The sequence below is a fragment of the Bombina bombina genome, chromosome 5 (genome assembly GCF_027579735.1).
Source record: "Bombina bombina isolate aBomBom1 chromosome 5, aBomBom1.pri, whole genome shotgun sequence".
NCBI lineage: Eukaryota > Metazoa > Chordata > Amphibia > Anura > Bombinatoridae > Bombina > Bombina bombina.
The window spans coordinates 116,124,275-116,196,363 of record NC_069503.1 but is presented as its reverse complement, the minus strand read 5'-3'; positions in this window follow the sequence as shown (position 1 = coordinate 116,196,363).

Sequence of the window (72,089 nt, the reverse complement as noted above, 5' to 3'; positions counted from 1 at the left end):
TATCACTGAATCCGAAAACCCGCGCTTGGATAAAATCAAGCGTTCAATTTCCAAGCAGTCAGCTGGAGAGAAATTAGATTTGGATGTTCGAATGGACCTTGCACTAGAAGATCCTGTCTCAAAGGTAGCTTCCATGGTGGAGCCGATGACATATTCACCAGGTCTGCATACCAAGTCCTGCGTGGCCACGCAGGAGCTATCAGAATCACTGAGGCCTTCTCCTGTTTGATCCTGGCTACCAGCCTGGGAAGGAGAGGGAACGGTGGAAACGCATAAGCTAGGTTGAAGGACCAAGGCGCTACTAATGCATCCACTAGAGTCGCCTTGGGATCCCTGGATCTGGACCCGTAGCAAGGAACCTTGAAGTTCTGACGAGACGCCAACAGATCCATGTCTGGAATGCCCCATAGTTGAGTTAACTGGGCAAAGACCTCCGGGTGGAGTTCCCACTCCCCCGGATGGAAAGTCTGACGACTCAGATAATCCGCCTCCCAGTTGTCTACACCTGGGATGTGGATCGCAGATAGATGGCAGGAGTGATCCTCCGCCCATTTGATGATTTTGGACACCTCTCTCATCGCCAGGGAACTCCTTGTTCCCCCCTGATGGTTGATGTAAGCAACAGTCGTCATGTTGTCTGACTGGAATCTTATGAATCTGGCCTTCGCTAGTTGAGGCCAAGCCCGGAGAGCATTGAATATCGCTCTCAGTTCCAGAATGTTTATCGGGAGAAGAGACTCTTCCCGAGACCATAGACCCTGAGCTTTCAGGGAATCCCAGACCGCGCCCCAGCCTAATAGACTGGCGTCGGTCGTGACGATGACCCACTCTGGTCTGCGGAAGCTCATTCCCTGGGACAGGTGATCCTGGGTCAGCCACCAACGGAGTGAGTCTCTGGTCATCTGGTCTACTTGAATCCTTGGAGACAAGTCTGTATAGTCCCCATTCCACTGCTTGAGCATGCACAGTTGTAATGGCCTTAGATGAATTTGAGCAAAAGGAACTATGTCCATTGCTGCAACCATCAACCCTACTACTTCCATGCACTGAGCTATGGAAGGCTGCAGAATAGAGTGAAGAACTTGACAAGCGTTTAGAAGCTTTGACTTTCTGACATCTGTCAGGAAAATCTTCATTTCTAAAGAATCTATTATTGTTCCCAAGAAGGGAACTCTTGTCGACGGAGACAGGGAACTCTTTTCTACGTTCACCTTCCACCCGTGAGATCTGAGAAAGGCTAGAACAATGTCTGTATGAGCCTTTGCTTTGGAAAGGGACGACGCTTGGATTAGGATATCGTCCAGGTAAGGTGCCACTGCAATACCCCTTGGTCTTAGAACCGCTAGAAGGGACCCGAGCACCTTTGTGAAAATCCTTGGAGCAGTGGCTAGCCCGAATGGAAGAGCCACGAACTGGTAATGCTTGTCCAGAAAGGCGAACCTTAGGAACTGAAAATGATCTTTGTGGATAGGAATATGTAGGTACGCATCCTTTAAATCCACGGTAGTCATATATTGACCCTCCTGGATTGTAGGTAAAATCGAATAGTTTCCATTTTGAACGATGGAACTCTGAGAAATTTGTTTAGAATCTTTAAATCCAGAATTGGTCTGAAAGTTCCCTCTTTTTTGGGAACTACAAACAGATTTGAGTAAAACCCCTGACCTTGTTCCACATTTGGAACTGGGTGTATCACTCCCATCTTTAACAGGTCTTCTACACAATGTAAGAATGCCTGTCTCTTTATTTGGTTTGAAGATAAGTGAGACATGTGGAACCTTCCCCTTGGGGGTAGTTCCTTGAATTCTAGAAGATAACCCTGAGAGACTATTTCTAGTGCCCAGGGATCCTGAACATCTCTTGCCCAAGCCTGAGCAAAGAGAGAGAGTCTGCCCCCTACTAGATCCGGTCCCGGATCGGGGGCTACTCCTTCATGCTGTCTTGGTAGCAGCAGCAGACTTCTTGGCCTGTTTACCCTTGTTCCAGCCTTGCATCGGTTTCCAAGCTGGTTTAGTCAGGGAAGCGTTACCCTCTTCTCTAGAGGCTACAGAGTTGGAAGCCGGTCCGTTCCTGAAATTGCGAAAGGAACGAAAATTAGACTTATTCTTAGCCTTGAAAGGCCTATCTTGTGGGAGGGCATGGCCCTTACCCCCAGTGATGTCTGAGATAATTTCTTTCAATTCTGGCCCAAAAAGGGTCTTACCTTTGAAAGGGATATTAAGTAATTTTGTCTTGGAAGATACATCCGCCGACCAAGACTTTAGCCAGAGCGCTCTGCGCGCCACAATTGCAAACCCTGAATTTTTCGCCGCTAATCTTGCTAACTGCAAAGCGGCATCTAAAATTAAAGGAATTAGCTAACTTAAGTGCGTGAATTCTGTCCATAACTTCCTCATACAGAGTTTCCCTACTGAGCGATTTTTCTAGTTCTTCGAACCAGAACCACGCTGCTGTAGTGACAGGAATAATACACGAAATAGGTTGAAGGAGGTAACCTTGCTGTACAAAAATCTTTTTAAGCAAACCCTCCAATTTTTTATCCATAGGATCTTTGAAAGCACAATTGTCCTCAATAGGAATGGTTGTGCGTTTGGCTAGTGTAGAAACCGCCCCCTCGACCTTAGGGACTGTTTGCCATAAGTCCTTTCTGGGGTCGACCATAGGGAATAATTTCTTAAATATAGGAGGAGGGACAAAAGGTATGCCTGGCTTCTCCCACTCCTTATTCACTATGTCCGTCACCCGCTTGGGTATTGGGAAAGCGTCAGGGTGCACCGGGACCTCTAGGAACTTGTCCATCTTGCACAATTTTTCTGGGATGACCAGATTGTCACAATCATCCAAAGTAGATAGCACCTCTTTAAGCAATGCGCGGAGATGCTCTAATTTAAATTTAAATGTCACAACATCAGGTTCTGCCTGCTGAGAAATTCTTCCTGTATCAGAAATTTCCCCATCTGACAAAACCTCCCTCATTGCCACTTCAGATTGGTGTGAGGGTATGACAGAAAAATTATCATCAGCGCACTCCTGCTCCACAGTGTTTAAAACAGAGCAATCACGCTTTCTCTGAAATGCTGGCATTTTGGATAAAATATTTGCTATGGAGTTATCCATTACTGCCGTCAATTGTTGCATAGTAACAAGCATTGGCGCGCTAGAAGTACTAGGGGTCTCCTGCGTGGGCAAAACTGGTGTAGACACAGAAGGAGATGATGTAGAACTATGTCTACTTCCTTCATCTGAGGAATCATCTTGGGCAACTTTATTATCTGTGACAGTACTGTCCTTACTTTGTTTGGACGCTATGGCACAATTATCACACATATTAGAAGGGGGAATCACAATGGCTTCCATACATACAGAACATGATCTATCTGAAGGCACAGACATGTTAAACAGGCTTTAACTGGTTAATAAAGCACAAAAAACGTTTTAAAACAAAACCGTTACTGTCTCTTTAAATGTTAAACAGTGCACACTTTATTACTGAATATGTGAAAAACTATGAAGGAATTATCCAATCTTTACCAAATTTTCCCCACAGTGTCTTAAAGCATTCAAAGCATTGCACCCCAAATTTCAGGCTGTTAACCCTTAAAATGTGGAAACCGGATCCGTTTACAACTTTAACCCCCTTACAGTCCCAGCCCCAGCCTTTGCTGTGACTTCACCAATCCCAAGGGGGTATACGATACCAAATGAAGCCTTCTAGGAACCTTTTCAGTGAATTCCAGACCCACACACATGCAGCTGCATGTACTGCTCTCAAAAGTAACTGCGCAGTAATGGCGCGAAAATGAGGCTCTGCCTACTACAGAGAAAGGCCCTTCCTGACTGGGAAGGTGTCTAAACAAGTGCCTGGCGTAAAAAAAATGTTCCCCAAAGTTATAAAAGTGTGAAATTCAACCTCAAACTGTATATAATACCTAAATAAAGCAATCGATTTAGCCCATAAAAGTGTCTACCAGTTTATAGCCCATAATAAGCCCTTTATTCTGTTTGAGACTAAGAAAATGGCTTACCGGTCCCCATGAGGGGAAAAATGACAGCCTTCCAGCATTACACAGTCTTGTTAGAAAAATGGCTAGTCATTCCTTAAGCAGAAAAATCTGCAAACTGTTCCCCCAACTGAAGTTCTCTCAGCTCAACAGTCCTGTGTGGGAACAGCAATCGATTTTAGTTACTGCTGCTAAAATCATCCTCCTCTTATAAACAGAACTCTTCATCTCTTTCTGTTTCAGAGTAAATAGTACATACCAGCACTATTTTAAAATAACAAACTCTTGATAGAAGAATAAAAAACTACAACTAAACACCACATACTCTTCACCATCTCCGTGGAGATGCTACTTGTTCAGATCGGCAAAGAGAATGACTGGGGGGGGCGGAGCCTGGGAGGGACTATATGGACAGCTTTTGCTGTGATCTTTGCCATTTCCTGTTGGGGAAGAGAATATTCCCACAAGTTATGGATGACGCCGTGGACCGGACTCACCAATGTTGGAGAAATGGTTGTTTGTCTATACATTCTCATCTGTATTTTCTCTAAAAAAAAAAATGTACATTCCTTAATAATAATATATATATATATGTATATGTGTCTGTTAGTATGTGTATATACACAAACACGTAAATATTCAAAATATATATATATATATATATATATATATATATATATATATATACAGTGTGTGTATGTGTATGTGTATATATATATATATATATATATATATATATATTTATTATTATTATTATTATTATTATTTTTATTTATTTTTGGTTGTAGCTATTCAAACCATTTTTTTTCCTTTATATTTTATTGATTTTCAAATTAGGGATACAACTGTATCCGTTAAGTACACAACATCACAGACAACAAACATACAAAAAATAAGTAGATAACATTTAGATCTCACGTATATCAACTCCATAAAGGAGTTATATATTAACACAGTAGGTTAAGTATTCTGTACCAAAAAAACAAAAAAGGGAGGAAAGTGGGTGGGAAGCTGGGACAGACAGGGTGATGGAAAAATCTGCTGCATAAGGTAGGTGTGGGTTCTGGGAGGGTGGTATTATCAAAAGAGGAGTTTGATGAGGAAAGGAAGGGCCAGGGGGATTGGGGAATGCCTCCTTAGGTGCCTAAGCTAGGTAGCCAATGAGTGTTGAACATGGTTTGCCAGTCGGCTCATATCATTTCAAACAGGTCTGAGTAGAACACATTTTTTCCATGGAGTATATATACGCTAAAACTTTAATTATTTCTGGCCAGGAGGGGGGGTTTAGTTTTTTCCATGATCTGGAAATGGAAAGTTTTATAGCTGAAAAGAGGTATATGCATAAGTATCCATGGTGCTTAGGTAGTTTGCAGGAACCTAAATGAAAGAGGGCCACTTCCGGAGACTTAGGAAGGGGGATCCCTAGTCTGGATATTGTAATGAAACAAGTATTCCAAAGTGGTTTGAGTTTCGGGCAACCCCACCAAATATGTATCATATCACCTATGTGGTCTCAGTTTCTCCAGCATTGAGGAGAAGCAGTAGGGAACAATTTAGCTAATCTGGCTGGAACATAATACCAGTGTGTGAGTAACTTAAAATTTGTCTCATAAGGTAATACAGTGGATAGCTTTTTTAGTTAATAGGAGTGTATGTTGCCAGACCTGAGTGGGAACAGATATATTCAATTTTTGTTCCCATTTCAATATGTGTGGAGCTTTATCAATAGGCGATGCCCCTTCCATTAAACTATAGTGAATTGACATAGGTTTGCCTAGACTAAACCCCTGCTACCATCTAGATTCCCATAATGTTAACTGAATGGGAGGTATGGGCTTAAATCCCCAACTAGTTAATAGGCTAATTACTCGAGAATATTCAAAAACCAAATACGGTGGCACCAGTGTGGATTCCCTAATTTGGTCTAGCTTAACAAAATGCCCCTGTGAAGAGGTGGACCATAGGTCTGATACCCTTTCAAAGCCCAAACGGGCCCATGTGGCAGCGTGAGAGTCAGGAAGGCCTGTGAGAAGGCCTGATTAAGTAGTGATGGGGAGCTATCAGTTTATAATGCCTATTCTGATCCCATGATGAGAGGCATTCTTTAATTATTAGGTTTTTGATAGAAAAATTTCTATGGCAATGTGGCGGGGTCCAAATGAGATCACGTAAGTAAATGGTAGTGTGGCCTTCTCAATTCCCTTCCATTTACTATGAAAGTCTTTGACTCCCCATTGAGAAATATGAGTGAGCATCGCCGCCTCAAAATATCTAGAGATAGATGGAGAGGCAACCCCTCCATGTAGTCTAGGGTACTGCAGAATTTTGTGGGCTATATGTGGAGGTTTCCCCTGCCATATGTACTTCGTATATTCACTTTGGAACTGTAACAACATTTGTTTGGGTACTCGAATTGGGAGACGCTGGAATAAATAGGTCAGTTTAGGATGATAGCTAATTTTAAGGGCTGCAATGCATCCCAGCCAGGAAATGGAGTTTGAGTGCCATATTTGCTTAAGTGTTCTCAGCTCAGTTAGCAAGGGGCGGTAATTTGCGTTTTTAATTTGGGGAATATCACTTGATAATTTAATTCCTAAATGTGTTATATAGCTTTATTTTTCTATAAAATTGTATTTATAGTGTAAGTATTTAGGAAGGTCTACCCTCTAGTAAAGATTTCAGTTTTGTTATGATTCGATTTGTAATAAGAGAGGTTGCTAAATGTCTCAAGGATCTCTAGCAATCTAGGTATAGTCTGTAGTGGCTTGGTGGAGAAGATCGTAGTGTCGTCGGCAAACAGTGCAATCTTATGTACCGTGCCACTCAATGTGATTCCCTCAACCTTGCTGTCACTCCGGATTTGTGCTGCTAAGGGCTCTATCGCTAAAGCAAATAGCAAGGGAGACAAGGGACAGCCCTGCCGAGTACCGTTGGTAATAGGAATATTTTTAATGTGCTGCCCAACACTGTGGGAATTACCCCCTACACTGTGCTAGGTTCTTTGCTGTTTCTCATGGCATCAGAACAAGGCTCCCATTGGAGCCTATGGAAGCTCACTCTCATGAGCACAAGGCTTCCAGGCAATGTGAATGGGAGGTTGCGTTCGCATTGCACCTAATTTGTAATTTGCGTATGCTGGTATTACTCACAAAAGCGCAATTTTGCGCTCCACTCATTATCTAAGCCAAAGTTGGATGCCTGGGATTCTACTTCATTAGATTAGTGGAATTGGGATGACTGCTGAGGAGGGTTGAGTTGTCATTGTAAAGGGAGCATTGTAATTTGTAATGTTACGTCTATGTGACATAGTATGTGTGTTTATATTTGTGTGTGTTAGAGCTGTGCATCTTCACTTGTCTCACGATTCAATTCGATTACGATTATCATCGTAACGATTCGATTCAATTCTACGATGCATCGCAATGCATCACGATTACTGCACTATTTCAGCCCATTTTTTACATTTTTCAGAAGAAAAAAATCAAGCAGTCGAAATTTTGAAATAAACTCTTTTTTTATTTTATTAGCTCAAAAAAGGACACTTCCTGTGGCAAAGTCTGAACACAGCAGACAACAACAGTTTATAGAACAGTAAATCCTAAATGGCAATTGTTGTATTGGTTTGGAAACAATATTATGGCATCAAACTGTAGTTACAGAGTAGTGAAAAAAGTGCAGTGCTCGCAGTGTACTTCTTCAATAAAAGAAAATATTTAAATGTATATTTTATATAGTACTATACACTTGTAAAGAAACATGAACAACAAATAAATGTCTAACCTATCTATGTTGGTTTTAATTTAATGTCTTTACTTACTTAGTAATAATAATAATAATAGACATTAAATTAAAACCAAAATAGATAGGTTAAGCTTAAGTTACCACCATAATACCTTATTTCTTATTTGTGTGAAAATTGTCCTCCTCAGAAAACCAAACAAATCCCTTATATACGGTACAAAATTACAGGTGCACTCCACTGTGCCTTCATGACTGTCAATTTGTGGCAAACAAATCACGTGAATCTGGAACACAACACACAGCACAGAGTGTGCACACAACACACATGTGACATATACAATGAGTTTACACAGTTACACACTAGTACTAGAGACATTTAAAACAAGTAGCATTGAACTGAACTACTATAACTAATTAACTACAGTTTCTTCTTGATGATTATATTATCTTTAAGGGATCACAAATATAATTAGTTAGTTATTAGTTACTGTTAAAGCAGTACTACACAACTGAACACAGTGACTGAGTCTGTCACTGAACTGTACACACAGTCACACACAAACAAACAAGTTACAATACATAAAAAAGCCCACAGACATCAAGGAGTAAATCATGGTGAAGAAAGGGTGGCATGCCACGCCACTCACCTGAGGTGTGTGTGCTTTATTTTTGTATTGTGCTGTTCTGTGTGTGTGCACTGTGCTGTGTGTGTAGTACTGTGTCTGTACTTGTCTTGTACACAGTATATTTGTGATCCAATAAAGATTTACTCAAGGTTTACTCAAGGCTTTTCCTTCCCCTAATAATAGTGGTTTGGCTTCAGTCTCACTCTCTACACACTCATAGACAGTTACTAGACAGAAACAGTGGGACACACACACAAACAAAAACATTCAAAGGCACCACAGCCAGTCAGCCACAGTCACACTCACACTCATAAAATAGACAGACACACATACAAACAAAAACATTCAAAGGCAGTTAAGGCACTCAGTCTCACACACACTCACTCTGACTCATAGAGATACATACAAACAACATTCAAACTGGCACTCACTCACAGTCACACTCATAAAGACAGTTAGACACAACAGTACACACAATCACATTGTTATTGTTAACTGGTTGGTTTAGGTTATTGTGGCAAACCTAGCCACTTCTGGACTATAACGTAAGAAAGGTTGTCTATAGGCTGTATATTGTGCTATGTAGATGTGACAGACCCTTCTATCAGCACTGAAGGAGTTAACTGTGTTCAGCTTTAGCCTCAGCTATTGTGCACTGTCATTAATGTTATTGATACACAGTCCATTGTTTAATCAACCTCAGAGAGCAGACCCTAGATGATAAGGAAAGCCAAGTGTGTGTCTGTGTTTAAATTGTTATCAGCTTGAGCAAGGTATTCTATTGTATCATGTAAAAGGGCGTGTTCCCTCCATCTAATGTACAACATTCTTTCAACCCCCCTTCTGGGGGGGTCAGACCTGCATAAATACTGGGCATATGAGCCTTAATAAAAGTCATTCTGTTTTAAACCTGAAAACTGGCTGGGTTGTGAGTTGCTGATTCCCTATGCAGGACATTGTTCCCTGGTGTTAACCCTTGGTATCCTGTTGGTACCGTTACAATTGGTGGCAAGCGACGGGATGAACCTTATCGCCCAGAAGAGCAACTACACAAGCCAGTAACCTCAGGAAGAGGGGGATTATTACAATACTGACTAAGATGGAAGGAGTACCAGGGACCAAAGTGAATGGAGATGGATTTTTCTAAGCTAAAGAGACAAACGTTAAAGGAACTGCTAGAAGCCAGGGGAAAGATAGGCAGCAGCAAACCCAAGGCTATATTAATTGCTGAGCTGATGGAGGGAGACAGAGCTCGCAGCGTTATGCCTCCAGCAGCCATGGAGGAGACCCTATACCAGAGGGAAATGAGGACCAGGCTGGAATTTTTACCCCAACCTGTACCACGGGATATGCTATCCGTGGTAATGGCAGATGTGCAGGAGTACGTGATGGCACACAGTCCGCGGAATGCATCCTCCCGAGCAGAATCCATTTTGGACGCACTCAGCAACCCAGTAAGACCCAAAATCCCATACCATGCATTTAAAATGTTTTGTGAGGAGAAGGATGAGATCGATGGGTATTTACAGGATTTTGAGAGACTGTGTGAGTTACATGATTTGGAGCAGTCCGTATGGGTGCCGGTGCTAGCAGGCAAGCTAGCCGGTAGAGCAGCGGAAGCGTATCGCGCTGTACCCAGGGAGGACAGCAAGGATTACGCTAAAGTGAAGAGAGCGATCTTGGAAAGATATGCCATTACCTCAGAGGCATATTGGCGCAAGTTTAGAGGCCTGCGCAAGCCAGAAAGAGATTCACATGCAGAGTGGGCCCACAAGCTGGATCAAGCATCTCAAGGGTGGATACAGGCCAGCCAAGCTACCACCATGGAAGAATTGCGACAAATGATGCTGTTGGAGCAATTCTTTAACGGCTTGTCCCCAGAAGCCCAAGAATGGGTGAGAGATCGAAAACCCCTCACCTTAACCGAAGCAGCCAGATTAGCAGACCAGCATTTTGATGCCAGGAGGCACCATGGACTACAGCCTAACAACGGACGGGCGAATATACAATGCCACACCTGCAAGCAGTGGGGACATATGGCACGTGAGTGCACCCAAAATCGGAGCAGACAAGCTTGGAACCAGGTCAGACAGAACCTGGCCCCAAGGGCGGCTGCTCACCATTACCAAACGGAGCCAGCCGCTCATGAGGTGTTGAGCACCCAAGCCGAGGAACCCCTGGGAATTCTGCATGAGGTGATGTCGGTCCAGGGACTTCGGGATTCGGGAGCTACTTTAACCCTGATAGCTCCCCATTTGGTGCCGGATACAGCACCCACTGGCGGATCCGTGGCAGTACGAGGGGCAGGGGGAGCAGTATACCGATTGCCCACTGCTAGAGTGGAGTACAGACCCCCAGTCACCCCAGCAGCTGCCAGTTACCAACCCCCGGCGCACTGCTATACCACACGGCCTCCGGCCACGAACTACCCTCAGAGAGGCCGGTTCAATTCGCGGGGCTACTCACAACCTATTCGGTGCTTTGGATGTAAGCGACTAGGGCACAAAAGACCAGAGTGTCCCCTAAACGCAGCAAATCAAGCACAGTCCTGGAGAAGACCCGCCGGCGGAATCCCACATAATCCTCAGCCTGCGGCCCGCTACGTAGAGGCGCCAGAATGCTGGGGCAGCCTACATGAAGCAGACCCCGTGCAAGCTGCCCACCGGAATAACCGGCAGCGGGTTAAAGTGAATGGGAAGGAGGTCAGTGGTCTACAGGATACTGGTGCTACCATGACCTTGCTTCAAGAGAACTTGGTGTCTGAGAAACAGCACACTGGAGACACTATGGCTGTGAGGGTAGCAGGGGGCACTGTGTTCCGCCTACCTGTTGCCAGGGTACATTTGGATTGGGGAGTGGGCGCAGGACTTGTGAATGTGGGGGTCAAGAAGGACTTACCTGCTGATGTTCTCCTTGGAAATGACTTGGCCCCCCTTGTTTCTGCCTATGCTCCCATGGATCCCGCTGATGTTAACCCTGTGACTACCCAAGCCCAGTCCCTCCGGAAAGAGACGCTTCCATGTTTGGAGTGGGGGCAGTACTGAGCCAAGTTGGAGCAGATGGCGGAGAACACCCCGTAGCTTACTTGAGCCGAAAGTTGTTGCCCCGGACATCCCCAAGCCGATCCGTTGGGATCAGACTGTGTATGCCGGCTTGGTTCTGGGGGAGCATTGTGGCAAACCTAGCCACTTCTGGACTATAACGTAAGAAAGGTTGTCTATAGGCTGTATATTGTGCTATGTAGATGTGACAGACCCTTCTATCAGCACTGAAGGAGTTAACTGTGTTCAGCTTTAGCCTCAGCTATTGTGCACTGTCATTAATGTTATTGATACACAGTCCATTGTTTAATCAACCTCAGAGAGCAGACCCTAGATGATAAGGAAAGCCAAGTGTGTGTCTGTGTTTAAATTGTTATCAGCTTGAGCAAGGTATTCTATTGTATCATGTAAAAGGGCGTGTTCCCTCCATCTAATGTACAACATTCTTTCAACCCCCCTTCTGGGGGGGGTCAGACCTGCATAAATACTGGGCATATGAGCCTTAATAAAAGTCATTCTGTTTTAAACCTGAAAACTGGCTGGGTTGTGAGTTGCTGATTCCCTATGCAGGACATTGTTCCCTGGTGTTAACCCTTGGTATCCTGTTGGTACCGTTACAGTTATATTATATTAACCCCTACAGATCTGCCTGGGAGTAATAGACATTATACAACAAGTAGCATTGAACTACTAGATTAACTAACTTTGATTATCTTTATGGGATCACAAATATATTGTTACACAACACACACACAGTCACACACAGTCAAACAATACCAAAAAAACCACACATCATGTGAATCATGGTGGTGAAGAAGGGTGACACGCACACATGAGGTGTGTGCAGTTGTGTGTTGTTTCTTTTGTATTGTTTGTGTGTTTGTGACTGTGTGACAGTGAGTGACGTGGTCGGTCGTGTCGTGTACTAGTATATTTTGTGATCCAACAAAGATTTACTCAAGGTTTTAAGCTTCATTTTTCAAAAAGCTATAACATTAACAAATATAAAATAACTTAACAATACTGCACTGGGCAGTGGGGCACACAGCACTTTCTTCTGGATGTGCCAAAAAACATTAAAAATTAATATAAACCTGAATCACTACTCAGAAAGAATTATGGAATATGTAGGTTTTTCTGTAAGAACACTAGTTGATCCACATGCTCTGGTTTGAGGGTGCTTCTTTTTGCCGTTACCACATCTCCTGCAGTGGAGAAAATCCGCTCTGCAGACACGCTTGTACCTGGGATACACAAGTATCGCTTTGACAAATGAGAGAGGAGGGGAAATATGACCTCATGTACATGCCACCATTTCAAAGGGTCTTCAGTGAGAGGCAGAGATGGGGCTTTACAATATTTCTCTATTTCCTCTTCAGCCTTGGCATAGGGGGTCTTGGGTTCTATTGTACCTTCAGTGTCAGTGAAAGACTGTCCTAGCAAAGTCATGAGCAGCGATGTGGACTTTCTTTTGGGAGGAGAAGGGTTATCCTCCTCGATGGGTGATTCTTCTTCCAGAGTTTCTTTTCCCTCAGGCAGTGGCACTTCATCCACGTTTGTCCTCCTAGATGTAACTGTACTAGTACACTCAATCTGTGTTTGAACAAAAGAATAAATAAAGCATTCATTATTACCTCGAGCAGCTAGCCAGCTAATGCTATGTGTGTGCTCAGAGAGACAGTAAGTAATGCATAAATAAATGCATGCAACAGCTCACATCTAGGAGTGGACGGAGGAGGAGGAAAGTTTACCGATTGTGGTGTTTTCGAACTGTCTTATCTAACTAAACCTTGTACTCATTAAACTAGCTACTAAGCAAGCTACTGCTAGCTAAGCCTATTTTGTTATGTATGGTATGTTATATGTTTGTTTTCAATTTATACATTTTTTAAGAAACATGATGCAATTAAAATTACCTCCAAGGATGCAGCCTCCTCAGTCACTCCTCTGTATATCTCCAATCTCTCCTCCTCTGTGAGAATAAAAGGCAGTCCCTTAAATCGAGGATCCAGGGCAGAGGCTGTATAAAGTATCTTCTTCTCTGCCTCACTGCTGTACCTCTTCAGGAGATCTGTTTTGATGGCATTCTTGATCTCATGGATCATGGGTGTGTCTCCCATGGTGTCTGTCATGTTCTGGAGCAGTTGTGCATTTAGAGGGGCAATGAGAGAAACAGTTGGATTGCGCTCTTCTGACATCAGTGTGGTTGCATCTTTCATTGGCTTTAATGCACTCACAGCATCCTCTGCATTTGACACATCTGTTTCGTTGAGAGTGCAGAGATCTGACTCATTTTTTCTGACTTCTGGAGACAACAATGTGGCACAGATTGCAGGTTGCTGTTCTAGGAACCTCTCGACCATGTCATATGAGCTGTTCCACCTTGTAGTCACATCAGTTATCAGCTTATGATTCTTCAGGCTAAGACATTTCTGTTTTTCTTTCAGACAGTGGTTTGCTGTAGTGCTGCGGTGAAAAAATGTTGATATACGTCGCACTCTGCCTAAAAGCCTGGAGAGCGTGGCCACTTTCAGCGCCCGTTGGGATGCGAGATTCAGTGTATGGGTGAAGCATTTTACATGAGGGAATTTTCCAACTTGAGCAGCAACAATCATGTTTGACGCATTGTCGGTCACAAGCACTACAGATTTATCGGACAGCTGCCATTCTTCCACGACACGAGACAGTAGCTCCACCAGATGAGAACCCGTGTGAGACTCATAAACTGCTCTCGTTTGCAGCACATGCAACAAGATCTGCCAGTCCTTGCTAACGTAATGTGCAGTTACTGTTACATAAGACTCCGTCGTGACTGAAGTCCATGAATCACACGTTATTGCGACTCGACTGGCTTGGCTCATTGATGCAATTACCTGAGCTTTTGTTTCGTGGTAGAGTGCAGGTATAACGTTTTCTGTTAAGTGATTGCGTGACGGGATCTTATAACGTGGCTCTAGAGTCTTCAACAGGTTGCGAAACCCAAGGTTTTCCACAACAGAGTAAGGCCGTAGGTCCTTCGTTATGAAACTTGCCACAGCTTTGGTTATTCTCTTCCCTTTTTCAGAGTTGGGCGGCAAAGTTGACAGCATTGCATCAATTCTTGGCTGATGAGCTTCAGCTAGTCTTGTTATTTCCTTGGCAGTGGCACTGGCGGCAGGTGTTAGCATCTCAGAGTGAAAACGGCTAACGTGATTTCTCAAGTTAGTAGTATTCCCTAGGTATTTAATTTTTGTGTGACAGGCTTTACAAACCGCATGTGTCTTGTCCAATTCGTGCTTTCCAGTATGTTTATAAAATCCAAAATGTGCCCAGATGCTTGCTTTTAAAATGCTAGGTGCATTTTTTATCTCTCTATCTTTTTTGTCTCCCTCTGTCATTTTAGCATGACATGTACATATGTGTCGGATGATGTTGTTGTCAACGTCAAACTCTGTCAGTGTTAAAAAAAACAAAAAAAAAACTAAGTTCAAGTTGTCAAAATGTCAAGCCGCAAATGTAAAATCAACAAGTACTAGTAACTTCAACTACTTGCCATACATTTTGCCAACATAATTTTGAAAACAAATTGCATTGCAGGGGACATCACTCACTGACACTGTAAGTTACTGTAATATATTACACACTAAGTTAAAGGTGCAATGAAACCCAAACATTTACTTTCATGATTCAGATAGAGAATACAATTTTAAATAAACATCATAATTAACTTCTATTATTTAATTTGCTTCATACTTCTCAGATATCGTTTGTTGATGACATATTAGCAATGGATTGCACACACATTAGTGCACGACACAAGGAGGAGGCTATGCATTTCAACAAAGGATAAGCAAATTATATAATAGGGAAAGTTGTTTAAAATTGCATGCACTTTCTTGAATCACAAAATGGGTTTTATGGCCTTTAGTTTAGTATATTTAAAAATGCAGCTTTTAGCCTTGTTAAGTTTTGTTAACTTATAAAACAGGGATTGGGTTCTTTGGATTGGCATCTTTTAAGAGAGCACTCAGAGTCAGCACATGCATTTGCAATTGCATTGCATATTAAATTGCATATATAAAATGTATTATATTAAATAAATAAATACTATTATATATAAAAAGTGTATATTATTAAAATATTTGAACTTCAGACCAGGCATCCATGTGAAAAACATGTAGATAGATACAGATTAGACTAATAGACAATAATAGTATACTATATTTATAATACATTTTATATATGCAATATTCAATAATGCAGCAATTATGCAGCAGCCTGAGCCTCAGTCAGCAGTAGTAGTAGTTCATAGCGTTAAGTAAATAATTTAATTGTACCCCTTATTGATTGTGCTCTTTCAGTAACTCTTTCAGTAAGCTAATTATTATTACTAGGCTATAGAGGCAAGTATTTAATTGTACACCGTATTGTGTAATAATGTGTACCCCTTATTGATTTGCTCTTTCAGTAAGCTAATAATTAGTTTACTAGGCAATATATATAGGCAAGTAGGCACTAGGCATGGCAATTATGGCATGGCATTGGCAATGGCATTGGCAAAATGTACAACGTTTTGGTAACTAAGCAGTTATTAGTTTCTAATTCTCACCATAGGTCTCCTCCTCTGTCTCCCACAAAATAAAAATGAGCCCGCCGTGTAGCTGTATACCGCCGTGTATACTCGGAGTCGGAATCGTCATCACATTCACCATCATCAATCTCAGGCAACACACTAATGCTTTGCTCCTACTGCGTAACTTTGGCACTTCCAGAGACCGCCCATGTTGCTTTATTGGGTGACGTGACGTCAGTGACGTCAAAACGCTGTACCGCGCACTTTCTGTTACTTGTCCTGTAGGCTGGTCACGTGGGTAACGTTAATCGATTCTCGCGTCTCACCGCATCGATGCAGAATCGTTTCATGCCGCATTGCGATACATCGTCAAAACTATTATTTTTGACAGGCCTAGTGTGTGTGACTGTGTATGTGTGTTTATATTTGTGTGTGTGACTGTGTATGTGTGTTTATATGTGTATGTGTGTAAGCATGTGTGTATATGTGCATGTGTTTTTGTACATATGTATATCTTTGTATATGTGCATGTGTGTGTATATATTATGTGGGTGGGTGGGTGTGTATATATATATATATATATATATACACAAAGTCAAAATTAAAGGACCACTCAATGCAGTGGAACTGCATAATTAACAAGTGCACAATAAAAAGACAATTACACCTACTCTGAATTTCAAATAAGCAGTAGAGATTTTTTCGGACAAATTTATTTTTTCTCCCATTTTCAAGCTCCCTATCATGTGACAGACATCAACCAATCACAGACTAGCATATGTATAGCCTGTGAGCTTGTGCACATGCTCGGTAGCATTTTCCCCCCCAGAAGGTGTATATAAAAATATTGTGCAAAATTTGATAATGGAAGTAAAGTGTCTATAAACTGCAGGTTCTTTCTGAATCATAAAAGTTTATTTTGACTTGAGTGTCCCTTTAAACATGCATGATGCAGATAGAGCATTTCTTTTTAAGACACTTTAAATTAACTTATTTTGGATGTGCTTTGTTTTCTTTGTATCCCTTGTTTAAAAGGAATATGCACATATCCTACACAAGTGGGAGCTCGCTCGCTGCTGATTGGTGCCTGCACACATTTATCTCTTGTGATTAGATAACTAGATGTGTTCAGCTAGCTCCCAGTAGTGTATTGCTGCTCCTATATCTGTATCTCATATGTATCTAATAACAGGTTAATATTATACATCTGTTTGCAACTAAGTTCTGTTAAAATAACAATTCCCATCAATAAAAACATAAAGTAATGCTGAATCCTGAGATATTTTAGGACACAACAGAAAATCTCTCACATTTAAATAAACAGTTTGTTTCCTCCTTCCTTATCCATATGATAATCACACCCTGAGGGGGAGGCAGGGACTCTGTATTCATGTGACACCAGAGGGGACAATAGACATCTATATGAGAACAAAAGTCCAGGTGTGACCCTCTCATTGTCTCCCAACTGACAAGTTGTACTCATGTGAGTCACACAGAGAAAGGTGACACTCCCACATTAGTATAAATATCTGTGTAACACTCAGTGATATCACAGGAGGAACCAGAGAGACTTCATACTTACAGAGCTTCTGCTAAATGGTAATAAATCTTTATTAACAGCCTCACACTGTTGTGTTTTATATAATGACTAGTCCTAAAGCCCGTTCACACTAGGTGATAATAAATAAAGTAATAAAGGGTAGGTGTATGGGGGGGGGGGGTGTAGCAGGGAGAGGGGAAATGTTAAAACCCAATTCCAAATTAGCCCAACAGACATAAAAATAAAACGCACTCATTGTCTTGATTGGAGATAGATGACTTACCTTCAAATGTTTGTTTGCAGAAATGGATCTTTAAAATGTATGCGTGCAGAGAGTCTGTAGGATTTTTGTTGCAGTGAGGTCTTCAAATGTTTGTTTGCAGAAATGGATCTTTAAAATGTATGCGTGCAGAGAGTCTGTAGGATTGTTGTTGCAGTGAGGTCTATGTGAGAAAGATGTACTGGGTAAGACACATTTCTATCAGAACCTCAATACCTTATAGAGATGGTATTAAAACTGGAATCCCACTTTGTTTTAATAGATACATATAATTATTCATTAGGATTTATGGATAAATACTCATTTCTAATTAATCTTTTCCTCAGGCTTTAATAATAAAGAGAAAAATAAAGTTAGTTAATGTTTGGATTTTAATGAGAAAGGGATACCATCCTATATGGAGGTATTGAGCTTCTGTTAATTATTTAGATTGGATGGAAGTTCTGCATGATAAAGTAGGTCTCTGAATTACAAATGTATCATAACATATTTAAAACTAAATTAAGATACACATATATACAACTTTCAGTGATAACATGCTGCAATGCTGCTTTTTGCTTTGGTTACTAAGTCTATCCAAAGAATGACCATTAATTGTGATACAAATTATTATTAATAGGCATAGAATATAAGAACAATAACTATGTGAAAGCTCTTGTTATGAAAAACTTGATGGTAATTTAAATGATCTTGTATTAATAAATATTAACAGTGGTATGGATTGCATTATTTGTAATAATAATAACAATCATAGTTAGACACTAATAATGGTATTCTTTGTTGGAGCCTTCTGTGTTACTGAAATATCAGTGGAAATGTTGTTTCTGGATTTCTGCTCAGCTGTTCGGATTCTTATGAAGCATTTACAAATATCCATCACTGGTTGTCTAGGAAAAATAAACAAAAAAAACGTAATTACTTTTCTAATTGAACAACTATTATTTACATTTTGGAAGCATCTCTTAAATTTTATAATAGTGCTCTAAAGCAGGGGTCGCCAACCTTTCGGACTTCAGGGACCACTAAACTCACAATTTTGAATCCCATGGACCACTAACATGATTTTTTTTAAAAAGGTACAAACCTCTATAATGTGTATATATACATATACACACACATACTGTACATAACTAGTATAACCATAGCTAAGTTTACATTATGTATATATTTACACATTTTTAAGAATTATTTTTTGGAATTAACTAACTGAATGACAGAACTGAGAGAATACTTCCAAATGACAGATGAAGGGTGAGTGCCAACTTTTGAGCTGGCAACAGAGAGGCAGAAAGTGGGGAAAAAAAGAATTATGTTTAAAAGGACTACAAGATTTCCAAGTCACCTCCCCATTTAGGAATTATTCAAAACTATTTATGATCATGGACAGACATTGGAGTAATAAATTAAGTTTATATCAGAAAGCTCTCAATATGGATGTGAGCTAACCACGACTGATGTTACTGGCAATTACTGTAATACTGGTGGGATATGGCTGATCTGCTCGATGGCAATTACTGTAATTCAGGTGGAATGGCTTTGTGCGCGGGTAAATTATTAGAATGAAAAATAATTATTTAATTTAAAAAAAGAAGATGGAGGGAAGGTAGACAAACAGTGATGTAAGCCCATCTGAAGGAATTAGGAAAACTACTATAAAGAGACAGGTAAAGGGAAGAAAATAAATGAAATATGAGAAAAAATTTTTTTGAAGATTTTCTTTTTTTATATACTTTAATTCCACTATTTCAAGCCAATACTATACCACCTCTGCTGGCTTTAGAATGGAAGCATCTTCCTCTGGGTAGCGCACCGGACGGGAGGAGTTAAAAATACAATCTAGAAACACACCCCAACATGTGGGCTCGAATAGGTGTAAAACAAGTTTCAGACTTTTGGTCAGGGTCCAGCAGTGATGGATATATCTCGCTGTCTCAGGACAGACCCCGGGAAGACATCCCGCCCTACCTCCACTTCGAACTTACTAGAATTAAGAGTTTCCTCTCTAGCTGGGGATTCCTCCCCGACAGCTTACCCCATGGGAGTCTGTGTGAAAAGGAGGACGTAGACTCCACAAGCCTCTCTCGAGGCACTACGGTCTGCTTGAGGGCTCCGTGCCCCCCGACCTGGTACCACACTTGCTTAAGTGGGATGCTATTCTTCACACTCGTATCTCTGTAAATGCTTGGCAGGGGTCTCTCACCCTAACTAAAAAATCATTGCATTGTGTAACAATGTTCGAAACTCATTACAAAATCATCTCTCAATGGTATCTGGTCCCCGCGCGGCTGTCCAAAATGTTTCCAATGTCTTCACCACAATGTTGGAGGGACTGCGGTTCCCATGGCGATATGCTCCACATATGGTGGGAATGCCCAAGGCTAACTCCCCTGTGGAATACGTGCTTCCATACATTGTCTGCTCTCGGGATCTAGTTGACTAAAAGCCCTGCCACGGCACTCCTCCACCTAAATTTGCACATTCTCCCCAAACATCAGCAGATTTTCTGTGTTTACCTCCTGTCATCAGTTAAAACTAACATTGCCAGATGCTGGAAGAAAGCCTCTCCCCCTAGATGGTCTGATATCCTCAAAACAATGGCCTACTTACACACTATGGAAAAAGATATATACTATAGTTTGGACAGAATCGACCTGTTTGAAATGGTTTGGGCTGACTGGACAGACACACACGACACTACATGGTCACCCCAGGTTAGTGTCTAAGGGATCACGCCTCCGCCATCTCAGACGATCCCCGGTGGTGACTCCCCCCTTTCCCTCCCTCTCCCCCCCATGGGTGTATGCCCCCTCCCCCCCTTCCACCCCCCTTAATAACTATTCTGAAATGTACCGACTTCACTCTCTGATCCTCGAATGTATCAGTTGCATGTTTCAGATTTGTATTCCTATTTATATGATGTGTACCACGGTGTGCAGGGGTCCTGCGAGTCCCCAATTGTTGTTATATATTGTTTAAAATTAATAAAAATTATTCAAACAAAAAAAAAAAAATACAATCTAGCTACGCAAGTTGCGCAGTACTACGCAATGTGCGTAGGGAGATTGTAATTTAACTCCTCTATCAGTTTTCACTGATGTCCAGCCAGGCACTGTAGGGAGTTGCGGCACGACGCGGGTGACACCATCAGAGGAGATTAATTCCTGCTTGATGGTGCCAAGGACCACCAACATCTTCTCGTGGACCACCAGTGGTCCATGGACCACTGGTTGGCAACCGCTGCTCTAAAGCAATCCAAAATATTTTGAGCACAGAATATTGTTAAAATCATATAAAATTAATTTTCCTAGGGGTAATACAACTGGCAAATGTGCTTGAAACATGCCATTTTTATCTCAGGTCTGTGACAAAAACAAACAATTGCACTAGGGATAGTCTGCTGAAACAAACAATGGAGTGAGATATTTCCAAATTAAAGATAAACAGGAAGAACATTTTGTAAACGTGCTGGGAGACAAAGGGTGAATGTGCCTCAGGACCACCAATAGGTAATTCTATTCTAAGTTAGGCACACCCTATTTTAATTGTTTAACAATTTAACAAACAAGTGCCCAGACAGGAGGACACTTCCCTGAAAGACATCTCTCTCCCCCTCCCCCCCTTGGGCACAATGTTTGTTTAGAACTAATTAAAGGCTGTAGTAGTCCCAAGAACAATGGTAATACAATTATACTCACCATTGCTGTAAAAATACCACCTATCCCTGTAAGAAAGATTCCTCCATGCTTCTCTTCTTTCCACGTGTTGGGTTGGAGCTGAAAAACATTCTTTGTAGAAAATAGACTGAGATCATGTAACCATTTTGCATATGATTCTGGGTAACCATGGGATCTATCCAAACGCGAAGTGTACCTCTGTTTTTCCAAGAAATGAGGAAAAACAGGTTTACACTGTGGATCATGACCATACTGTTTTTCTTTAAAACCATTAATTGTATCCATGATTTCCACCCATCTGTTGCTCTGTAAATCATTTGTTAAAAATATGTCAAGTTCTAAAATATTTACTCCAATATCTGTTTTAGTTTTTATTGCATTCCCCAAACATATTTTGAAGAGATCCATGTTCTCGTTTTTAAGCAAATCACTCCATATCATTGTGTAACTGTGGCACTTTTACAATATCATTTGTTAATTTGGATACACATTTTCACACTCTTTTTGAGCTGTGCAATGTTGGCCTGAATTTGCTATAAAACTTGAATTGGGCATTGTTGTGATTGAGATTGGTGTGGAGTGAATGTTAGATACAGTATTTGAATTATTGCCTCCAGTAGAAGGGCATAGCATAGGTGTTTCTAGAAAAAGAGGGATTTCACCTATGTTTACTGAATTTGCATTATAGTTATTCACTGTATCTTTTAAAATCAAATTGATTGTTTTATCAGTTTTGTTGGAATTATCAAATGAAATTACCTTCCTTGTCTTTCCCACTTTGGCACAGTTATTAAATGAATATGTTTGGGTGGAGGCATCTTTTTTCAAAGTTTGTAGCAAATGAGTATTTTGTAAACTTTGTGACAGTGTAAGTTTATTTTGGATAACTTTATTTTCACAAATTATATTATCCATTTCATTTTCTGTTTTAATCAAATTTTCCTTACACATTTTAAGTTCTGTTTGTACAGTAGCACAGTTTTCAGCACTTTTTTCTTTTAAGCATTTTATTTCATCATTAAGTGATGTTAAGAAACTAACTTTACATTCCAATTTGTCAATTTCCTTTTCTTTGAGAATTAAATTTTCTTTAGAATTTTGAAGGGTTTCATTTAAAACTTCTATTTTGGCATTCATTGCCAAGCATGCATCAAACATGCTACTGCATGCAAATACTTGCTACTGCTCTGCCCTTTAATTTTTTACTTTTTTTAGAGAAAGTCATCTCTTTTTCAAATAAATCCTGGACATATTTCCAACGATTCTCTTTTTCATGAACATCACAAGCAAAATCTTTACTTTTGTGACTCAAATATTGCATACATACACATATAGATGAGAAAATGTACAAATAGAATTTAGCGGTTTAAATGTTGGCCTATTTGGCAAAGTTTCTCATAGCTTAACTTTACCCTACTGGTATAGAAATAAGTGATTATTGTTGGGCTAGTTATCTCCCCTATGGGAGTTCTCTCTAAATAGATTGACTAACAACACAGTAGGGTACCTGAGTGTTTGTCTGACCGCTACACGTTAATACCATATACAACTCTCTAAGTAATTTTTCAAGCTATTTGATAACTGTAACGCAAGTCCTTATGGACTGAATATGAAACATTAGATGGGTATTTGCCTTTGAGCGCACTGTGTTGCTATAGCCTTATATGCTGTGGATAAACCGTAATACTGATATTATATAGAAGAGAATTTACCGGTGTGCTCACACAAATATACCCATACTTTTTACTTGTAAGCCTACAATCACTACGTTACAGTATCTACCAAAGATATTAGTGCCAATCCTAACTGATTGTTATGGCAATAATATATCTTACTTAGGGGTTATATATAGATTGTACATATTTACCTAAAATTGATTAATAAGACGAATATTAGTTTGTCCTGTCTTAGGAGGATTAGCAGTGCTCATCATTGTTAACGTTTTTAACTTACACTATCACACAATATTCACACACTGGTTTTATTGGTGGCATGGTCCACAATATCTTTTAATGCAATCTGAATAAAAGTTATATTTTATAATTTTTTGGTCTATTTTGGTAACACAATTATATCTACCTTCCATCTACATTGACTAGGTATCATAACCTTAAAGTGTTCCACTATAATGCTTCTCTCCTCTACCTGTTTATATAAATTAAACAACCACAGCTGAAAGCTTAAAAGTATTGTAAAATCACTGCTTCTTACCCTCTGAAAACATCTCACACTGATTAATAGTCTGTGATAATTAAGTCATCATGTTCGCACCCAACTTTTTGAGCATGAGCCGGGCAGCACTGTATATGCAGTTGCTTGTGCAATGTTAAATGAGGATGGTGGGTGCCATCTCTCTTGCCCAGAATACAGATGTACTTGTTCCCTGGCTGAGAACATTATGTAACATTCTTTGTCGTCATTTTTTTAATTTGGGATTTACAGGTAAATACATTTAAAAATAAACACAAAATGTAAGACATTTTGTTTGCGTATAAAAGAATATGATTTTTTATTAAGATGGATTATATTATAAATAATAAATATTGTTATTTTTCTTGATTTCATTTCTTTTTATGTAGACAAACACATGAATCATTCATATCCATCCTTCACTACAGGAAGCATCAGAATGATACCACAGACTCCAACATTTTTAGACACCAATGACTATTCACAAACATTGGGGAAATCAGAGAAAGAAGATGGTGAATTGGCAGGAACTGGGCAGCAATCATGTACATAGAGTAATTTAGTCATCAAACAAGAGGACAAGAATTATGCCTTATCTAGTGAAATGATTATACCTGAGGATAAGCCACAAACATTTACTGAGTTTTCAAACAAATTTAAAGAAGAGAAAAGTCTACAGTCTAGCCAAATAATTCATACAAAGGAGAGACCTTTCAAATGTACAGAATGTGAGAAAAGCTTTAGATGTAAGTCTCATCTCCTAGAACACCACAAAATTCACACAGGTGAGAAACCAAACGCATGTACTGAGTGCGACAAATGTTTTATACAAATGAAAAACCTTATAGCTCATGCAAGGACCCACACAGGGGAGAAACCATTTAGCTGTACAGAGTGTGGAAAAAGTTTTACACAAATGAATAATCTGAAAACTCATAAAAACAATCACACAGGAGAAAAGCCTTTCACATGTACAGAGTATGGAAAAAGTTTTACAGTAAAGGGTAGCCTGAATAAACATGAAAGGATTCACACAGGAGAAAAGCCTTTCACATGTGGAGAGTGTGGAAAAAGTTTTACACTAAAGAGTCATCTGAAAAGTCATGAAAGGATTCACACAGGAGAAAAGCCTTTCACATGTACAGAGTGTGGAAAAAGTTTTACACAAAAGAGTTATCTGAAAAGTCATGAAAGGATTCACACAGGAGAAAAGCCATTCACATGTACAGAGTGTGGAAAAAGTTTTACACAAAAGAGTGCTCTGAAAATGCATGAAAGGAGACACATAGGGGAAAAGCCTTTCACATGTACAGAGTGTGGAAAATGTTTTACACAAAAGAGTCATCTGAAAAGTCATGAAAGGATTCACACAGGAGAAAAGCCTTTCACATGTACAGAGTGTGGAAAAAGTTTTACAGAAAAGAGTCATCTGAAAATTCATGAAAGGATTCACACAGGAGAAAAGCCTTTCACATGTACAGAGTGTGGAGAAAGTTTTACACAAAAGAGTTATCTGAAAAAGCATGAAAGGAGACACATAGGGGAAAAGCCTTTGACATGTACAGAGTGTGGAAAATGTTTTACACAAAAGAGTGATCTGAAAAGGCATGAAAGGATTCACACAGGAGTAAAGCCTTTCACATGTACAGAGTGTGGAAAATGTTTTATACAAATGAGTGATCTGAAAAGTCATGAAATGATTCACACAGGAGAAAAGCCTTTGACATGTACAGAGTGTGGAAAAAGTTTTACAAGAAAGAGTGATCTGAATAAACATGAAAGGATTCACACAGGAGAAAAGCCTTTCACATGTACAGAGTGTGGAAAAAGTTTTACACAAAAGAGTTATCTGAAAAGTCATGAAAGGATTCACACAGGAGAAAAGCCTTTCACATGTACAGAGTGTGGAAAAAGTTTTACACAAAAGAGTGATCTGAAAAAGCATGAAAGGAGACACATAGGGGAAAAGCCTTTCACATGTACAGAGTGTGGAAAATGTTTTACACAAACGAGTAATCTGAAAATTCATGAAAGGATTCACACAGGAGAAAAGCCGTTCACATGTACAGAGTGTGGAAAAAGTTTTATACAAATGGATTATCTGAAAAGTCATGAAAGGAGTCACACAGGAGAAAAGCCTTTCACATGTACAGAGTGTGGCAAAAGTAGCCGTTCACATGTACAGAGTGTGGAAAAAGTTTTACACAAATTAATTGTCTGAAAAAGCATGAAAGGATTCACAAGGGCACAAACCTTTCACATGTTTAGAAAGTGGAAAAAGTTTTTTTTATTGAAATCCGGTATCACAAAACACCAAATATTTACACACAAATAAACTTTACAAACTCTCTAAATAGAACCATCAAAAAGAATCCCACTGTAAATAATACTTTCTAAATCCCAGTTATAAAAGCCCCAGATTAGAAGTGCTCTCCTGCTTTCCTTTGTTCCTCTATATATGTGCACCTCAGTTTCTCTCATATCAATGTGATAGAATACAAACACGACACAGGAATATACACATCTGTCCTCATACTGACCAGTTTACACAACCATTCACCCCCAAATCACCCCCAGTGTTGTTTATTAATATGCCAGTGTTAGGAGTTGTACGTTTTAGTTACATAGGGGAGAAAAAAAATACATTTACAGAATAAAGAGTCTTTATATGAATAGAGTGTTAGAAAATTATATAAACAAGAACATCAGACTCAAATAATTGACATCTGGGAAATATATTTAATGTGCACATCATGCGGATAAACCTTTTCTTATAGCAATATATGCTTAGCATTGTACATGTTATATACCAGAGGAATTACTGAGGGGAAACTGATTTTATTTCATGAGACACAATATCAGTGACATACGTGATCATAATCAGTTTAATTTAAATGGCTACTATAACTAAAGGGGAACATTATATATCTGATAAATCTCTTTGTATCAAGAGCACAAGTGTTAGGTATATTTATACCATTGTGTGCAGATATCATGTAATGCTCCTTTTGACTATATAATGATGTAATGGTTTTTCCTGCAAATAAAAAGTGATTGTAATCCAGACCAGTATTTTGTGTTTTTTGTATAATTAAAAACACAATATCACAGAATAATTAAGAAAACATCATCAAATACAGAAGCCAAATCTGACAATGAAAGTTAAACGCTGATAATTCAGAGCAGCAATTTTACCCAACTTTCCAATTTACTTCTGTTATCTAATTTGCTTTGTTATTTTAGTATAATTTGTTAAAGAGTAAACCTAGGAGGTAAAACACATTTTTTCTCTGAAATTAGAGAAGAGAGGAGCGCAGACTCAAATGCAGAGTAATAACAGTTTTAATATAACACACAAGACAAATGGCCACTCACAAGATAAAAGTTAAAATTCAGCATATGTGCAACAATAACACAAAAGACTTATCGTCTCATGTCAGGTTCCTTCTGTGTTCCAAAAATGTCAAAGTTGGCGTGTCCCTCCAATGATTTCCAAATATAGCCCGGTTGTCAGATTATGTCCGTTGCAAAGTGTCTCCAAACAAAGTTCAAGCAAAAGCATCAGACATAAACAACAGTGGTAATAATACCTGTGATTCAATACTGGAATATGGGGCAAGGAGGATAACAGGCAGATTGACAATTGCGACTATGTAATAACGTTCCTCTGCTCTTATACCTCCAGACTCGTAGCTGCAGACTTAGAGCTGGGGCGGCTTCACAGGAACGAATGGCTCAGGGATGGGTGGGTCTCTACGCGTTTCGTCACGTCTCGGCGTGACTTTCTCAAGAGTGATAGGTGATGAGGGAGGAGAGGCTCTATAAAGGGGAGTGTAAATACACACACCCACTTATTAGACCAATCGCATGGGGTAAATAACGGCAGTGTTGGATATCTAAGATAAAAACGACATATAAGAAAAATGACAATACTTTCTTTAAAATATCACAATAATAAATACTAAATACGATATGCATATAAATATTGATTAATAAAGATGGGCATGCTAATAATACCATACAATATAGATACAAGAATATATATATGAATATGTTAATAAGAATATGCTATAATACATAGACCAATATTCAAATATTAAAATACTATATATATGGAAAAATATGTAAACATGTATATATTAAATATAAATATATGTATCTTAAAAATACTAATAATAGTAACACCTGAATTAAAATAAAAAAATTAAAACCATTAAAATTGATGTATGTTATGAAACTATTTTATAAAAAGGCCTGCAAGTCAATTTCTATATTTAACCCATTGGGCTCCATACAATTGAGATTTTTAATCCAAAAGGTTTCTTGTTTTCTGAGTTTTAATAGTCTATTTGTGTCCCATACATTAGGTTTTACCCACTCTATAACTTTGACAGTGAGATCTAGGGGATTTTGATTGTGGTGGGTTTTAAAGTGACGGGACACACTATGATTTTCAAAACCGTTTGAAATATTATTTACATGTTCTCTGATTCTATATTTGATTTTTCTCTTTGTGCGCCCTATATAAATATAACCACATTTACAGACTAATTGATAGACCACATATGTAGTGTGACATGTATATCTATCTTTACATGTATACTTTTTGCTATTGTTATAGTTATAAAAATGAGTACTGTCTTTATCTATTAAAGGACACAAAATACAATCCTTCTTTTTGCACGGATGTAAACCATTTTTGCCCCCACACCATTTATTCAGAGAAACAGATTGTTTTTTATTATCTCTTAATTTTGTGGGAGCAATATAATTTTTAATATCTTTGCTCTTCTTAAAAATCACCTGTGGTTTGTCTTCCAAAATTTGATTAAGGATGGGATCTAATTTTAGTACATTCCAATGTTTTCTAAGAATGTTTTTTATTTTAAAATGCTGATTGTTGTATTGTGTCACAAACTTGGGATGATTGTTTGTGTTTTTGTGTTTGGGTATGCGGGTCTTATTATTTAAAAGAGAATTTCTATCCATCATGTTTACTCTTTCTCTACTTTCCTTCAAAAGGTCCATATTTTAACCCTTTTCTCTAAATTTATCTATTAAAATATCTGATTCTTTCTGATAGTCATCCAAATTGGTACAATTACGTCTTAGTCTTTGGAATTGACCTAGGGGAATATTTTGTTTCCACTGTCTTAAATGGCTACTTTTGATATTTAATAAGCTATTTCTCTCAGTGGGTTTGCGGTAATTTCTAACAGCAACTTTGTTTGTGGATTCATCATGATAAAGAATAAGGTCCAAAAAGGGTAAAGAGACAGTTGAATGTTCCATAGTAAACTTGAGATTGTATGTATTGGAGTTTATATGATTTAAAAAATCATTGATCCTATTTTGTGGACCCTGCCAGATAATAATAATATCATCTATATATCGATGATATTTTACAATATCCTCTTTGAATGGATTATTGGTCCAAATAAGATGATCTTCAAAATGAGATACATATAAATTGGCATAGGACGGGGCGAAGGTTGTCCCCATCGCTGTGCCTTGATGTTGACGATAGTAAATGCCTTCAAATAAAAAATAATTATGATTTAAAATAAACGAAATTCCTTCTAATAAGAACTCTATCTGTCTTTCTGCAAATTTATTGTTTCCCAAAATATCCTTGATTGCAGACAACCCCTTAACGTGAGGGATACTTGTATAAAGGGAAGATATGTCACAAGTGATCCATGTATAGTTTTTAGCCCAAGGAATATCTTCATATTTATTTATCACATATATGGTGTCTCTGAGATAGGCTCTGGTGGATTTGACTACAGGTTGTAAAAAATTATCAATAAATTTGGATAGATTATCACACAAAGAGCCTATCCCAGAGACTATAGGTCTGCCAGGAGGATTTAGTGAATCCTTGTGGATTTTTGGCAGATGATAAAAACAAGCAATTTTAGGTGCAACTTCATATAAATAATTGTATTCATTCGTATTAAGAATTCCTTCTAATTTAGCCAGTGATAGGAACTCAAACAGTTCTTTTTTATATTTTTCCGTAGGGTTAAAGGTTAACTTCTGATATGTATTAAAATCAGAAAGAAGATTATTAGCCTCCTTAAGGTAGTCGCACCTGTTTTGTACGACAATACCCCCCCCTTTGTCAGCCGCCCTAAAGACGACGTCCGTGCACTTACTAAGATTATTCAGGGCAGCCCTTTCTGTTTTTGTAAGATTATCTCTTATATTTGAGATATGTGATAATGAATTGTGAGAGAGAGATTCTAGATCTTTACAAACTAATTTATTAAATATTTTAATATACTCAGATTGTGTATGTTGGGGATAGAAAATAGACTTTCTTTTTAGATCACAATGTCTTATGGGAAAATCTTCACCATCTTCATATATAGAAATATCTGCCCATTCTGAATTGTCAGTTAAAGAGTCATTGCTAACGATATCAGTATTACTATCCAAGCTAATTAATGAGTTCAATATTTGTAAATCATCATTATTTATTATAGATCCTGATGGGTTAATATCAGAATCTGTTTGTTTATGAAAATACCTTTTTAATGTGAGATTCCGAATGAATCGTTGGAAATCTATATACAAATCAAAGTGATTGGGACCACTAGTAGGTGCAAAGTTCATACCTTTGGCTAACAAATTTATTTCAGAGTCATCAAACTTTTTATCAGATAAGTTAAATATCATTTTGACCCCTTGTTTTAATTCCATATCTCTTTGTTTCTTTTTTCTCTGTTTGTGTCCCCCTCTGCTCCCTCTAAATTTTCCTCTTCGTAAGGTCTTTTTGGATTTCTCTGACTTAGTGGAGGAGGGATGGATAATAAGGGTACTATCTCCCCCCCCTCCCTGTTGTCTCCATGGGGGAATCCCTAAAAAAGAAGGGTTATGAGTGGATGAAGGATAATTGAAGTTCTGTTTAACTCTGTTGTGATTGTTACCGTTATGTGAACGATTATGGTAATTTTGTCTGGGAGATGGATTTCCACCATGATGGGGACTATTCCATCTAGGTTTTGCCCCTTGTTTGTTCCAATGAGGGGATTGTGGCTGTGTTTCTAGTGCAGTGTACCTATTCTCTAAGTGAAAATTCTGATGGGAATTATTTGTCGAACCAGTCATAACATGTTGCTTTTCTTTATTGGTATTTCTTTCTTGTTGATGACTATTATGGTTCTGACCATGTGTATAGTTCCTATCACTATTATTAACTCCATTCACTGTTTTATTATAGACTGGTCCTACATTTTTGTTTTTGTAATATCCTGAAGTTTTTGTCCCTGTAAGATCAGAATTAGGTGTAGATTCATCCCCTAGGGCTTGTCCTCTATAGGGACCCTGATGAGGTCCTGTATTCTTTTTGTATGAATAGACCTTATCAGTCCTGAAATCTTCCAGATCTCGTTGTAACTTTTTAGCTTTAGATGACTCTAGTTCTTTGGAAAAAGTGTCAACTCTATTCTGAATATTGGTATTCATTTCTTGCCATTTCTGTATATGTTCATATGGCTTAATTTTGATTATTAAATTATCAATATCAGTTTTGAGTTTCTCAAGCTTGGATTCCCTATATTTAATTAAAAATTTGATTAATGCTATAGAGCAGTTATGTAAAATTTGTTCCCACTCTGTCTGGTACTCAACTTCGTCTAAGTTGAATGCTGGGAACTTGAAAATTCTAAGGCCCCTGGGTATTACATTGTGTAGGATGTAATTGTCTAATAACACTAAGTCCTGCCACTCCTTAGCATCTTTTAGTAATACTTTTTCCAATTCTCTGAAGATATGTATAGGATCCTCAGTAATTACATTTGTAGCAGTGCTAGTGAGTAAATTATGTGCACGTTGGCGTTTGGATCTATTTTCATTAATACCAAAAGTTATAAGTGAAGGTGCACTAGTTTCCATTATGTGAACAAAAATGAATAAAAGCTAATGTACCCAACAATTCTATATATAAACTTATAGATAATGCAGCTACTTGAATAGGATAAATCTAAATATAATACAAACAAATGGGGAGTGTTTGCACACACACACCAAAGCAGCGCAATAAACCTGGAAGTTATAAATTGAATATCATATATAAAACATACCAATTGTTATTGTGTAAAATATAAATACAAATAACACAAAGTCCAGTGATATAGATGCAAGGAAAGTTCTTTTGAATAAAGCAAAAGATTCCAGCAGCTCCTCTGGAACAGGTGATTCCACAGACCTTGATTGTAAAACACGTTTTTTCTCTGAAATTAGAGAAGAGAGGAGCGCAGACTCAAATGCAGAGTAATAACAGTTTTAATATAACACACAAGACAAATGGCCACTCACAAGATAAAAGTTAAAATTCAGCATATGTGCAACAATAACACAAAAGACTTATCGTCTCATGTCAGGTTCCTTCTGTGTTCCAAAAATGTCAAAGTTGGCGTGTCCCTCTAATGATTTCCAAATATAGCCCGGTTGTCAGATTATGTCCGTTGCAAAGTGTCTCCAAACAAAGTTCAAGCAAAAGCATCAGACATAAACAACAGTGGTAATAATACCTGTGATTCAATACTGGAATATGGGGCAAGGAGGATAACAGGCAGATTGACAATTGTGACTATGTAATAACGTTCCTCTGCTCTTATACCTCCAGACTCGTAGCTGCAGACTTAGAGCTGGGGCGGCTTCACAGGAACGAATGGCTCAGGGATGGGCGGGTCTCTACGCGTTTCGTCACGTCTCGGCGTCTTTTAATTCAGGTGTTACTATTATTAGTATTTTTAAGATACATATATTTATATTTAATATATACATGTTTACATATTTTTCCATATATATAGTATTTGAATATTTGAATATTGGTCTATGTATTATAGCATATTCTTATTAACATATTCATATATATATTCTTGTATCTATATTGTATGGTATTATTAGCATGCCCATCTTTATTAATCAATATTTATATGCATATCGTATTTAGTATTTATTATTGTGATATTTTAAAGAAAGTATTGTCATTTTTCTTATATGTCGTTTTTATCTTAGATATCCAACACTGCCGTTATTTACCCCATGCGATTGGTCTAATAAGTGGGTGTGTGTATTTACACTCCCCTTTATAGAGCCTCTCCTCCCTCATCACCTATCACTCTTGAGAAAGTCACGCCGAGACGTGACGAAACGCGTAGAGACCTGCCCATCCCTGAGCCATTCGTTCCTGTGAAGCCGCCCCAGCTCTAAGTCTGCAGCTACGAGTCTGGAGGTATAAGAGCAGAGGAACGTTATTACATAGTCGTAATTGTCAATCTGCCTGTTATCCTCCTTGCCCCATATTCCAGTATTAAATCACAGGTATTATTACCACTGTTGTTTATGTCTGATGCTTTTGCTTGAACTTTGTTTGGAGACACTTTGCAACGGACATAATCTGACAACCGGGCTATATTTGGAAATCATTGGAGGGACACGCCAACTTTGACATTTTTGGAACACAGAAGGAACCTGACATGAGACGATAAGTCTTTTGTGTTATTGTTGCACATATGCTGAATTTTAACTTTTATCTTGTGAGTGGCCATTTGTCTTGTGTGTTATATTAAAACTGGTATTACTCTGCATTTGAGTCTGCGCTCCTCTCTTCTCTAATTTCAGAGAAAAAACGTGTTTTACAATCAAGGTCTGTGGAATCACCTGTTCCAGAGGAGCTGCTGGAATCTTTTGCTTTATTCATAGGATCTTTTAATAAGTATAAAGAACTTTCCTTGCATCTATATCACTGGACTTTGTGTTATTTGTATTTATATTTTACACAATAACAATTGGTATGTTTTATATATGATATTCAATTTATAACTTCCAGGTTTATTGCGCTGCTTTGGTGTGTGTGTGCAAACACTCCCCATTTGTTTGTATTATAGTAAACCTAGGAGGCTGATATAAGCTTAGGGGCATGCGCGTGTATTTAGCACTCTGTGCAGCAGTGTTTGTAACTATGTATAACAATGCTATAAATGTTGTTGCAAACTCTGCTGTCTGAAGACACGTGCATGCTCATGAGTTCACATAGGGTTACTCTTTAACAAATGATACTAAGAGAACTAAGCACAAATGATAATATAATTATATTGGAAAGTTGTTGGAAATGTCATGTTCTTTCCAATACATTTGTTTAATTTTCACTTTACTGTCCCTTTAACAGTACATAAAACAATATCAAATTAACCCCCCAATTTACACCAACCCAGATTATTAATTACCAGCAAGACTTTATACACAGAGATTTTCTGTTACTTAAATTATACTTACATGGATAGGAAATTACACTTTCATGATTCAGATAGAATTTGTAATTTTAAGACACTTTTAATTTCACTTCTGTTATCAAATTTACTTTTTTCTTTTGATATCCTTTGCTGAAAAAGAATATGTACATATTCCCAGCAGCAGAAATGTACTACTGGGAGCTGACTGCTGATAGGTGGCTACATACATTTGCCTCTTGTCATTGGCTCACAAGATATGATCAGCTAGCTCCCAGTAGTAGTAGTGCCACTCTAGAGCTGATATTGCAGGAGTTAAACACATAGTTATATAAAAGAATAAATAAATAGGGGGGCCTTGGGCTAATGGAAATCAGTGATATAGATATTATAACACTCTGTAACAAAGGTGAACAACTGAATACAATAAACAGGATGATATAATAAAATAAAAATATTTAAATCCCATATAGTGAGAGGGTGTGTGGCCATGTGGGCTTCTGTTACATTATATCCTTTACAGGTTGTTGTTTTTATCTACTATAAACCTGATATCTGGTGCTTCTTATACTGTGATATCGCATCCTGAACCATTACAGTTTGAGCCACACCGGAGGCCGTCTGCTGGGTGACCGTTAGATTCCAGCCTGCTCCATTTGCACCAAGAGGGGTGCATCATCAAATGTGAGTGCAAATGTCTCATATATCATCTTACAACAGTATACACAGTGCTAGGCCATGTGGCGCTTCTGTTTCTTTGTCTACATAGTTATATACAATCAGTGGTAAAATAATAAACTGATCTAATTTATTAGAGCATTTTTGCACCTTTAAATTACTTTAAATAACAGATAATTAATAAAATTATATTCTAGGTAATCAATATCTTATTAAATTTGTCACAATGTCATCTTCATTAAACAAGGATTAACAGCAAGAAAGCACAAAGCGAGATCTGATTAAAGGGACACTCAAGTCAAAATTAAACTTTCATTATTCAGATAGAGCAGCAATTTTAAACAACTATCCAATTTACTTCCATTAACAAAATGTGCACAGTCTTTTTATATTTACACTTTTTAAATCACCAACTCCTACTGAGCATGTGCAAGACTTCACAGAATAAGTATATACTATCAATGTGGGATATATATATATATATTTGTAGGGAGAGAGAGTGTGTATTCTATAGGGTTAAGTGAATGGAAGGATGTGCTGATCAGTGTTTGCAGCTGTCAGTTTAGGAGAATGAAAGTTGGGGTGGGTGGGGTAAGGGACGGGGTGGGTGGGAAACTATCTTCCAGAGGATACCTGATTGCAGAGGCCAGTGGGACAGCTGAAATATTCAGGTTTGTAAATTTCTTTAGACTGTGGCAAATATACTTTAAATTCCGCTGATTGCAGAGGCCAATGGGACAGCTGAAATATTCAGGTCTGTGAATTTAAAGTATAATACATATAGTCCCATTCTATGGAGTAAAATTACTTTTCAGCATTAGCTGTCAATAAAGCAGAATCAAACTTATAATGTGAATTCTTAGTAGTTAGTTTATTCCAAAGATGATCTAAAATTAAAAAGGCTTTACCTATATTTTTCACAGGATTTCTACCAAGCATTAAGCCAGATTGAGCAATATTGAATCAAGAAGTTTAAAAAAAATTTCAATCTCTTTGCAATGTTTTACATTAAAAGTTTGTAATATTTTTTTACTAAGTAGAAGGATCTGAAAGATTAAGGGATTCTGGGTCTTTCTCTTTATTAAGATTAAAAGTTATAGTAGATGAAGGAAAATATATAGATTTTAAATCCTGTTCAAAGTAGTATTTATTTTATTAAGGTACACATAAAGACATCTGGCATCATTTGTAGTTGCTTAATATGTTCAACCTCTTTAAAAGGGTGACTAAGATAACTTCCCTTTAAAGTGTTATCCACATTATATCAGTTTTATCAAAATTAATTTTGTATCCTGAGAACAAACTGTATTCCTGAATAACTCCTAAAATAAAGGGATGCTATGCTGAGTGCCACTCAAAGATCATTAAATTGTCAGTGTAAAAAGATACTACATTCTAACCCCTTATATGGATACTTTTCATTATCTGTCATAGATAAATAGCTAATGGATCAATAGGAATATTGATGAGGAAAGGAGAGAGTGGACACCCTTGTCTTGTCCCTTTCAATAAAAATATTTTTTTTAGGTGGGGCAAGTCTGTTAGTCAATACATTTGAAAAGGGATTTTTGTATAATAAGTGTAGAACATTGCAGAAGTGGCCTTTAAATCTAAAATGATCTCAAGTAGAATAAACATAATCCCATTCTATGGAGTTGAATGCCTTTTTACCCTTGGTTGTCAATAGAGCAGAATCGAACTTATGATGTGATTTATTTGTAGTTGGTTTATTCCAGTGATGATCTAAAACTAAAAAGTCTTTACGTATATTTTTCACAGATTTCTACCCACCATAAACCCATATTGAGAAATATGAATCAAGAGGTTTCTTTTTTTTTCTTCAATCTCTCTGCAATGTTTTTTTTTTTTTTTTTCTTTTTTGCTGTGCGATCTTGTGAGAAAATATACAATGTGAGTCGTGTAAAGTAGAGAATTCTGCGTGGAACCCACTAATGATCTGTCAAAAGCAAGAACATACAATATCTTCAATTAATTTAACACCTTGCATTCAGTAAAGTATATTTGTACTTATTAGACTTGCAATTTATTTATGAAAAGATTTCTTTTACATGTCTTAAATAGATCCTCTACTGCAATGAGACAGAAAGCACCACTAACCACTGTTGAACAGTGATTAGTTAGTTATTAATTCAATCACCTTTTGCAGAGGATTTACAAACTCCCCTGTTACTATATTATACTCAAGTGATTAGCAGGGACTAGCACTTAATATAGTAGTTGCAAATGATACGACTTAATACTTAATATGGGGCCTCTAGAACGGAACAACAGGAATAATGTCTGGTCTCTCTTAGATATAAAACCTATAGATATTAAGTACATCTTTTGTCCCTTTTCTTTTTTTTCCCTTCTCTTCCTTCCCTTCTCTATTCCTCTCCCTTACCTTTTCCCCCTTATTCCTCTCTTTCTTTTCTCTCCTCTTTTTCCCCCTTTTTTTTTTTTAAAAAAAGACAATACTTTTTATAGCGTTGTGGACCCCCAGTTAGAGACCATTGCAAAAAAGTTTCATCTATCAATTTTAGACACAAAATGACCAAAGAGACATAAAATCCTCTACATTGTTAAAGCAGCTTAAGAGGCTAGTCTCCTCTAATACCATTCAGTAACACATAGCACACAAAATAGACCTTTAAAAAAGAAAAGGCGCTGATCTTATTATGTAATTAGGTATCACGCCTCTTAATATGCAAGTATCTGTAATAGCTATGCTACATTTTAGGAGAGGTGGTTATACTTATAACAATTTACAGACATCATATACATTGGTTTCTACAGCCTTAAACAATTTAGTGAGCTCCTGAACAGGCACCATTCGGTAAAGTGTTAATACTGCCCTATACCATAAAGAGCATCACAAATAGTTGGTACCGACTTTCTGTTATTAAATTGCCGTTATTTGCTATATGACAAATTATCATTTAATTGCAACACACTGGTATCGTATGTTCAATGTGAACCAGGACAATAGACAAAAAGCAATATTATATTAGCGCTAATACTTTAACCAACATTTGCAGAAAAGTCATAAGTCAAAAACATGGCTGAATAGACAGCAGCCAAGCCTCCAACACTTTGGGGCTCTCTCCTTTCCCCTTTTCTTTTCCTAACCAGGATACTTCTCCCGCCTTTAGGTTTGCTTCACTGGGTTATAACACTCTCTGAGGGGGGACTTATATTGAGGAATTCCACTCTTTACTCCACTCTTTTAGCACCAGTCCAACATGTTCCGTTGTTCACCTGGGGTTTCCAGGGATAAGCAAGGGATAGCTTCACCCACCCTCTATAGGTCCCAGACTAGATTTAACCAATAGTGCGGGTATAACTGTAAATACAACAAGTTCTGGTATTGCGGTGGTCAAAGCGGGGAGAGAGTTTGACGTTTTCCAGAATAACTTGCAAGTTGATTTTTTTTTTAAATCGCAACCCTAGCTGTCTTTAATGGGTTATGTGTGGCTCAGGGGAGGGACTTAGATCAGCAAAGAGACCCTATTTCCAGACGGTGTCCCTTACAGACCACAGATTTATTAAATATATTAAGTGAGATAGTCAGTCTTCACCCTCCCTCCTGAGCACCCAAACTTTATTTAGCTAGTGCTGTGTTGTTGTAGCTATACAAGCAGTTGCTTTTGGTAGGCTTGAAATAAAACACCAACTTCAATCCCCTCGCTCAGATTTGAATAAGTGCGTGGTCTTTTATATACAGGAAGTTGTGAGTGACACCGGGTATTGGTCAAAGTTATATACAAAACAAAAAAACCTTGTCCTTGGCCAGAGGACTGGTAACGGCCAGTGTACATTTACCGGACCAAGCACGGGTTTGTGTGCTTTGAACGACTTCCTCGCCACTTCTTCCTAGCCCCAGTGGCTTTGACTCAGGCGAATCCTCTGCGCTAAGAGCTACGTTGCTCTCGCAGGTGGTGTGCGACCGGGAGCAGACAGGGGCTGTGAGTCGGTCCCAGTGATCTCCGGCAAAAAATCAGCTTGACTGTAGTTGCTGTGAAGGGCTAACACGGAGCCCGGGGGTAACAAGCCTATGCAAAAACTAGGCTCAGCGATCTCAAACGCAGACACGCTGCTCTCGCACACTGGATGTGTACGTCAGGACTGCTGACGTCATGTCCGGTCGAACACAGTGTTATCTATATGGCCCACGTGTAATATGAATCAAGAGGTTTCGTTTTTTTTTTTTCAATCTCTTTGCAATGTTATACATTAAATGTTTGTATTATTTTTTTATTAAGTAGAAGGGTCCATAAGATAAAGGGGATTATGGGTCTTTCTCTTAAAAATTAAAGTTATAGTAGAGGATAATAATCCACCATACAAGGCCTTGGAGAACAAAATCAGGCATGCACACAGAATATAGCCCAAGTCTGCTCTGTTTATTATTAACAGTGCTGTGGTTATATAGTATACATCACATATATTTAAATTGCATCATACACGCTCCCTTATTGCAACATAATCAGTGGAAAGTTACAGAACTTTAGACATAAGATAAGACTGAATAAAATGAGACTATGTTAAAGGGACAGTTTACCCAAATCAAGACCTATTTTTAATATAATTAACAATCAAAACTAAACCTATGTGTATGTGGCTTTTTTACTAAATAGTTTTATAACTAAGTCTTTTATTTTTGTAAAGATCCGTTTTAGGCCGCTCATAACAATACCTGTTTGTTTTTTTATTGGGCTGTGCAGCCACAGGAGCAAATGTTCCAGCCCCCATGGTGACGTCACTGCTAGAGTGAACACAGACCAGCACTCAATAAATGCGCGTCCGTGTTCAGCAGTGATTACTTTTCTGCTGTTATTCTTTGTAAAGGATACCAAACACACAGACACTCTGCATATAAGAACAGGCCTTTAGTAGCTAACAGACGTTGTTTAATGGAGAGTTGACAGGTGTGATCGAAATTTTCAAAGCAATTACTAAAAATAGATGTAATTACCAGGGGTTGTTTAGCAAACTGGTAATCTATAGGCTGCATTTTTCTCATTTATTTTCTACAAACGTTAGACCGGTGGTGGTGATCCCATGGCATGACTGCCCAAGATGGTAAACAGAAGCACTTGAGCAGTGAGACACAACTGCTGTAATTGCAGGGACTGCAAGACATCTGCTGTTTCCAGCTCCTACAAAGCCCCTGTATCCTAGTGCTGCTGGTACACAAATCAATATAAGTGGGATTATTGCGGCTATCCAACCTAAGACACCGGCAGGGTCAGAGTGTGGACATCCAGAAGCTAACTCTGCCTACACATCAATAATCTAACTATTGGAGAAAGCTTGCAGCAGCACTGTGCACCGCTGCATCTATGAAAAAGCCTGCTACTGGGCAAAGAATGCTGCCTGTGATGCGCTTCTTTCATAGATGTGGAGGTGCACAGTGCTGCTGGAGGCATACTCCAAAAGTTAGATTATTGATGTGTAGGCAGAATTAGCTTCTGGATGTCCACACTCTGACCCTGACGGTCTCATAGGTGCGATAGCCACAATAATCCCACTTATATTGATTTGTGTACCAGCAGCACTAGGATACAGGGGCTTTGTAGGAGCTGGAAACAGCAGATGTCTTGCGGTCACTGCACTTACAGCACTTGTCTCTCACTGCTCAATCAGCCTCTCTGTTTACTAGCCTAGACCTCGGGAGCTTAGCCTCTACTGAAGTAGCAACCTCCACTCGCTCTGCTCTCCCGGTATCAGCCCTGAGCCCTGGACTGCTCAGAACCAGTATTTTGTCCACCTCAGCACATAGTGCTTCACATCATAGTTAATCACATCTGTGCACAACTTATTTACATATAGAATTTGTTATTGGAGGGTTAGGCGTGCTAACTTCTCTTTCAGCTCAGCCCTTTCTTTAGGGAGTGTCAGCATTAAGGTAGTACGGACTACCTGGATCCCCCTCACCACGGAGGACACACTCAGAATCAAGAAATCTATCCACTCTGGATTACCCTCAGACCCATGCCCACACCACATATTCAACAAGGTGGGTTTTACCCTCGCCCATGAACTCTGCCTCACCATAAACTACTCCATCAAAACTGGCACCTTCCCAGAAGACTGGAAGCATGCAGAGCTGAAACCCCTGCTGAAGAAACCCACAGCTGACCCCATAGATCCTAAAAACTACCGCCCCATCTCTCTACTCCCCTTTCCAGCCAAAGTAATTGAGAAGGCCATCAACGCACAACTTGTGGACCACATCGAGACCAACCACATCTTGGACCCCTCCCAATCCGGTTTCAGGAGCAATCACAGCACCAAGACCGCCCTCGCCGCCACAGACGACATCTGCGCCCTGCTCAACCAAGGAGAGACTGCCGCCCTCATCCTTCTAGACCTCTCAGCCACATTAGACACTGTAACCCACAGCACCCTCCTCATGCACCTACATGAGGCCGGCATCCGCAAAAAGGCCCTGGAATGGATCACCATCGCATGTGCGATAGATAGAAGAATAGGGAAAAGCACTTTCCCCTTTCTGTCTGCAGTGCTTGCAGCGCCGCCCACAACCCAGTCCATAGCCTTGCTAATCACACAACTTTCAGTGTGCGAGTGAGAGCCAGCTGTCACGTGACACTCGCACACTGAGAGCTGTGTGTATGGGACTGGGAGGCGCACATTGGGAACTGTAGGGTGCGCTGTCTGAAGTGAAACAGCTTGTCCAAAAAACAATTCCACCTTAACAGACTCTTATCACACAACTCCCAGATCCACCTTAACAATGGCCTCAATATCGCTGATGTCATCAGCATCCGCCATCACAGCACAGACTCACCATGCTCAAGCTGCTTGCAAGTAGTTTTGTGCACCGCTCCGGGTAACAGCTCCGCTCCGAATCTTTAGCAACGGACATCTGTGACTGTGAGTAGTTTAAAACATCAGTAGCGGGTTTATTACTCACTAACCTTTAAGCACATATCTTGAAATATCTGTCAGACACTGTTAAGATTCTGCATCCTGTGATCACTGCATCTCATAACAGAAGGTATTTTCATGGAAACACACCTCAGTCATAGTGTATTCTATTCAAAAACGCTCTCCCCCTCTAACAGAACCTCAGCCTATTTTCTACTTACATTGATGCATTAGTCACTGCGCCTCTGACTGCTTTTGATATATATATTCCTGATATATTTTATCTTGCGTACTGAGGCTATATATAATGAGGCTATATAACTATCAATTGTGTTAGAACTGTTCACCGTATGTGAACAATCTAAGATTACTGACACATTTCGAGATTTAAAGGTCCTATCTGTCAGGACATCACTCTAGACGTGACATACTGTGACTCACTGGCCTTACTAAGCTTCACGTGCTAATTTTCAACTGGTCAAAACTGAATAATATGTTGCTGCTCAAGTGTGTGTGTATATATATATATATATATATATATATATATATATATATATATATATATATATATATATATATATATATATTCTTGGGCGGAGCCATCTATCTGAGGGGTGGGGCTTTATTTCATGGGGTGGTCTAGTGTACCACCAACTTTAAAGTTCACCAGCCGCCACTGAGCCCCACCCTCTTCAACATCTACATGGCCCCCCTTGCCGCCATCATCCGACAACACAACCTCAACATCGTCTCCTACGCCGACGACATCCAGTTAATCATCTCGCCCGAGACCCCGCCACCGCCAAGAAAAACGTCCACGAAGGACTTACAGCAATCACCACCTGGATGAACAACAACCGTCTCAAACTCAACACTGACAAGACCAAAATCCTCCTCTGACCCACCAAATCTGCATGGGATGACTCCTGGAGGCCCACAGCCCTCGAGCACCCTCCAACTCCAACACACCATGCACGAAATCTAGGCGTCATCCTCGACTCATCACTTTCCATGGACTGCCAAGTCTAAGCCGTCTCTTTGACTTGTTTTCACATACTCTACCTACTGAGAAAAATCTTCAAGTTGATCCCCACCGAAACTAGAAAATCTGTCACCCACGCCCTCGTCAATAGTCGACTGGACTACGGCAATGCACTCTACGCCGGTCCACTATCAAGCTCCAGAAACTACTCCAACGCATCCAGAACACCTTGGCCAGACTCATCCTCGACATCCCTCACCAAAACCACATCACAGAACACCTAAGGAACCTACACTGGCTCCCCGTCAACAAGAGAATCACCTTCAAGCTCCTAACCCATACATTCGAGGCCCTCCACAACATTGGTCCTCAATACATCAACCACCGTTTCAATTTCTACACCCCCTCCAGACAACTCGGCTCTGCTGACCAAGCACTCGCAGTCATCCCCCGCATCAAGAAAAAAACAGCTGGAGGAAAATCCTTCTCCTATATGGCAGCAAGGTCATGGAACTCCCTCCCGCTGCACCTCAGACAATCCACCTCCCTTACAAACTTCAGGAAGGACCTCAAGACCTGGCTCTTCGACTGAATTATCTTCCCTTAGCCCTCCTCTCCCCCCTCCCATAGCGCCTTGAGACCCTCACAGGTGATTAGTTTGTGCTTTACAAGTACCCAATAGAATAGATAATACGATTTGAAGGTACAGCGATGTATTACGGACCAACTGAGTGATACTAGCGCAAATTGTGCTGCCACAAACAGACCAACAGATCAAGTGGTGAAGTACACTGACCAGTCCTATTGAACATTATCCAACATAAAGGTACTGTTTTCTCTTTGTTAACATTAGCAATACCGGAGCAGTGAGTCATTTCTTGATAACAACACCTCCTATAATACGGAGCAAACAAGCTAAGACTCAGCTACAGAGTTACTGAAAGTTGCAAAAGAGACTTTATTCTTTGTATCGCAGTCCCCCATCGCACTGTGTATAACATATTAATTTATACATTGTTGTTTTATCTTACTGAGTGTGGTAGCTTCTTTTTAGTGCATCTTCTTTTTACTGTATAGTTTTTTTTCCTAGGGGTCCCTTCAGAAATACCTTCTTTGAAGTTGCCCCATACCACCACCTGTTAGCAAGCTCAATATATCCTTCCTGTTTTTTTCTGAATAACATATTACCACTGTTTTTATTCTCTTGCTATCTTTTGTGTGAAGTAGAATGCCATTTTAAAGTCTTTTCTATTTATTTTGCATGCCACTGTTTTCAGTCTCTTGCTATCCTTTGTGTGAAGTAGAATGCCATTTTAAAGTCATTTCAATGTATTTTGCATGCCACTGTTTTGCTTTGTGCATGCAAAATACATTGAAATGACTTTAAAATGGCATTCTCAATCCCACAAAGGATATGAAGAGATTTGAAACGGTTGCACAAATTATTGCATTTCATAATGTTCTACATTGCATTCTCTTTCTAATTTATGTTTGGCAATGTCAATACACCACATTGTTCTTTAATATGGTATTCCAAAAACACCATAAACACTGACCTTTTAAGCCTCCACAATGCTGTTATCCAAACACAGAAAATCAGAGTTATGATTCCAACCATAGCTAAATACTCATGTGTTGTGCATAAGTAATTTATTTAATTCCACAAACAATACACCTTATTACAGCTGGTGAACTCACCTGGATGATCTAATTCAATACATCTTAATTTAGAAACAACATTGTGCTCGTCACATGACGCAATAATACAGAAATTCTGTAATTAATTAGTTATGTCATGTGTGGCGCATAACTTATTAAATCAATTACTGCAATCATTCACAGCGGTAGAACTTAGCATTATAAAAAGGTCTTTCAATCACTTAATTTCATTATTATTTTTAAAAATGGACACTCTCAATGTATTAGAGTTTGTCCTGTTTCTAAGGAGACACAGGGAAAGATGGGTGTTGATGGCTGCAGTTGTGCAACAACAAAGATGCCAGCGGGTGCCAAGGGTGTTCCTGCCTAGGGTTGGTCTCCATGCCCTCAGTGATCGAGAGGTGATCCATTGGTTTTGACCCAATAGGGCTTCTATTGAGAGGCTCTATGTCAAAATCAAGGACTCTCTCGAACCAGTCACTGCGAGAACTTGGGCAATCCCTGGGATGTTAAAATTACTATATGTTACGTGTTGGTTTCAGGAGGGGGGTGTCAGTTCAGGACTGGGCATCGGGCATACCATACCAGCTGGAAATTAGTACTTATCTGTTCAGGACGTCCAGGAGAATAGATTTCAGACCACGCAGCTATGATTCCAAAAGCTATCCTGTTTATTACCAGTTGTTAGGCACTTTTATAGCCAAGAATTACAGCATATAGGTTTAACAAGTGACGTATTCATAATTACATAATTTCACATAGTATTTCTATAAGAACAAAGGAACTCATTTAAAATATAATTGGAAGGGGGGCGTGTCCTAACAGCGTTCGAGTAAGGACGCACATCTCAAGAGCTCCGGAGGAATTATTGATAAACCGCCGAATTTGAAACCTTAATTAATAACAGCATCTACATAAGATTTCTAAGATATAACATTGCCACACTTTGTGAGGCTCTAATACAGCTTTGTCTTGCTGTTTGCATGAAACTGGAGCCACGGATTAGACACAGAAGACCTAGAGCGGCGGCTCAACATTAGGTGAAACACCCCCCCGGGAAACCGGGTTACATTACCATAACTGGACTGCATAGACTTAACATTAAAAATTGCATTCCTTTCCTGTCATACTCTAACGTGAGGAGATATATAGTAAATTCATATCCAGCGAGCATGCCTGTGGAGAAGCTCTTACAGCATCTAGATACTATCTTCAGTAGAATGGAGGAGCTGCTACAATCTCTAATGGACAAATCGCTACCAGCCTATATTATAAGAGATTTAGCAGAGGACGATATGGGACCTTCCCAGCCTGCTGACCATATAACGGATACCATTCAGGAACATGAACCACCACTAAAGAAGACATCTATCACCAAGGCGCTGACACAAGAAGGCAGACCACAAGAACCACTAGAAGATTTTGCTTTCACTCCGGTTCTGAGGGCCCACCGGAAATTTATACTAAAAACTTATAGTCAGCCTCCCAAGAAAAACAATACCACTAAAAAAAAAACAACAAGCAAATTATGGAAAAGGAGCAAGATCTTTAAAATGGCGCCTAATCTCCCAGGCGCGCCAACTTTAAACCTCACCGCAGCTGACCGATCACTAATCCATCAGCATAAACGCGGTAAAAACCGCATCCAGAAGACACCACGGAGTGATCATTCCACAGGGGGCCTCCGACAAGTAAGAGAGGACTTTGGATCATCACCGCATCTCTCCACCGCATCGCCATTGGGATTCAGTACAACCGGCAGATTAACCCGAACCTTACATTACTCACACAAACTTGGCCTTCCTTATCAAGCCCTTACCAGGATTTCTGACATGGACGTTAGCTATGCTTATGATATAGTATTTGCACATAGGAGATTTGACTCGCGGTAAAACTAGAAGAGGCAATTCTAACATCTGGTTTGTTTAATTAAGTTTATGTGTTTCCTGCTTGGCGATACTGCTTAAAGTTAAGTTATTGATTTACTGAAAAATATGAGTTTAAAAATGCAGCCGTATATAAACACCCTATAACATCACCTACTGCGTAGCTGAAATGTTTAACTCTACATTTTTATTTTTTTATTTTTTTTCAGTGATCATTTCTGTTATGTACCCTTGGCGAAAACACTTATAGAATGTAACTATGGGATATTTACATGTTCCTACATATATAACCACCATAACAAATCTTATATACCATTGTCTTGTGCTTTGGCCCTTACTTAGCGGCCAGCGGCCGGGGCCGTGTTGGGGCCGGGGTGCTGAACTATTATGTACGGAACATACAGTGACAGCATACACTTGTTTAGGAAGAGAAAATATTTACATGATCTCTTTTACATATATTATTTTTACTTTCTGGTTCACTAGAGGGTGACATTATTTTAATTAGGCTGACAATTCCTGCTCTATACCATGAGAGGCCTGCTTACATATGGTTATGCTATATTACATTTAACCCATTTGTTTTATACTCCCCACTCTATGGCTATAATATCACCTTTTTTCTCATAGAGAGATCTCAAAACTAGCATTATAATAATTGGCACAGCCCTGGTAATATCTATCTGTTAAAAGTTTCCTTGATAAAAACATTAATTCCATAGCAGTGTTTTATATGGTCATGGCATATTATAACCTATATATTTCCTCCCATATATCAAATGCAATATTGACTTCTGCACTATTATGGCTGGTTCAGTTTTGGTCTTTTTGGTTTAATCTTTGAAACTTTAATACTATGCATCTTGTTACCTTGAATGGTTGTATAATTTTAGCGTTAATTTTTCATATTTTAGATGCAAATTTCCTTTGTTTTCTCTTTTTTCTTTCTGTTTTAAGCACAATCCCCTGGAATTGGACTTGCATAGCTTCACAGGTCCAAAAGTGACCTACTATGTTAAAATAAGGGGAAGAAAAATGAGGACTTATCAATATCCTACATCAGATATGACATGAATATTTGATTTGCTGTTTACCTATTGAGATATCTGTATTTTAATTATTTTCTTTGACCTCAATAAAAATATAAAAAAAAAATATATATATAATTGGAAGAAAAGGAGTGTTGGGGAGTCATTTCTACAGAAATACCTAACTACAGATAAACAGTAACTGGGCCTCCTAGCCCAGCACAAATCACAGCTGTTTGACATCTTGTAGAGATAACAATGCATCCAAGCACATTGTCAGGGTCATTCTCAGGGCTATTATATCTATGCAAGTCTCCCTAACATCAGCATATTTCTTACTACATAATAAACCACTATAATAAAAGATTCATTACCCAAGATGGATGCCTAAGACAAAATGGCGGCGAAGAACAAGATGGCGCTAGTCATGCTAACAATAATTCCTAACATACCACTCTTTTATTCTAACAGAATAACACAAAAATAGACAGGCGCAGAAAATTAGTAAAGCCTTTAACAACAGTATAAGCTTAATACTATGGTAACAGGACTCTATGTGAGAATACTATACAGCAAAATATTCATATGTAGTGGTATAATTTTATAGGCTAATAGGGCACAATTTGTCACTGCACATAGGTGCGGTCCCTCCAATACTCTCCGTTCACCTCCCAGCATCCCCAAACTACTGGTCTATCTGCACAAAGACCCAACCAGCCCCCCATCTACCCCCAAATAATGCTGCATCTCTTATTTCTCCACCTGCATTGCTAGCAACCCCCAATATTTCCAACAGTTCCTTTCTCCACAGTAAATCATGACATGGTAACAGCACAACTGTCTCTAGGTGTCCTCTGATCATTTTAAGAACTGCCTTTGTTCTCTTAGAGCGCTTCACCTTCCTCAGACACTTTGCTATAATACAGTTCTCCAACAGTTCATTTGCAGTAGGGCTGCTTATCCAGTGTTCTTCCGCAGGGAGATGCTGGAAATCTGATGGTTTGTTCATGGGGTAGACAAGGCAGCCAGTGGATCCCCATGGCAAGCAGACACTCAAGTCACAGAGAGTCTATGAAGGAAACAGAAACAGCACAAGATGAGTACACACCCCAATACAATCACAATTATGTCCAAATAAAACTTCTTTCATCTTTTTTTGTAAGCATCACAATTCCTTTAGCTTAACTCATCCTATGTAAACATTGTGGATATATAATACAAACTAAATACATTGATACTTTACAGAAAATAATTCACAGCTTCTCTATACAATTTAAATGATACTTCATGAATATTAAGCAAGTGAAAACTGCTAAACTTCATCAAGAGGCTGCATGGCTATACTAAAACTTATGCTAAGGCCTGCCCTGTAGCAAAAATGAAAAATAAAACAGTCAATAAAAACATTTTCTCTCAAATGAATTTCTTTACACGGTTACTTTGAACTACTAAAAGTAAAAGAACCTAGTGTTGCTTTATTCTGCACAGCTACTATCAATAATGTTTATAATTCTACAACGATGATCTTAATAGTCAACAATCTCATCCGATATAAACATTTAATAGTTTACTAATTATTTTATGCAACCTAAATTCTCTCACACTCCTGTATGAGGAAAGAATACAATCATAACATCATTTAAAACTACAAAATCTCTTAAAGGTAAACACTTCTGTATGGTAAGATAAATCCTTTCTTTGACAAACATCTGGAATTACCAAATTCAAATTGCAAGTACCATACCAATTAATAAAAGGGAAACAAAATACATTTGCTTTCATAACATAGCTCCAATAAGAGCCATGGCATGTAGAAAATATACTATCAATATGACTATAATTATGCTACTCCCTAAACAAATATTTCTCTGTCTAATTAATATAAACTTCTAGCTGAGACATGTCCTCATTATGTTCCACAGGGTGGAGGGTCTAAAATATTCTGATATATTTCAGCATTTTCTTTAAATTATAAAGGTGCAAACATATTTTCTATACTCAGTGGGCCATTCAATAGGTTACAATACTGCAAAGTTTAGACTTACACTTATCTAAAGGGTTACACTTTTCTGCAGACAAAACTATATGACTTCTTATAACTAATGTGATCAACAACAAAAAAAATAACACCAATACAATAGCATACAAAACAAGAAATATAAGTACACGAGTTAAAACAATACTCCCCTAATTTAATTGGTTGACCATGCAACAGCATAACAGGTCCTCCATATCCACCGGCAAGGCACAGTCCAGAGAAGGATAGTCTTTATGTTCTGACGACACACATCAGAGGAGACAGTCATGGATTACCCAGAGTCCAGTTCTGGGGCTGGTACCAGCATGCAAAGCAAAGAATGGATCCAAAGATAGTTCAGCAACTTTTACTGCAGTATGGTGGTTAAAACAAGCTTGACAAAAGGTCTTTTATCTTCATCTTTTCTTTCTTTAAAGGTTTACTTGCATTCCATCTTTAATCTTTTGAAGAGTGCACTTATGGAATTTTAACTGTACAGATTTTACCTAAATATGGAAAACTCAAAAATAATTCAGTTAGTGTCTCTAATCTCTGGATACAGCTGCATGATCTCATCCTGCAAATACAAATATAGTGTTAAGAACCAAATAGAAAAATAAAACATTTTAGGCATCTAAAATATGAGAGCAAAACAAAACACAGAAAGACAATGAAGAGATAGAAGCCACCAGGGAGGGAAAAAGGAGTGGGGTACGAGTATACAGGCTACGACCGGGGTGGCCATCAAGGTAGATGATGTCCATGGCCAGATTCCCAATGAAGGAAAGTTCTAGACAATCCTAGGGACGTAGTGCATCCTGCATAGGGATAAGACAGGGAAATTTAGGGCACAGCTGGTGGTTAGGCAATAACATTGTAAGAGGAGATTCAAAACGTTTTAGGTTCACCTTCTTACCTAAAAACAATCACCCCTATCACATAAAGATACTCATCAATACTTCCCCCTTGTTTGCGTGAAACATCCCATGTGACACGCAAACACAACATAACAAGAAACTAAAAGACAAATTATGCACTCCACTCATGTATGCAGAATATAATTCTCAAATAGCAAGCAAAATCAAAGACACCTCACTATTCAATATGCTATCCATACAGCACGCTCCCACACGCAGTCCCGAAAAATAAAAACACAACATTCTCTTTGAAAACACTTAAACCAATTGTCCATTTTACAAAACAAAACATGAACAGCCGACACAAACTTTTAACAACCAGAATTAACCTGAAATTTAACACATATACTTACATTCACTGAAACACAGCACTGAAAAATTCTACATTCTAGCAAAACTCTACAAATAATTAAAATCCTATAACAACTTTCTATGCCCTAGATTTGCAAATTCTACCATGCACAATACTATGAGATCACACTAATAATGCAATCACTTCAGAAGATCAATAAACTCCAGTTGCATATTTACACATAAAATCCCTAACCATAAATTTACAAAAGAACACACAAACACCTAAGTATCCAATTTTGTGAATAATTAGATAATAATGATACAGCCACTGTTCTATATAGCTCCTGCTCGCATGCACCATGCAAATCCACTGTTAAAGGGACATTTTAGTATAAATTAAACTTTCATTATTCAGATAGGACTTTTAATTTTAATCAACTTTCCAATTTACTTTTATCATCAAATTTTTCTCTTGGTATTCTTAGTTTAAACTAAACATAGGTAGGTTCATATGCTAATTTCTAAGCCTTTGAGGGCTGCCTCTTATCACAGGCTTTTTAAATCTCTTTCCAACACAGAGAGACAAAATACACGTGGGCCATATAGATAACACTGTGTTCAGGCACAGGGGGTCATCCAAGATCCAGCACAAAACAATGCTAAATTTAAGACAATAGACCATAAACAGTCACAGTCATGTGACCAGGGAGCTGGAAGAAGGGCCCTAGACACAAGGCAACTACAGAGGCAAAAAGCATACCAATACAACTGTGTTGGCCATGCAACACTGGGGAATGGGTAATAAAGGGATTATCTATCTTTAAAACAATAACAATTATATGGTAGACTGTCCCTTTAACCCCTTAACGACCGAGGACGTGCAGGGTACGTCCTCAAAAAAAAGGCAGTTAACGCCTGAGGACGTACCCTGCACGTCCTCGGTGTGGAAAGCAGCTGGAAGCGATCCCGCTCGCTTCCAGCTGCTTTCCGGTTATTGCAGTGATGCCTCGATATGGAGGCATCCTGCAATAACCTTTTTAAGCCATCCGGTGCAGAGAGAGCCACTCTGTGGCCCTCTCTGCACCGGAGATCGGTGGCTCCCTGCGTTGGTGGGTGGGAGCCGGCCCGGGAGGCGGGTGGCGGCCATCGATGGCCCTGGTGATGTGGAGGGGGGGCAGGATCGTGGGCGGGGATGACCGGGGGCGCGCACGGACGCACGCGCGTGCACGGGAGGGCGGGGGCGGGTGGGAACCGCTACTCTTCATAAAATGCATTAATAAAAAATGTTACAACATTTTAAATGTCTAAAAAGTTTAAAAAAAAAAAACAATCAGCAAGGTGGTGGGAGTTTGTCTGTGTGGGGGGGAAGCTACACTACAGAGAAAAGCCAAACAAACAAAAAAAAGCACTTTCTTTTTTGCAAACTCGGTACTGGCAGACAGCTGCCAGTACCCAAGATGGCCCCCAATGAGGCAGAGGGGAGGGTTAGAGAGCGGTTTTGGGGGGGGATCAGGGAGGTTGGGGGCTAAGGGAGGATCCTACACAGTAGCATATGTAAATATGCTAAAAAAAATGTTTGTTTGTTTTTTAAAAACCCTTTTATTTTAGTACTGGCAGACTTTCTGCCAGTACTTAAGATGGCGGGGACAATTGTGGGGTGGGGGAGGGAAGGGAGCTGTTTGGGAGGGATCAGGGGGTGGGATGTGTCAGGTGGGAGGCTGATCTCTACACTAAAGCTAAAATTAACCCTGCAAGCTCCCTACAAACTCCCTAATTAACCCCTTCACTGCTAGCCATAATACACGTGTGAGGCGCAGCAGGATTTAGCGGCCTTCTAATTACCAGAAAGCAACGCCAAAGTCATATATGCCTGCTATTTCTGAACAAAGGGGATCCCAGACAAGTATTTACAACCATTTGTGCCATAATTGCACAAGCTGTTTGTAAATTATTTCAGTGAGAAACCTAAAATTGTGAAAAATTTAACTTTTTTTTTCAATTTGATCGCATTTGGCGGTGAAATGGTGGTATGACATATACCAAAATGTGCCTAGATCAATACTTGGGGTTGTCTACTATACTACACTAAAGCTAAAATTAACCCTAAAAGCTCCCTAATTAACCCCTTAACTGCTGGGCATAATACACTTGTGGTACGCAGTGGCATTTAGTGGCCTTCTAATTACCAAAAAGCAACGCCAGAGCCATATATGTCTGCTATTTCTGAACAAAGGGGATCCCAGAGAAGAATTTACAACCATTTATGCCATAATTGCACAAGTTGTTTGTAAATAATTTCAGTGAGAAACCGAAAGTTTGTGAAAAAATTTGTGAAAAAGTGAACGATTTTTTGTATTTGATCGCATTTGGCTGTGAAATGGTGGTATGAAATATACCAAAATTGGCCTAGATCAATACTTTGGGATGTCTACTAAAAAAAAAATATATACATGTCAAGGGATATTCAGGGATTCCTGAAAGATATTAGTGTTCTAATGTAACTAGCGCTAATTTTGGAAAAAAGTGGTTTGGAAATAGCAAAGTGCTACTTGTATTTATGGCCCTATAACTTGCAAAAAAAGCAAAGAACATGTAAACATTGGGTATTTCTAAACTCAGGACAAAATTTAGAAACTATTTAGCATGGGTGTTTTTTGGTGGTTGTAGATATGTAACAGATTTTGGGGGGTCAAAGTTAGAAAAAGTGTGTTTTTTTCCATTTTTCCTCATATTTTATATATTTTTTTATAGTAAATTATAAGATATGATGAAAATAATGGTATCTTTAGAAAGTCCATTTAGTGGCGAGAAAAACGGTATATAATATGTGTGGGTACAGTAAATGAGTAAGAAGAAAATTACAGCTAAACACAAACACCGCAAAAATGTAAAAATAGCCTTGGTCCCAAACGGACAGAAAATGGAAAAGTGCTGTGGTCATTAAGGGGTTAAGTAAATCAGGTGTGGCACAAATAATTTGTGAAAAGCTGCTAGAATCCAGTCTATACTTTTACATAACCAAAATTTTAATAACACAATTATTTGATTTAACTTTGTTTATAATTTGATATTCACCATTCTGCAGCTCTCTAACCAAATGTAACAAATGTATATAACAAAAAAATAAAATAAGCTTTCTTCAAAAAAATAATAATAAAATTTCCCCTTAAAATTATTCCCAATGAGTCATTGGCCTTACTTATAATAAAAATGTATACTAACATTCATTAAATAGCCTAAGCAAGCATAACCAGCATAAAAACACACTCACAGTGGGATGCAGGCTAGTTAAAGGGACATTTTACTCAAATTAAAAATTATCTTTAATTGAAACTGCTGACACAGTTAAATATACTAGTGTTAGGCTTACAGTAAACCTCATTGTCTTCTCTGTAAATATTTCCTTAAAATCTCAGATTTTATATCAGTTTGCCTGTATTCCTTTAAATATTTTCACTCCTCTGTTTGTTTGTATTTTTTTTTTCTTCGCTAGTCTCACAGATCGCAACACTAAGATTGTAGACAACTTATCAATTCAGTTTGCATTACAGAGAGAATTCAGTTACACTGCAAAATAAATATCTGCTAACTAAATGGCAGACTTAAAAAGAATAATACAAAGAAAGGTCCCAAAAAAATATATTTTGTAAACTACTAATAAAGTGTTATTGCTGCTCCTGAACTCCTTTCACCTGAGTGAACTGATCCTTTAAATAATAAAATGACAATTTTCTAGTGCTCTGTCTACGCACTGAGCTCTGATTTTACAGACAAACAATTCAACCCATTACAATTTACTTCATATGTACACAAACTTGCAAATGCAACTTCTCCTACATTTTAAACTATTCAGCTTGTATAACAAGCCATTGACAATACATTAATATCAAAAAACAATTTTACAGTACACTGTCCCTTTAAGGACACACACATATTTAAAACATGCTTATGACTATAAAGTTGTAACAATAAGACTTCAAAATACCTCATTACAACGTCATTTTTACAGCGAAACACACACACAAGCTCAGATCATCTCGCATACCAGCAATTCACTCCCCCCTTTTTTTTTTTTTTTTTTTTCAGGAAAACATATATTTATTAATTTTCCTCCAAATTTAAAATGTATTTGTACATATCTGAATTTGAAAAGATTGGCCATGTCTTCACAAATTGAGATAAACACATTTCAAATAATTAAATCTGTTACACTTAAATCTCCCTTTCATTACTGTACACACACATACAACGGAGCTTCTGAAAGTTTTTTTTATATTTCTCTTCACGGACTCTACACAGCTGCTCACTGATGGATGTTTTTATGATCCCCCCTCCCTCTCTAGAGTGGGTGCCTTTCTGCCTGAAATATTTCTGCTTTTTTTTTTTTTTTAACAGTTTGTTAACCGTTTTGTAGACATTACAAATGCAATAACATTTTCCTCTTCTCTGTGCATTATTAACAATATTTGGCTATGAGCAGACCCCACTTTTCTTTAACAACACAAAAAGAGCAGCAGTAATAAAATGCACAGTCACTTAATATATATTTTAAGCACAAAACAGCACAGCAATTATATAGCAATAAAAAGCAAGCAAGCAAACAAATTAGTATCCAATTTCCAGTGATAGGTAACAAAAATCTACTATAGGAATGTATAGGGACAACTTCAACACAACGATGCCAATTTGCCCGGGGAACTTAACTTAAAAATCTTCCGTCAAATTGCATGCTAACTTAACTTGCGCGCTTACCAGACAGGACTACAATACCTGTCATAAACTAGCACAGGACTATTAACCTGTCTAGAGGGATTTATTACAAGTGCCGACAGGACTCAAACCTTCGCACAAACCCTGCTTCTTTCTTTAATGCAGGAATCCCTTTTTTAACCCTTTATCATATATTCAAAACCAACTAAATTTAGGTTCAGATTCACAGAGGGAAAGCAGAGTAAATAAACACTATCCACTCACCCAGTGTAAATCCCATGAGCCGACACCAGAAACTGTTATGTGTTGGTTTCAGGAGGGGGGTGTCAGTTCAGGACTGGGCATCGGGCACAACATACCAGCTGGAAATTAGTACTTATCTGTTCAGGACGTCCAGGAGAATAGATTTCAGACCACGCAGCTATGATTCCAAAAGCTATCCTGTTTATTACCAGTTGTTAGGCACTTTTATAGCCAAGAATTACAGCATATAGGTTTAACAAGTGACGTACTCATAATTACATCATTTCACATAGTATTTCTATAAGAACAAAGAAACTCATTTAAAATATAATTGGAAGAAAAGGAGTGTTAGGGAGTCATTTCTACAGAAATACCTAACTACAGATAAACAGTAACTGGGCCTCCTAGCCCAGCACAAATCACAGCCATTTGACATCTTGTAGAGATAACAATGCATCCAAGCACATCATCAGGGTCATTCTCAGGGCTATTATATCTATGCAAGTCTCCCTAACATCAGCATATTTCTTACTACATAATAAACCACTATAATAAAAGATTCATTACCCAAGATGGATGCCAAAGACAAAATGGTGGCGAAGAACAAAATGGCGCTAGTCATGCTAACAATAATTCCTAACACTATAGGTCCTCTCTTTTTTGGCAACTGGATCATTCCAGGCTGTGACAGGTCTAGGCATAGGTTTGAGCCAGACAACCTTCTCACGTCATCTGAAGGTTGTCCTGAATGCCTTGCACTGGCACCAACACCTAGTCTATCATGTCCACTTCCCCAATACACCTGAGGAGTGGCATGCTGTAAAGCTCCAGTTTTATCATCTTGCTGGGTTGCCAAGTGTCATTATCTGTTGTACATGCGCTCAGGACACAGACCCTCGGGGCAGTGGTAGGGATTTGAAGACACTGACCCCTGACCCGGGGAAGAGTATCCTGGATGTGGATAGATGATATTCTGTGATTCATAGTTGCTAGAAGTTATTGTAGAATAAATGGAGAGTGCAACATTTGTATACAATATATTCTGACTTCGTTGTGACTTATAGTTACTTAATAGGAGTAGCTGCAGGATTTAATGAGAGAAAAATGTAGCAATGTGGAATGTTCAGGCTTTAGAGTAAACTGGTAGAAGATTGACACTTAGATGCAAACTAAGGTTTGTTGTATGTTCACAGTACATAATATTATATAGAGCTGTATGTCAGAATTAAGCAGAGCAGCACAGGTGATAGATAAGTTGCAACTTTTATGCATTAATTACTGTTTGTGCATATATATGCAAACTAAGGTTTGTTGCAGGTTCACAGTACATAATATATATAGCTGTATGTCAGTAATAAGCAGAGCAGCACAGGTTTAGTCAAGTTGAAAATTAAGTTAAGGCATCAATTACTGTTTGTGCATTTATTGGAGAATCACATGATAGCTTTTAACTGAACACATAGATGCAGAGTTCTGAATATGTTAACATATTTGTAGAATGATATTTCAGCTATGACAACTTGTTGCAGAGAATAGTTATAAAGTTCTGAGTAAGATGCTGTTGTTATAATTAGAGAGTGATGATAACCAAAAGTATACTTGATTTATGATAAAGTTCAGAGTTTAAGTAGCAGTGTCCAGGTAACAAAAATGGAATTATTTGGATACTTGCGATTTGATGAATTTAAGCATAGGACATAGGAAAGGCTGTAGCTTGAATAACTTGGTTGAATTCATGCAGGAAACAGTCACAGACCTCTGTTCAGGATCACAACTTAAAAGTTAATGCAAAGCACATTGGGCCTGAGAAGACTTAAAAAGAGGCTGAGGAAATCAGGTGCATGAATGATTAATCAGGCAGGCAAGCTGAATGCAAATACTGCCCAAACCAGCATGATTGTCAGAAGCAGGGAAGGCAGTCTTAAAGGGACAGTGATATTAGGCTGAGATATGTTACAGAACCCCCTCCTTAAAGGCGACCTCCGGGCTCCCAATGCAATCCAAATGGAGAGAGAATAAAAAATGATATGGAGAGCCGGTAGTAGATGTATGGAGGTAGTGAGTCCAATCCGAAATCAAGAAAGGAGGGTTGGAGATCTCTTGAAAAAGTAAAATGACAAAGTGAAGGCCAAGGAATTCAGGTATCAAAAGATCTTGGAAATGATGAGAGCAAAACTTGAAGTCATCTTTCTTGTAGTCATCGTGAGAAGGCATGAACGTAACATACAATGAGCTTCCTACCAAAGAATCATCCTGAGGGTTATTCTTCATAATAGATGACAATGTACACAGCCAATGAAAAGGCGCCCAGTCCTAGACATATGAATAGGCTTTCCTCAACATCAGAAATAGAGATGCAGCATTCTGGATTGATAACCAGATTATCCACCTTTGTGTCAGAGATTTGAGTATCCTCAGAATTAACCTCTTGTCTGAGGATTAGATATACTCCAAAAGAAAAAGCTATAGCCACTTCTAACCCAATAGTAGGGCTTTCTTCAAAGTAGGAGATAGGAGTGTAGAGTGCAAGATTTGTCCAGTTCTTGCCATCTTCTGATTCAATATGAAATGTCTCCTTACTGGATTCGGAATCAAGAGTGTCCTCACTAGGAACAGGTATATGAATGCCCACACCAGGGCAAGGTTCAGGAATATTCTCAATAGGATCAAGTGAAGGAATGCTCTCAGCAGGGCAAGGTTCAGGAATACCCACATCTGGGCAATATTCAGGAATATCCTCAGTAGGATCGGGTGAAGGAATGCCCATGTGTCATGTCTAAATCCATTCCACCTTACACAGCGTATCTAACCTGTCATACCACCTTTTATTTCAATTAAGCTGATCAGGTTTCCTTATTTAATCTCCTTGTAACCAAGATGCATTGCTGGTTTATTGAAGTTTATTGCCAAAGTAAAGCAGCTCAACTCCTTACCCAGAGTACCAAAACAAGATTCTCCTGATCAGAGAAACCTTTTGCCGTTACAAGCAGCTTCTGCTTCAAGCTGCCACAGCCGCTGACGTCACCGCAGCGCCGATTCACGCTACCGCTCTGACACACTCTCCCTGTCTAAACAGACAGCATACAGACTCCCAGCTACACGGAGCCATTACCACGCTGCACGCTCACTAATCCCTGCAAGTATTCTACCTACCCGCATCTGGGATTCCTCTCACAGGCTTTGCTTCTGAATTAAGGTTCTGTATATAGAGTGCTTAAGTCTCTGTTTACTCATTTGACATTACTCTTTAAACAACAGTTGAATTGAAGGTAAAACTCCTGTTTGTATCTGTGCAGTCTGGGTTCCATGTTTCACCTGTCACCAGTGAATCTGACTTTACAGACGTATACTATTTATGTTTAACCCTTATCCTTCCTGTTGCACTATATAAGACCTGCCTAAGATAAAGCTCATTAATACTACTCATATTATTGGGTCTTATCCCTCAGGCTAAATTAACACAAGTGATTAAGTTAGTGTTTATCTTACTAGCAAGCACACTTAGTAACTTGTAACACTCCACAATTATTTATCCTGCTTAGAGGTCTTAAATGTTTACTTAAATACTTGCTGCATATCACAGAGCTTTACATATTATCACAGATCGTTACATAATAAACCAGCCTTATTAAAATGGAGCCTTCTGATGTGACCCCACAACTACACAGCCTTAACCAACGTTTAGATAATCTGACCCAGGCTTTTAGAGAGCTGCAAGTAGAGAACCAGAGCCTCAAAGCCTGTTTTAGGGAAGTTTTATCTAACAGAAATACCGGAAACGACCACCACTATTGTTTGACTTACGTCCCAGGACCTATGCTACTGACCGGAGCAAGGTGCTCACTATATTGTCCTACTTGAGGGGAGAACCTAGGGCCTGGGCAGATTCATTTTATGAGACCCAGGATCCTATCCTAAACTCTTTAGATGCATTCCTCAAAGCTTTGTCTACCCTTTATGAAGACCCCTATCGGCAAGTTACTGCAGAAGGTAAACTAAGAAACCTCAGGCAGCTAAAAACACAGGTAGAGGAGTATATCACCCGCTTTAAGATCTGGGCCAGGGATTCCCTCTGGAATGAGGTTTCTTTAAAAAACCAGTATCGCCTAGGATTGGCGGAGGACATTAAGGACGAACTAGCCAGGGTAGGCATACCAGACCGCCTTGAAGAGTTATACGCTCTTACTATCACTATAGACCGTAGGCTTAGGGAGAGGAGACAAGAAAGAAACCCTTCTACTACTCCTGTACGTAGGGTTTTACCCACACCTCCTACTTCCAGTTCTTCAGCTGAACAGCCTATGGATATCAGTTTCCTCAGAGGACCTCTTTCCCCACAAGAGAAGGCTAGACGCCGTACACTCAATCTCTGTATGTATTGTGGGGGGACTGAACATACTGTTAAAGAATGTCCTTTACTCACAAAGCAGAAGGTTAGGTAAGGCACTCACAACTAAACATTGCTTACATACAAAAACCTTATCTACCACCTATCTTACTTTACCCTTACTTTTGCAGTGGGCTCGACACAGGATAAACTGTAACGCCATGATTGACACCGGAGCATGTGCAAACTTTATTGATTTAAGTTTAGTTGAAGTTAATAAAATACCTTTTTTGTTCAAAAGCACACCTATGCCTCTTAAAGTCATTGATGGTACACCATTAGCATCAGGTCCAGTCTCTCAACAAACCATCCCTCTCCTTGTTACATCTACTTCTGGTCATTCTGAGACTCTCTCTTTTGATATCATCTCTTCTCCAATTTATCCTATTGTTCTGGGTATCTCTTGGCTCAAAAAACACCAACCTACGGTTCATTGGGATTCTCTCACCTTATCCTTCTCATCACCTTACTGTACTTCCACGTGTTTTCCTAATTCCAACTTGCTTTCCACAACTACTCCTACCATTCCTTCTCCATATCTTGACTTCTCTGAGGTTTTCAACAAAAAGGAGGCTGAGACATTGCCTCTACATAGGCCTTACGATTGCCCCATTGAACTTCTCCCTGGGGTAACCATACCCTATGGGCATATTTACCCCCTCTCAAGACCCGAATTAATCCATCTAAAGTCTTACATTGCTGAGAATTTAAAGAAGGGGTTTATCCGTCCATCCACTTCCCCTGCCGGAGCCGGCATCTTTTTTGTTAAAAACAAGGATGGGTCCTTACGTCCCATAATTGATTATCGGGAACTCAATAAGCGTACTGTAAAGAACCGATACCCACTACCTCTCATCCCAGAATTGATTGAGAGGTTAAGAGGCGCAACTATATTCACGAAACTGGATCTTAGGGGCGCATACAACCTTGTTAGAATAAGGGCCGGAGACGAGTGGCTGACGGCATTTAGGACCAGGTATGGGCTTTTCGAGTATACCGTTATGCCGTTCGGTCTCTGTAATGCTCCGGCAACATTTCAAAACTTCATTAATGACATTTTTAGGGATATTCTTGACACTTTTCTGGTGGTCTACCTTGACGACATCCTAATCTACTCTTCTTCTTACTCAGAACATATCAATCACGTCAGGCTTGTACTATCCAGACTACAGACACACAAATTGTATGTTAAGCTGGAAAAATGCCTTTTCCATGTCAGTCAGGTTTCCTTCTTGGGCTACAATATTAGTAAAAGTAACATCATGATGGAGGACAGTAAAATTACAGCTATCACCTCCTGGCCAAGACCCTCCAATATAAAAGACGTCCAACGTTTTTTAGGCTTTGCAAATTTTTACAGACGGTTCATTAAAGATTTTGCAGCCATCACCAAACCCCTCACTAATCTGACCAAAACCACTTCTGCCTTTCTATGGACTTCCCAGGCACAGAACGCCTTTGATCTCCTAAAATCGCGGTTTATCACATCCCCAGTTCTACAACTACCTAATAGCAAAGCACAGTTTGTCCTAGAGGTGGATGCATCAGACTACGCTATCGGCTCCGTTCTCTCACAAAAAGCTTCTCCAAAAGACTCACTCCATCCAGTATGTTACTTTTCCAGACTTCTGACACCAGCGGAGTTGAACTATCCGGTTGGTGAAAAGGAGCTTTTGGCCATTAAGTCATCTTTCGACCAGTGGAGACACTTATTGGAGGGCGCAGAACAACCCATAGTGATTTACACGGATCATAAGAACTTGCAATACCTCCAGACCAACCGTACGCTCTCAGCCCGTCAGCTCCGCTGGAGTCTTTACTTTTCCCGATTCTCCTACACCATCACTTACCATCCTGGAACAAAAAACGGGAAGGCTGACGCCCTCTCTCGTAAGGATGCTAGACTCCAGACAACCCCATCCTACTCAACTATTATCCCCAAGTCCCACATCATAGGTCTCCTCTCCAAGGATTTTGCTGAACTAAAAACCCAACAACAGCTGGATACAACAAAATCTTCTTACCCTCTCTTACCTGATGTCAACGGAGTTCTCTGCAACCACTCCAAACTTTATATACCTCCTTCGCTCCGCAACAAAGCCCTATCGCTCTCCCATGACTCTTCCTTAGCTGGTCACTTGGGTATACACAAGACCCTAGATCTACTTCGCAGATATTTCTGGTGGCCATCTATGAGAATGTCTGTTAACAATTATGTCAAGTCTTGTCCCACATGCCAGACTTGTAAACCCTCACATCAATTGCCTCTGGGGCTATTACAGAATTTACCTATTCCTGAACGCCCTTGGGCTAGTGTGTCCATGGACTTCATAGTGGACCTTCCAAAATCCGACGGCATGACTGTTATCTTTGTCGTTGTTGACTTATTCTCACGAATGGCACATTTTATTCCAATAGAATCACTACCGACTGCTCAAAAAACTGCAGAACTGTTCATCAAAGAGGTTGTTAGACTACATGGACTCCCAACATCCATCCTCAGTGACAGAGGGTCACAATTCACCTCCAAGTTTTGGAAATATCTTTGTCAATCTCTTTCTATCCAACATCATCTTACCACCGCATACCATCCGCAATCTAATGGGTTATGTGAGAGAACCAATCAGTGGTTGGAACAATATTTGAGATGCTTTTGCTCCAACAAACAGGACTCTTGGCTATCTTTCCTACCACACGCTGAATTCGCCTTTAATAACACTACCAACACCTCCACGGGGTATTCACCCTTTTATGCCAACAACGGACTCCACCCACGATTTCATCCGTTACCTCCAACTGACACTCCTTGTCCGCAGGTTAATGACCTGATCAATTCTATCAAACAAACATTTACCGTAATCAAAGATAACATTCAGCAAGCTCAAGCCACCCAGAAACGCTCCTATGACCTCCGACATCGGGCTCCTCCCGTATACAAGGTTGGTGACCTGGTTTGGTTAGCCACAAAAAATCTCAGGATACCTACTCCTTGTAGGAAATTTAACAACCTTTTTGTGGGGCCTTTTCCCATCATCTCCATCAGCAACCCTCTCACGGTCACTCTGCAGTTGCCCTCTTCCTACCGCATCCATCCGATGTTCCACATCTCCCTCATCAAGCCTTGTGACACCTCCCGATGTCTGCCTCTCCCTCCACCGTCTTCCCCGGCACCCGATCCTGAGTATGAAGTCCACTCTATCTTGGACTCTAGGCATTGCCATGGTCAACTTGAGTACCTAGTGCTTTGGGCTGGATTAGATTCTTCCGAGGATTCTTGGGAGCCGGCCTCCAATCTCTCTGCACCCCGTCTGGTGTCCCTTTTCCATAGGCGCCATCCAGAAAGACCCGCGCCTTGACACCTTTGGGGTTCCTTTGCAGGGGGGATATGTCATGTCTAAATCCATTTCACCTTACACAGCGTATCTAACCTGTCATACCACCTTTTATTTCAATTAAGCTGATCAGGTTTCCTTATTTAATCTCCTTGTAACCAAGATGCATTGCTGGTTTATTGAAGTTTATTGCCAAAGTAAAGCAGCTCAACTCCTTACCCAGAGTACCAAAACAAGATTCTCCTGATCAGAGAAACCTTTTGCCGTTACAAGCAGCTTCTGCTTCAAGCTGCCACAGCCGCTGACGTCACCGCAGCGCCGATTCACGCTACCGCTCTGACACACTCTCCCTGTCTAAACAGACAGCATACAGACTCCCAGCTACACGGAGCCATTACCACGCTGCACGCTCACTAATCCCTGCAAGTATTCTACCTACCCGCATCTGGGATTCCTCTCACAGGCTTTGCTTCTGAATTAAGGTTCTGTATATAGAGTGCTTAAGTCTCTGTTTACTCATTTGACATTACTCTTTAAACAACAGTTGAATTGAAGGTAAAACTCCTGTTTGTATCTGTGCAGTCTGGGTTCCATATTTCACCTGTCACCAGTGAATCTGACTTTACAGACGTATACTATTTATGTTTAACCCTTATCCTTCCTGTTGCACTATATAAGACCTGCCTAAGATAAAGCTCATTAATACTACTCATATTATTGGGTCTTATCCCTCAGGCTAAATTAACACAAGTGATTAAGTTAGTGTTTATCTTACTAGCAAGCACACTTAGTAACTTGTAACACTCCACAATTATTTATCCTGCTTAGAGGTCTTAAATATTTACTTAAATACTTGCTGCATATCACAGAGCTTTACATATTATCACAGATCGTTACACCATGCCAGGGCAAGGTTCAACTAAAGAAAAAGAAAAAGAACCCACTTTAGAGCTAGGAACCATACTCTCTTCTGAGCAGAGGGCAAGGCTTTCTTCAGGGTTCACAAACGAAGAATTTACAAGACCCACTTTAGAGCCAAGAACCATACTCGCTTCTGAGCAGAGGGCATGTCTATCTTCAGGATCAAGTATTATTACACCCATTTCTGGGTTAAACAAAGGAATACCCATACCAGGGTCAAAAACAGGAGAGTCCACCTTGATGCTAGGTTTAGTAGTATCATCATGGAAAACAGGGACAGGAATGGTCACTGGGGAATCTTCTTGAAGAACTTTTGTACAAGTTTCAGGGTCAAGAACGTCGACTTGCGAACTAGGTTCAATGTTGTCCACACAGGGTTCAGTATCAGGAATTTCTGTACAGGAAACGGATGTAGTAGAAAATGTAGGTTGATGCGAAGTATCTCCCAAGGAAAACTATTTCTTAGATGCAGTAACAGAAGAATTTTGAGAAGGTGAAGTGTACTGAAATATGCCACTCTCAGGTAGAAGCGGAGGAATTGTGACACAAGATTCTGACTGAGAAGTTGTCTGGGGTTCAGCAGGCATACTTATTTGAGTTTGAATATCAGAGCTAAATTCTCCAGGGACTATCTCTGGTAAACTGAAAGGTTGTATATATGGATCAAAATTATCTTTTGCTTCTAGCACAGGTTTTATTGACATTGAGGCAGCATAAGAGGGATGTAAGAAATCAGTAGTTGGACACAGTCGCCTAGATTTAGAGTTTTGCGGCCAAAGGGGTGCATTAGCTACGTGTGCTTTTTTCTGGCCGCACCTTTTAAATACCGCTGGTATTTAGAGTTCACAGAAGGGCTGCATTAGGCTCCAAAAAAGGAGCGTATAGCATAATTACCGCAACTGCGACTCTCAATACCAGCGGTGCTTACGGACGCGGCCAGCTTCAAAAACATGCTCGTGCACGATTCCCCCATAGGAAACAATGGGACAGTTTGAGCTGAAAAAAAACCTAACACCTGCAAAAAAGCAGCGTTCAGCTCCTAACACAGCCCCATTGTTTCCTATGGGAAAACACTTCCTAAGTCTGCACCTAACACCCTAACATGAACCCCGAGTCTAAACACCCCTAACCTTACACTTATTAACCCCTATTCTGCCGCCGCCGCTATCGCTGACCCCTGCATTTTATTATTAACCCCTAATCTGCCGCTCCGTACACTGCCGCAACCTACGTTATCCCTATGTACCCCTAATCTGCTGCCCCTAACACCGCCGACCCCTATATTATATTTATTAACCCCTAATCTGCCGCCCCCAACGTCGCCGCTACCTACCTACACTTATTAACCCCTAATCTGCCGACCGCACCTCACCGCTACTATAATAAAGTTATTAACCCCTATTCCGCCTCACTCCCGCCTCAATAACCCTATAAGAAATAGTATTAACCCCTAATCTGCCCTCCCTAACATCGCCGACACCTAACTTCAATTATTAACCCCTAATCTGCCGACCGGATCTCGCCGCTACTCTAATAAATGGATTAACCCCTAAAGCTAAGTCTAACCCTAACACTAACACCCCCCTAAATTAAATATAATTTAAATCTAACTAAATAAATTAACTCTTATTAAATAAATTATTCCTATTTAAAGCTAAATACTTACCTGTAAAATAAACCCTAATATAGCTACAATATAACGAATATTATAGTGTAGCTATTTTAGGATCAATATTTATTTTACAGGCAACTTTGTATTTATTTTAACCAGGTACAATAGCTATTAAATAGTTAAGAACTATTTAATAGCTAAAATAGTTAAAATAATTACAAAATTACCTGTAAAATAAATCCTAACCTAAGTTACAATTAAACCTAACACTACGCTATCAATAAATTAATTAAATACAATACCTACTAATAACTACAATTAAATAAACTAACTAAAGTACAAAAAATAAAAAAGAACTAAGTTACAAAAAATAAAAAAATATTTACAAACATTAGATAAATATTACAACAATTTTAAACTAATTACACCTACTCTAAGCCCCCTAATAAAATAACAAAGACCCCCAAAATAAAAAAATGCCCTACCCTATTCTAAATTAAAAAAGTTCAAAGCTCTTTTACCTTACCAGCCCTGAACAGGGCCATTTGCGGGGCATGCCCCAAATAATTCAGATCTTTTGCCTGTAAAAAAAAAACCCATACAATACCCCCCCCCAACATTACAACCCACCACCCACATACCCCTAATCTAACCCAAACCCCCCTTAAATAAACCTAACACTAAGCCCCTGAAGATCATCCTACCTTATCTTCACCATGCCAGGTTCACAGATCCGTCCTCCGAAGTCTTGATCCAAGCCTCCGAAGTCTTCATCCAAGCCCAAGCGGGGTCTGGCGATCCATAATCCGGCTGAAGTCTTCTATCAAGCGGCGGCTGAAGAGGTCCAGAAGAGGCTCCAAAGTCTTCATCAGCCAATCAGATTCAAGTTCAATCCGATTGGCTGATTGGATCAGCCAATCAGATTGAGCTCGCATCCTATTGGCTGTTCCGATCTTTATATTGTAGCTATATTAGGGTTTATTTTACAGGTAAGTATTTAGCTTTAAATAGGAATAATTTATTTAATAAGAGTTAATTTATTTCATATATAAAACAAAGGGGTACCCAGTGGGTAGATTTAGCAACTCTTTAGGTGTGATAATTCCCAAAAATCACACTAAAATTAAAATTGTACAAAGATTAAGAGTGCGCTCAAAAAGAGCTCTACCACAATGCTAATTCTATAAAATATATTGATAATTATGCACTATAATGTATAAAAATTGGAATGGAATCCAAACTTTCCAATTGTGGTTAAAATTTTATTTTAATAAGTATTTTACTAAAAACTTCATGAGCAGTAAATCATATACATATATAAGATAAAATAAGGTGCACCTTATATCTACTACACAATAGATACAATGTAATTGAAACTTTGTTATGTTAACGGCAAGAATATAATATATGAGGTATAGTTCAGCGTGTTGCTTATTTTCTGTCACTTATTTTGTATTTAAACTTTGCAACGTTAATATTTTTGGCAGCTCTGAAATAATGTAACATACAGGAGTAATAGTTAGATGCTTAGTTGAGCAGGATATTTTTAGTTGCCGGGAGAATATATTTTGTAAGTGTCTCTTGTGTGCTTTTAACTTTGAGAATCAATATTGCCCGTACAGATGATTAACTCACCAGAATCCGAAAGTTTCAGAAGTCTTTCTCTGACCCGGTCCTGTCTCTGTATTTTCCTCTTTAGTGTAGAGTGTTCGGCGTCTTGTCAGCCGTTAGGTTGGATTCTGACGTGTCTCAAACACGTGCTATGCTCATCCACCAATCACTGGGTCAGATTACTGGTGAGTTAGTTTTTCAAAACGGCAATATGTTCCGTATATGGCGATAAATCCGTGAATGTTCCAAGGGCAATAATCTCACTAAATGTAGGTCACTTTTACACCTTTTAACACTTAGCAGTTTTGCCAAAAGTTCAAATTGTGTCCTGAGTGGGACTTTACGTGCTGTCAGTTTTAATCTTTTTTCAGATGCAATCCAGTACTTTCCTTAGGAAATGTCCACATTAAGCTGGCCAGCTTTCATCGGTCTGAGTCATCTACGCGTTTCAGCAGAAATGCTTTTTTCAAGATGAACCTGTGGACTTCCCAGCATGCCTTTATACCTGTCTCATTCAAGTTGCAAGTTGTTTATTGGGTGTTTGAAATTTGACACGCTTATACCTCCTAATAAACAGACTATTCTCTGTGTAATCTGAACATTCATTATATTAAAAAACAGTTATAGTATTCTCCATTTTAAACATAAATAATTAAAACCAAATAGAATAATTTAGTTTACTAGATGCTTAGTTAGAATTAAATAAGTACTAGAGGATTTTCATATTTCATTTACCTATATCCAAAAAACATATATATTATAATTCCTAGTAAATATAAAAAAAAATTATATATAAAAAAATACATTTCCAATAAAAACACACACACACATATATATATATATATATATATATATATATATACACACCTAATTTATTATACAATTTTTTTAATAAAAATAAAAATAAATGGATAATTGATAATAAATTGAAAATTGTTTAAAATTGTTTAAAACTCTTCTGAAGTTATAGATGAACAAATTAATAATCCTTCAATAATAAATATATTAAATAAAAGGGTTAAGATCCAATTCTGCGTTTAACCCTAAAAGGTGTCAAAGTTTTAAATTTAAAGATTAATTCGGCTTCAGTTTTTAAAAGTTTTTTATTTAAATCCCCACCTCTCCAATCCTTTGTAATTTTTCTCAGACCCCAATATTTTAGTCCTTTAGGGTTTTCATTATGGACTTCTTTAAAGTGTATGGAAAGTAGATGGCCTTCCACTCCATTTTCAATATTAAGAAGATGCTCCCTAATTCTGTCCCTCAGCATGCGTGAGGTCTCACCTAAATATTGCATTTTACACAGACATTCAATTAAATAGACTACATTCTTGTCACAGCACCTAATTAAGTCCTTAATGTTATAGTCCTTCTGTGTCACTGTCAATTTTACACTAGTCTTTTTACAACTGAATTTGCAGGCTTTACATGATATGCAGGGATAATAACCTTCTAGTTTATTACCCTTTAGGTCTATATCTATATTTTTTGTTTTTCTTGGATTGAAAGTGCTAGGTGCTAAAATAGATTTAAGATTTTTAGCCTTTTTAAAAATAACTCTTGGTCTATCCGTAAGGGACTCGCCTAAAAATGGGTCTCTTTGCAGTAAATGCCAATGTTTGTTAAGAACACCTCTTAATTTGTTATGATCAATATTAAAATCAGTTATAAATGGTATGTCTAATAGACCCTCAGTAGATTCTTTAGATTGTTTACCTCTTAGGAGCTCATTTTGTGTTTTTTCTTGGGCTTCAATTTTAGCAGCTTTTATCAAATTTGGATTATAACCTCTCTTTTTAAATTTTTCTTCTAAGATCATAGATTGTTGAGTAAAGTCCTCTTGTTCACTACAATTTTTTCTAATTCTAAGGAATTGATTCTTAGGTATATTTTCAAGCCACAGCTATTATTGTGGATGAAATTGTTTGAATCAACTTCTTTAAAGTGTGTTTTAGTAGTAATTTGATCATTAGAGATAACTATCTCTATATCTAGAAAATTTATCTTTGTTTTACTTTTTTCATAGGTTAAATCTATACCAAACTTATTATTTTTAAAATCCTCTATAAAAATGTCTAAAAGTTCTTCGTCCCCTTTCCAAATAATTATAATATCATCTATGAAATGACGATAGAGCACCAAGTTCGCCTCCCAGCTAGATCCATGGATCATTCTCTCTTCAATGAAGCCCATGAATAAATTTGCGTAACTGGGGGCGACCTTGGTGCCCATCGCCGTTCCTTTAGTTTGTAAATAGTATTGATTATTAAAATTAAAATAATTATTATTTAATATAAAAGATATGCTTTCAATTAAAAAATCAATTTGTTCTATTTGCATTTCCCCATATTTGTGCAAAAAATATTCAACTGCCTGTATTCCCAAAGAATGCTGTATATTTGTGTACAATGAGCACATGTCACAAGTGACAAATATTAAGTTATTATTCCATTTTATATCTCTTAATAGTCTCAATAGTTCAGTGGAATCCTTTAGATAGGAGGGGAGTTTAATCACATATTGTTGCAAATAGTTGTCTACAAATTCAGATAAATTGGAAGTGATGGATTGGATACCAGAAATTATTGGTCTGCCGGGAGGGTTTGATAGGGATTTATGGATTTTGGGCAGGTAATAGAAGATGGGGGTTATTGGAAAATCTATTTTAAGGAAACCATATTCTTTGCCATTGATAACTCCTATATTATGAGCTTTATCTAGTAATTTCATTAATTCTTTAGATAGTTTTGTAATAGGGTTAGTTTTTATTTTCTTGTATGTTGTATTATCATTTAACAATCTATTGGCCTCTTTAATATAATCTTCAGTGTTTAATACAACAATCCCTCCCCCCTTATCCGCTTGTTTAATCATAATATTTGGATTATTTTGTAGTTCTTTTAAAGTATCATTCTAAAATCTTGGTCCCTTAAAACTTCAAATTGGAGATTGGAGAAGTTACAATAAATTTGAAGTTTTAAGGGACCAAGATTTTAGAACTAATATAGCTAGTCCCAAGGTACATCTACTTCTATCTAAAGAATTAATGAAATTACTAGATAAAGCTCATAATATAGGAGTTATCAATGGCAAAGAATATGGTTTCCTTAAAATAGATTTTCCAATAACCCCCATCTTCTATTACCTACCCAAAATCCATAAATCCCTATCAAAACCTCCCGGCAGACCAATAATTTCTGGTATCCAATCCATCACTTCCAATTTATCTGAATTTGTAGACAACTATTTGCAACAATATGTGATTAAACTCCCCTCCTATCTAAAGGATTCCACTGAACTATTGAGACTATTAAGAGATATAAAATGGAATAATAAATTAATATTTGTCACTTGTGACGTGTGCTCATTGTACACGAATATACAGTATTCTTTGGGAATACAGGCAGTTGAATATTTTTTGCACAAATATGGGGAAATACAAATAGAACAAATTGATTTTTTAATTGAAAGCATATCTTTTATATTAAATAATAATTATTTTAATTTTAATAATCAATACTATTTACAAACTAAAGGAACGGCGATGGGCACCAAGTTCGCCCCCAGTTACGCAAATTTATTCATGGGCTTCATTGAAGAGAGAATGATCCATGGATCTAGCTGGGAGGTGAACTTGGTGCTCTATCGTCGTTTCATAGATGATATTATAATTATTTGGAAAGGGGACGAAGAACTTTAAGACATTTTTATAGAGGATTTTAAAAATAATACGTTTGGTATAGATTTAACCTATGAAAAAAGTAAAACAAAGATACATTTTCTAGATATAGATATAGTTATCTCTAATGATCAAATTACTACTAAAACACACTTTAAAGAAGTTGATTCAAACAATTTCATCCACAATAATAGCTGCCACTATAAAAAGTGGCTTGAAAATATACCTAAGAATCAATTCCTTAGAATTAGAAAAAATTGTAGTGAACAAGAGGACTTTACTCAACAATCTATGATCTTAGAAGAAAAATTTAAAAAGAGAGGTTATAATCCAAATTTGATAAAAGCTGCTAAAATTGAAGGCCAAGAAAAAACACAAAATGAACTCCTAAGAGGTAAACAATCTAAAGAATCTACTGAGGGTCTATTAGACATACCATTTATAACTGATTTTAATATTGATCATAACAAATTAAGAGGTGTTCTTAACAAACATTGGCATTTACTGCAAAGATACCCATTTTTAGGCGAGTCCCTTACGGATAGACCAAGAGTTATTTTTAAAAAGGCTAAAAATCTTAAATCTATTTTAGCACCTAGCACTTTCAATCCAAGAAAAAAAAAATATAGATATAGACCTAAAGGGTAATAAACTAGAAGGTTATTATCCCTGCATATCATGTAAAGCCTGCAAATTCAGTTGTAAAAAGACTAGTGTAAAATCGACAGTGACACAGAAGGACTATAAAATTAAGGACTTAATTAGGTGCTGTGACAAGAATGTAGTCTATTTAATTGAATGTCCGTGTAAAATGCAATATTTAGGTAGACCTCACGCATGCTGAGGGACAGAATTAGGGAGCATCTTCTTAATATTGAAAATGGAGTGGAAGGCCATCTACTTTCCAAACACTTTAAAGAAGTCCATAATGAAAACCCTAAAGGACTAAAATATTGGGGTCTGAGAAAAATTACAAAGGATTGGAGAGGTGGGGATTTAAATAAAAAAACTTTTAAAAACTGAAGCCAAATTAATCTTTAAATTTAAAACTTTGACACCTTTAGGGTTAAACGCAGAATTGGATCTTAACCCTTTTATTTAATATATTTATTATTGAAGGATTATTAATTTGTTCATCTATAACTTCAGAAGAGTTTTAAACAATTTTAAACAATTTTCAATTTATTATCCATTTATTTTTAATTTATTTTTATTTTTATTAAAAAAATTGTATAATAAATTAGGTGTATATATATATATATATATATATATATATGTGTGTTTTTATTGGAAATGTATTTTTTATATATAATTTTTTTTTATATATTTACTAGGAATGATAATATATATGTTTTT